This window comes from Vicia villosa, unplaced genomic scaffold, assembly GCF_029867415.1.
Source record: "Vicia villosa cultivar HV-30 ecotype Madison, WI unplaced genomic scaffold, Vvil1.0 ctg.000731F_1_1, whole genome shotgun sequence".
NCBI lineage: Eukaryota > Viridiplantae > Streptophyta > Magnoliopsida > Fabales > Fabaceae > Vicia > Vicia villosa.
The window spans coordinates 723,076-795,164 of NW_026705327.1; the positions used below are offsets into that span (position 1 = coordinate 723,076).

A 72,089-nucleotide genomic window follows, 5' to 3' on the forward strand; every position below is an offset into this window, starting at 1 on the left:
TTCACTTCTACAAAATAAACTTCCTCGCCCGGTTCGGGGTACCCTTGGCCATCATCATCGACAATGGCACCCATTTCATCGACGGGCGTTTTCAAGAATTCGTCACGAAATTAGGAACCAAACAACATTTCGCATCAGTCGAGCATCCCTAAACAAACGGGCAAGCGGAGGCCGCTAACCGAGTAATATTAAGGGGCCTCAAAAGAAGACTGGATGAAATAAAAAGGGGATGGGTCGAAGATCTAAACAGCATCCTCTGGGCCTATCGCACCACCCCACATTCCACCACCGGGGAGACCCCCTTCCGACTGACATACGGGACAGAGGTTGTGATCCCCGTCGAGATACATGTGCCCTCAAGACACACCGAAGAGCCCCTCGAAACAGAGGGCAACATCGAGGCAATTAGAGAAGAGCTCGAACTGGTCGAAGAAATCTGAACCGGAGCCGCTTTATGCGAAGCCTCACTCAAGAAAAAAATCGCCCTAAGGCATGACGCAAAAGTCATTAAATGGGAATTCAAATTAGACAGCCTAGTGCTCAAAAGAAACCACAAAGATTCGCGAGAAGGCAACTTGGCCGCAAATTGGGAAGGCCCTTATTGTGTCCGAGCAAGGACAGAAAACAGGGCATACTACCTAGAGAATTTGCAAGGCGAAGAACTCGCTAGACCTTGGAACGCTGAAAAGCTCAAACAATACTACAGCTAAAAACACAGGTGCGGCCTGGTACTCGCCGAGCACCTCTAACTGAAACAAAACGACAGAAGCCCGCTCTCTTAATCGAGCAGACTCCTTGTCCTTCGGGAAACCCGAATATCGAGCATCCCCATCGTAAACACGTACCACGATGGAATAACGCCCCGCTCGCGAGGGGATTGTTCACGCCATGAGCCCCGGAGCTCAACACAACGAAATCCGAGACTCACCATATGCCAGGCACATGTCCCCGGCAATCGACCACAATTCCACACACTTAGCGATCAATACATTATAAGTCGAGCAAACCTTCCAAACATGCAAAATAAACACACAAAACACAACAATGGTACTTTATTCATCATTCATGAAGATTACAAAACAAACATCAAATGAAAAGAAAACGCTTCACTCATCCCGACAGGCAAATTCCTCCGAGTGAAGATACTGATACCAATCTTCATCCCACTCGGTCTCGGAACCATTTGCGTCAACCACGACTCTCACACCAGACATCCGAGCCTGGACGTCCGAATTCAGAGAACCTTGGGAACGAGAAGAAGAGCCGGTCAAAGCCTTCTTCTTCTCATTCACCTTCTTCACTCCACGAGAACACGAGGTTGAAGATACCTTTTTCCCTTTAGCACCACCCATTTCTACGGAAAAGTAATGAAAGAAAGGTCCATGAGACCTCCTTTTATAGAGGAAGAAGGGAACAAAAAGCTTGGGAAACGAACAAGCCTTTAATGAATAAAGACGTTGGGAATCGATAACACACCTCCCAAAAACTCAAAACGCATGCGCACAAATTCCAAGGAAAATACCAAAAGCGTTAAAAACTAAGTACTTTTAAATAAAGACGGGCAAAAAGCCCGAAAATGTGCCCAACTATGGCCATTAAGACCGAGCTGGTAAATGTACATACAAAATCAAAATGGGGGGCATACCCCCTAGAACATCATTACAAAATAAAGGCTCGCAGGCCTATCATTTGAAAACTTATAACATAAAACCTTCAAGCACCTTCCTCCATCTTGACGTCCTCGGCTTCCTGAGTCGCTGACTCCTCCCCGAAGACCGGAGAAACAATCTGATCACCCTCCACACGATGATAAGGCCCGGTACCCTCGGTCACCAACTCCACCCCAGGATTCTTCAACTTGAGCTGAGTCACAGTAGAGTTATAGGTATCCTCGGAAGCCACTACACAATCGCTCCCCAAGACTCTGATATATTGGATCAGATCCGCCCGGGTTAAGAGAGCCCTCTCCTCTTCCGACTCATCCTCAGCAGGAGTTTGAGAACAACGAAGAGAGGCCTCCCTCGCCGAGGAGGACATCATCGCTCCATACAGAGTCCGGAAGAGCAAGGTGTATTGACCTTGCACATCAGCCAGAGCATCCTCTTTCTCCCTCAACCGAGCCTTCATAGACGCCAACTCTTCACCCTGCTACTTCAGCAGCTGCTCTCGGTCCATCAGGGCAAAGGTCTTCATCTTGACATCCTCCTCGAGCAATCTCACTGCCTCCACAGACAAAGGGGCCGAGCGAGCATAAGGAGTAACCATCTCAAGAACCCGAACCAAGGCTAAAGCATCCTGCACAAGGAACCTTTGACAAACAGAGGGATCCAAACCCTCGATATGAAGAGACTTAGCACGTGGAATGGTCAAAGAGGGCCCTCCCTCGAAGAACCGGGGCTGGAGGAAGCACGAAGGAATGGTAAAGATATCACCGGCCTCCTCCTGAGTTAGATCCACGGCCTCAGTCCTCTGTAGCTTGCGATGAACCAATGCATCTGGATCCGGCTGCGGACGAAGAGGATAAGGAATTACCGTGATCAGCCTCAAAGACTCACCCTGATCAGACGAGCACGATCCATTGAATCTGCAAAGAAAAAGAAAAACATGAGAAGCCAACCCATCATAAAATCACTACGAAAAAGAAATAAGTTATAAAAACGATAGAGACAAATCAAAAAACGAGACAAGAAGGAAGGGGCAAAAGCCCCTGTAATATGGTGAACTGACTTTTAAAGAAATGTGCGGATAGCAAGAGTCGCTACCGACTTTTATTTTATCCAAATTAATGAAAGGCTAAAAGAACAGAAAAAAAACTTTTAAAAGAAAACTGAGTTCAGGGGGTAATTTATACAAAGGGGAGGTGTAAGGAACCCTTTGTATCCATGGTTATCCATGGGCTCTTAATTGCTTTGCTCTTTTTAAAACCAAAAGTTTAGAAATGTAGAAGAAGAAAATAAGGACTTTAGCTCGTAAATGAGCGTAGCCTTATTGAAGTTTTTTAAGAAAAGGGTAGAAAAAGAAATTTAAACCAGAGCATGCAATTAAGGGCAAATTATCTTGTTAGTTGTAAAGAAGTTCTTTTAGCCTTTCAGGGCTATCCATACTATAGGAGGGTGGGAAGTCCTTTTATTGGAGGTTAAAGAGTCGTCGAAAATATTGTTCTCCATAAGACTGTTCCTTGCCATAAAGAGGGCAAGTAGTCTAAGGGAAGGATATAATAGTCATTTTGTTTAGGCATCATGCGAGGATACCTTAACAATTGGGACAATCATCTTTTACCGAGGCAACTTCGATGGACTAGATGATTTTTAATCTGTATAGGCAACCTTGCTTTAGGTACAATTAGAGGCAACAGGCAACAGATAAATAAGGCAACAAGGCAACGAGAGGGATTACCCTAAAGGTGTGTGTGCACAATCACGTGGTTAACTTCGATTACATTTATCTTGTAAAGTTAGTGATTCTATGTTCAATTCATGGTTTATCACTCCCTAGGATTACTAACCACGCAGTTTAAAATTGCAGAAATTAAAGGCAGGAATTAAAACCTACGCTATTACAGTAAACACCTGTGGGGATGGGGGAAATTAAAAGCAGAAAATAAGAGGGATCAATAATTAGTATAAATGTATTTGAATGCCTTGATCTTCCTCGAACCCTCGATTGACTCTGAAAATTAAGAGGGAAATAAATAAGGGTTAGTGTGTTACAGATTCATTGACTATTAACGTAAACCCTATTTTAATTAAGAGGCGAAAAAAAGTTAAATGATGTTAAACAAAGAAATTAGAAAACTTAGCCTTTTTTTATCTGATGGCGTGTGGCTAAAGAATCTTGGTCAACCCTGGAAATTCGGCACGAAGAAGAGAAATTTTAGTGCATTATAGTTCCACAAGCCCTAGTTGACAAAAATACAAACCCTAATTGTAAAAAAAAACAAAATAATATAAAAGGTTAACGGAAAGTCGAGAGTTTGATCGATTAAATAATTATTGGATTAAATCCTAATTATTTTAATTGATTTAAGAGTATTTGTAATAAGGGAATGGAATAAAAATAAATAATAAAAAAAAACAAATGTTGATGGAATTGTAAGAAATCAAACTTTCGATAAAAGAAATAAATAAATAAAATAAATAATAAATAATAATACAAAAATATAAATTTAGTAAATAAACAAAAAGATTCGAAAATAAATATTTAATAAAAACAAAAAAAGAGAAAAAAAAGGAAATAGATAAATAGAAAACCATGTAATTAAAAATATAAAAAAAACTAGAAAAAAACTTAGCTGGGATTCAGTGTGATGCGCCTCTGAGGGTCTATGGTGTATCTGAATATTCAGGAGCGCTGGATTGAATCTAGAACACATCTGATGGCTGAGAGAGTGAAGGCACACCCAAGACGCTTCCAAGCCACGCGCATAGGAACTAGTAACAAAGTTAGAGAAAAGAAAAACTAAAAAAAGTGGTTTGTAGCACACAAGGGTTGAACCCTTGACCTTGTGCACAACCAACAACGCTCTTGTGTCCACCAGGCCGGATGCTCTTCGCTGTTAAACAAATGCTTTGCGAATATTATATAGAAAACAAACTATTCAAAAAATTTAAAAATAAAAATGTGCGCCCCAAGGACTCATCTTCTTCGTGAATTTTCTGCAACATACAACGTTTTAGGCCACGGTTTTGCTATGTTGCCAAAGCCCTGCAAAATAGAAACTCACCAAATACCATGAATAAATTCCAAGTAAGCACATGGTTCGTTCCAAAATCATCTTCTAAACATGACAGGGGCATCGATTTAGCCTAATTTTGCTTCTAGAAGAAAACCCTAAATCAAAGCTTCAAACCCCTAACCATGGTGGTTCATCGTATCAGTGCTTAAATTCAAATTAAACTGTATACAAAGCTAACAAACATCAATTTGAACACAAGTATGCAATCAAATCTCGCTAAATATGCATGAATCATTGAAATCAAATTAAAAAAAGACACAAAACCGTGAGGCCTGGGCGATGGTTCTGAATGCGTGCGACCCTGGAGATAATTCAGATAGCTTCAGGAAACATCAAGGATGCGTATTCTGTAACACCCTTCTAAACCCCGCGGAAATAATCATATAATTCAGAGTAAACATGAAATACAAGGGTATCACAATTAATTTAATATAAAATACCATAGTCAATTGTCATGCCACACGAGGAACAATTTAACATAAAACACAATTCATGTTCCACACAGCGGATTATAATTCATAACATTGCATATTCATCATCCATGCAAGTTACTCCAATACAACTATAAAACAACAAAACAAACAGAGTAATTCGTCTCTACACTAGCGTTTCCCAGTGTTACAATCAGAGCATGACCGACACGACTCATGGATGAACTCTAAGAGCTATCCTCACCGAATCAGCTAAGCCGCTACTCCTCAATCTGAAAAACAACATGTAAGGGTGAGTTTCATTCACAATTAATAAGAATTATATAATTTTTAGCAACAAAATATCATATCTTATAATTCACCCAATCTTACATGCATTCAGATATCCAGGTTATCGAACATCGTCATACTTACCGTATCTACATACAATGCATCAATTCAGCAATATTGGCCATCGGCCCAGAACTCATCATTACATCAATAATTAAGTTATATTAACAACAACTCCTTAATACATCAATCATATAAACACACGAAGACATAACACTAGATTTCATTCAATCATGTTATGACCAATGCATATTATTCAACTGACATTGTGCATGTGGTACCAAAATTCGTGAATCACATTCACAGGAGTTCTCTCCATGATACTGCCCTCCAAGTCGCTCACACCCTGTGAAAGCAAGCTTCTACAATACTATGTTTTGATGAAGACAACTATCATGAGTATACATCAATAAAGGATGAGCAAAAAGATCAAATTACAAATGGATCAAGATTGCAACTTTTATGGAGATTAGCTTTGTTTGATTGATCTTCATATCATAATGGTACAAGCTAATTCCTTTTACATTGATGTTCCTTAGTGCTCAAAAATCATATAAAATTTCATACATATGCATGTCCAATCTTATATATGCATGGCATAAGTTTCCAATCTTGAAAAACATGCATTTTCACATTTTATGCTGAGGTAACCGGTTACCCTGGTTTCAGTAACCGGTTACTGAAAATATTCCCACTGTTTTTTGTATGGGTAACCGGTTACCCAGGTTTCAGTAACCGGTTACTGTGTTGAAAATTTGAAAAATATGAACGTTGCATTTGGGTAACCGATTACCCTACTTCTGGTAACCGATTACTGCTGAAGGATCACATCTTTTCATGTTAAATCTGTCCCAAACGAATTCATCTTTCAAACCTTGAACCATTGCATTGTTCTATCAATATGCAACCATTCTAAGAGGCATATAGTCACATATAAATACTATACATTTCAGATTTACAATTTACCTCTTTCATTACAATTTACAAACCTTATTCTCACAAATATTTTCAAACAAAGTGTTCATCATTCATAAACTTTCATTGAAAATTTTTCTACACATTGTTAGAAAAGTTTCTCATTCATATATAAACACTTGAGCACTATTAGATCATTGTAAATTGTCTTGCTTGAAAGAGAAGATCAATCTTATAGATTGATATATGTTCATCAAATTTATTACTCAAATATTCTTTGTTATTATTGACTTGCTATCCAAGATTGTTGGAAGTAAGGGTTGTTGATTAGTGAGAGGATTGTTCTCATAATCAAGTTTATAAATCCAAGAGGATTGTTCTTGGTAGGTGTAACCTTGTTGTCCATAGTTTTGGAAACAAGAGGTATCCTTAGGGAGGGTGTTCTCTTAAGGACTTATTGAAATCCAAGAGGGTTGTTCTTGGTGGTTTTGTTAGAAGATTGTAGGAGGAGTCTTGGTGTAGGCTTGTACAAAGATCTAACAATAGTAAAATCTCTTTCATGTTGAAAGGGGACTGGAGTACTCTCGGATTGTGAGGGGAACCAGTATATATCGTTGTGTTCTTTACTTTTCCGCAATTTACCGCTTTCATCACTATTACCAAGAAAAGAAAAGAACCATTCAAAAACCTTCAAACACCAAACCAGAAAAATAAGTACAAGTATTCTAAAAACCGGATAAATCTTTGAAAACCTAATTCACCCCCCCTCTTAGGCGCACTCTTAAACTTACAATTGGCATCAGAGCAAGTTATAGGTAACTTGTTCCTAAAGATCCAGAATGGCTTCCGCAAATCAAAGACCGGTTTTCAAAGATGGTGGTTCTAACAACAAGCCTCCATTGTTTTGTGGTGAATATTTTGACTTTTGGAAAATCCAAATGAAGGCTCATCTAGAAGCACAAGGAGAAGAAGTTTGGGAGGCTGTCCTACAAGGTCCTCATGTTCCTACAACGGTCGTTAATGGTGTTGGATCGGAGAAACCTAAAGCGTCATGGGATAATAATGATAGAAAAAGGGTTCTTGCTGACAAAAAGGCGATCAGTCTTCTTCATGGTGCTCTTAGTATGGATGAATTCTTCCGAATATCAACATGTACAACATCAAAAGAAATTTGGGATACTCTTGTAGAAACTCATGAAGGTACCGCTGAAGTTAAAAGATCAAGATTGAATACCTTAAGTCAAGAATACGAATTGTTTAGAATGAAGCCCAGAGAAACTATTCTCGAATTGCAAAAACGATTCGTTCATTTGACAAATCACTTGAAGGCACTTGGTAAGACTCTCCCTACCGAAGAACTAAATCTAAAGGTGCTTAGATCTTTAACAAGAGAATGGCAACCGAAAGTAACAGCGATATCCGAGAAAAAGAATCTATCAAAAATGACTTCTGCAACCTTGTTCGGTAAACTTCAAGAATATGAAACAGAACTCGGAAGACTTGAAACGCATGAAATTCAAATGAAAGATTCAAAAGATATTGCCTTGAAGACAAGAGTCAAGCATCATGATAGCAATCAAGAGGATGAATCCACTAGTGAAGAAGATAATGAGTTTATCAAAAAGTTTGAAAAATTTCTAAGAAAAGAAAAGAAAAAGGAGATCATTAAAGAGGAAGCACCAACAAGGAAGATTAAATGCTTTGAATGTGGAGAAAGAGGACATGTCAAAAGTGAATGCCCTAAACTTGTAAAGAAGGACAAATACTTCAAGAAAAATAAAGATAAAAAATCAAAGAAAGCATATGTAGCATGGGATGACAATGAAATAAGTTCATCTTCAGATGAAGAACATGTGAATCTTGCATTGGTAGCAACACACCATTCTGATGATGAAGACAATGAGGTTAGTAATGAATTTTCTCTTTTTGATAATGATGTTCAAGATGCTATAAATGAATTGTTAAATGAGTGCAAAATTCTCTATAAAACTATCTCATCTCAAAAGAAAATAATATCATCTTTAGAAGAGAAGGTTAAGATAATAGAAGAAAAAGATGACAAAGAAAAAATGATTAGTGTTCAAGAAGATAGTGTTGCATGCAAGAATTGTGAATCACTTTCTTTTCAAATTGTTCAAATAAAGAGAGTCCTTGAAAGGTATGAAAAAGGACAAATTGGGTTGGAAGGTGTCCTTAGGCAACAAAGATTCCTTAATGATAAAAGTGGTCTTGGATATGCAAAGTCTAAACCAAGTACTAGTAAAACTATCTTTGTGAAGGCAAGTGAACAATTCAACAAATTGGATAAAGCACAAAAGGTTCATCATCATCCTAAAAGGTTTCCTAAAAAGAAACCATATGTTCCTAGATATAGAAGTAACTTTGAACCTACTTGTTTTTATTGTGGTATTATTGGTCACACACCCAATGCTTGTTATGTAAGGAACTTTAGTGTTCCTAGTGGACATTATGTATGGGTGAAGAAAGGAACTAACTATGATGGACCCAAAGCCACTTGGGTACCAAATAAAACTTAATTTGTTTTGTAGGTTTGCTTGAGGACCACTTAAAATCTATGGTGTTTTTATCAAGTGGTGGTTCTAAGCATTTGATGGGAGACATATACTAACTTTCAAATCCAGTTCTAAAATCCAAGAGTTATTTCAAATATGGGGAATACCTTAAAGGAAGAATTCTTGGTAAAGACAAAGTTGAAGTACTAACTTTCACATCCATTGAAGATATACTTTATGTTGAAGGACTAAAGCAAAATCTTCTTAGAAAAATCCAACTTTGTGACAATTGCTTCAAGTTCGTTAAGGATGAATATTTGATGAAGCCACTCATGAGGTAAAACTCATAGGTAAAGAAGTAATATTTTTCATATTTTATTTTCAATAATTTATCTTTTTCCCATCCTTTTTGATAATGACAAAGGGGGAGAAGATATTTGTGTATATGTGTATGCTTGCTTGTCTCTAACTTTTGCAACCACAAAGAAGTAAAATTCACTCTAAATCAAGGGAGAGCTTTGATCAAGGGGGAGTTATCAAATTTAGGGGGAGCATTCACATAAGAGCATTACACTTCATATTTCAAAGGTTGTCATCATCAAAAAGGGGGAGAATGTGAAAGCAAGCTTCTACAATACTATGTTTTGATGAAGACAACTATCATGAGTATACATCAATAAAGGATGAGCAAAAAGATCAAATTACAAATGGATCAAGATTGCAACTTTTATGGAGATTAGCTTTGTTTGATTGATCTTCATATCATAATGGTACAAGCTAATTCCTTTTACATTGATGTTCCTTAGTGCTCAAAAATCATATAAAATTTCATACATATGCATGTCCAATCTTATATATGCATGGCATAAGTTTCCAATCTTGAAAAACATGCATTTTCACATTTTATGCTGAGGTAACCGGTTACCCTGGTTTCAGTAACCGGTTACTGAAAATATTCCCACTGTTTTTTGTATGGGTAACCGGTTACCCAGGTTTCAGTAACCGGTTACTGTGTTGAAAATTTGAAAAATATGAACGTTGCATTTGGGTAACCGATTACCCTACTTCTGGTAACCGATTACTGCTGAAGGATCACATCTTTTCATGTTAAATCTGTCCCAAACGAATTCATCTTTCAAACCTTGAACCATTGCATTGTTCTATCAATATGCAACCATTCTAAGAGGCATATAGTCACATATAAATACTATACATTTCAGATTTACAATTTACCTCTTTCATTACAATTTACAAACCTTATTCTCACAAATATTTTCAAACAAAGTGTTCATCATTCATAAACTTTCATTGAAAATTTTTCTACACATTGTTAGAAAAGTTTCTCATTCATATATAAACACTTGAGCACTATTAGATCATTGTAAATTGTCTTGCTTGAAAGAGAAGATCAATCTTATAGATTGATATATGTTCATCAAATTTATTACTCAAATATTCTTTGTTATTATTGACTTGCTATCCAAGATTGTTGGAAGTAAGGGTTGTTGATTAGTGAGAGGATTGTTCTCATAATCAAGTTTATAAATCCAAGAGGATTGTTCTTGGTAGGTGTAACCTTGTTGTCCATAGTTTTGGAAACAAGAGGTATCCTTAGGGAGGGTGTTCTCTTAAGGACTTATTGAAATCCAAGAGGGTTGTTCTTGGTGGTTTTGTTAGAAGATTGTAGGAGGAGTCTTGGTGTAGGCTTGTACAAAGATCTAACAATAGTAAAATCTCTTTCATGTTGAAAGGGGACTGGAGTACTCTCGGATTGTGAGGGGAACCAGTATATATCGTTGTGTTCTTTACTTTTCCGCAATTTACCGCTTTCATCACTATTACCAAGAAAAGAAAAGAACCATTCAAAAACCTTCAAACACCAAACCAGAAAAATAAGTACAAGTATTCTAAAAACCGGATAAATCTTTGAAAACCTAATTCACCCCCCCTCTTAGGCGCACTCTTAAACTTACACACCCCACATGGGCACACGACTAACCTCATCGCTCACACCCCCATGGTCACACGATGACTGCTTACTAATCTCCGCTCAATGGGAATTAGCCACCAACGATCCACTCATCAACGGGATCCAATGCAATGATTTATGAAGGAATGCACACATATCACATACTTATATCATCACCGATCTGATGCTTAACATCGTCTCATTTCATCTCACCAATATCATCACAAACAAGTATGTACATGTCCAAGCATCATTCAATCATTCACATACGTTCACCACAATCAACACATTAATATTAACAACATATTAATATTCATAAATCATCAATCATCACCATAATCATACATTATTACATCTATCATCATTGCACACAATGTAATAAATTGCCAAAATAACCCAACAGTATAATCACGAATCATGCATCATCTACGACATGTTATATACCAACATCACTCAATGGATATCATAATCCAATCACCAACACTACATGCATCAAATAGTCATTCACAATTAATACTATTCACAATCGCAAAACATATTTTCATCACACAACACATTGTCATATATATATATATATATATATATATATATAAGCACATATACATACAATATTTCAATTCATCAAAACAATTCAATCGAGTTTTAAAAACAAAGTCGGCCACTTCCCATTTTATCACTTTATCAAATAAAAACATATAATTAGCTTCGCCACACCCAAAACGACACCTAAATCGGACCACCAGATCAAAAATTATGACCTTCAGAATATTTTTCAAAAATTGCATGCAGTGAGTCGACGCATAGCCTCCTTCAGGTCGACGCATAGAACTTCTACCACTCTCGGGTAAGCGCGCGTTGACACTATAGGTCGACGCATACTGATACTCAAGTCGACGCAACTGACACTTAGATCGACGCATGCTGCATTTTATGCAGAATTTTACTGCGATTCAGACCTCCTTCTTCTCCCAATTCCAATCCAATCACACCATAATCATTCCCACATCAAAACATCATCAAGTAACATGATATACTACAGTTATAACACATTTTAGAGGTCATCTAACATCAAACATTCATCAATTTCATCAAATTCATCAAAATTATCAAAACCTAATAATTCAATCCAAAGCATCATAATTGAATTGAACCACAAGATAATCAATCCTATCACCTAGAATCACATAATATCACATAATACTTAGTAATAGGAAGAATCCCCCCTTACCTTAGGATTGATCTTCGGTCTTCCCCTCTCCAAAGCTCTTTAGTTATCTCACGTTCTTTCTCTTTTCCCAATTGTTGTAACCCTCCTATTCCACAATTTCCTTCTATTTTATGAGAAATAGAATAACTTTGGTTAATGGGCCTAACAAGTTAACACCTCCCTTTCTCACTAACCACAACACAGCCCAATAACTATTTTCCAATATTTCTCAGTATTCCTCATAAAATCAATTATTCCAATTAAATAATTTTCCTACTTAAATTAAATAATTAGAAATAATTTTCGGGGTGTTACATATTCGATCGAAAAAAGCTCTGAGCTTTACTACAATTGAGAAAACGATATTGATTTTTTGTGAGAAATTTAAGGATTTAGTTAGGGTTCTCCTGACCAGAAAAATTCGTCCTCTGCATCTGTAATCCTTATGTTCTTATAGGTGACCAATTTAGGGTACTAATTTTGGGCTAAATCTCCTTGAATCATCAATTGGAAATTTGATTGAAATTGATTTGTAAATCTTCCTTAACATGTCTAATTTCAATCCAATCTTACCAATTTCAATTAGCACGAAATTTGAAGTATTATGTGGTGTGATTGATGATTAAAACTAATCAATATAATATCTCCAATCAAATCTTTGATTTTCCTTTGATTTTCATGAATTATATCACTTTTAAATGAATAAAAAATCCATATAAAATCAAATAAAACTCAATAATTCGTGGGAGTTGGATTGGATGTCTTTGATAACTTGTGGATCAAGATTGAATCAAAAAAAATTGGACCCATTTGCAAGAAAACTCATTTTGGTGCCTTTTATTTCACATTTTTTTCCTCAAAATTTTCCAACTTTGACAAGGCATATCTCCCTCAATTTTTAAGATATGGAGGAGTTCTATAACTTTTTGGAAACCTCAAGATGTCTTCTACAAGCCACGTTAGAAGCTTTTTTCCATTTGGAGATTTTATATTGATGATATGGGCTTTGACAAAAAATTGCTTTTGGTTGACTTTCAAAAAGGACCTATAATCTTTTGATCCACATCTCTCAAATGAAGCATTTTTGGACTTGGCTTGTGAGAGACAAATTTGTAGAGAATTCAATTTCCTTCAAAATGAGCTTTGGATGGGAAATTTCTGATGTTCCATGTGGAAGTTATGGTTGTTCAAAGTTCAGCTGACTTTCTCCTATGAAACCCTAATTTAGAAACTTTAGGTTTTTGATGATTTTGGTGATTTTCTTGATGAATCATGATCAATCCATGATCAAATGACGAATGATACTTCAAAATGAGGATGTTGACCAAAATTCAATAACTTTGACTGTACTTTGACCACAATTGACTTTTAAGTCAAACCAGTCGCCTATTGATCATTTGGGCAGTTGACTAAGCTGTCCTATGAATTAGAGCTTGAAACTTGGCATGAGGACCCTTTGAAGCATATGAGAGGCCATGGGATTCATTTGAGGTCTTAGAACTTGATTTTACTTTGAGAAATACAAAACCCTAGTTTAGAGGCCGTTATTTAGGAGAGAGAGAGAGAGTGCATGCTTCCTTCTTGTGTATCTTTGAGCATTTGAAGTCAGATGGATTGAAATATGAATAAATATGATGGGCAAATTTTTGGGTATGACACCCCCTCATCAGTTCCCTCAGCCAAAAGTTTCTTTATGCTAATCACTCCCGGTTCCCTAATAACTTGCCCGTCTTCGCCAACAACGGGTATCCCCGATCGATCCACTTTGGCGACCGGAGGAAGGCCTTGCACGAACTTCTGGAGAATAGCATAATCTCTCCGAGCATCTTCATCCAAGTCCGAAATCTTAGTAATGTATTGGTCGTTACCATACTCAAAATGATCACGGGACCAAAAGAACCTGAACTTATGCCTGCGAGAGGTGAAAGACTCCCCTATATCATTGAGCACCGGACGACCGTGGATATCTAAGGTCGGCATGCAAGCAAAAAAACTGTCTCGGGCCTCCAGGGACTGTGGGCGGATAAGGAAGAAGCGGGGCTTATAACCCTTCAGGGAATCCGAATAAGATTTGAATATCTTTTTGGATTGCTTCAAGGATACCCATCCGAAGCGGCCATCCCGCACCGTACGCTGCACACATAATATATAAAAAAAACAAAGGGATCGTTGCCCCTATCTTCAGATGTGTGCAGACCAGCTCAAACGCTCAGATGAAGGAAATCGAGTTCGGGTGAAGCTGCTCGGGGGCTACCCCCAGATGATTAAGAACGCCCACCTGAAACTCAGTAAAAGGAACGTGAAATCCCATCTCCCAGAATACGACCTCGTACATCGGAAGCAAATCAGGAACATACACGTCACAGATACAATCCTCTTTAGTCGGGATGAGCACCGACCACCCTTCCCCTACATCCACGAAGATATCCAAATCATCTTCCACGAAATAACTCTCCACGTCGAGCGCTTCTTGATGCACCCAAGCCAGCGGGGATATGTCCGGACGAGCTGGAGGAGTAGAAGAGGACGAGCCCGATACCGTCGGACGCCGTTCATCGGCCATATTTACCTAAAACACAGGGGAGAATAGTGAATTCAACAATTCAATCAAATCCACCCTTCCACCATCGTCTAGAGTGAAATGGCACACCAACGGACCAGAGACCAAATGATCTGCGTCCTTGCCCCCTCCAGAATTACAGATTCCGAGCTAGATGAGGTACACGCTCGAGGAAAGGGCAAAAATGCAGGTTATATCACAACGGCCTACGTCCCTTGAGAAAACACTCTCAAACAACTATCAACAAATTTGAAAACTGAGCTCAAACGGAGGATTCAACCATACGGAGTCATGAACGACGGAGAAACTTTCTATCTCCGCCATCCACCACCAACTTCATCATGAACCCCCAGCAAAATCGTCCTAGACATCTATCCTAGCCACATGCAAACGGTTCTAAACAACAATCGAAGCATAAAATATAGAAAATAGGAATCAATAGTAAACTTACAAGTACGATTCTGGCGAGAAGGTTGAATAATTAGTAGAAACACCACTGCAAGAGCTTACGATCGGCGGCGGAGGGAGAAGAACGAAGCAACAGAATTTGAAAAGTTTGGGGAAATGATGGATCCTTCTATTTATAGGCTGCTAAAGGCGTCACATGCGTCGCACGTGCAATACTGTGTAAAAGCGTGGCCATCATTAACCCTAACTGCCTAGGTAATAGGGTAGCCTTCATTTCATATTAAATGCGACACGCCCCCTACCTACTTTTCTGAAATGACATGCTTCCCTTCTCCCAGCCTGACCCTTCTTCTCCCCAGGAACGTGAGACCTATCCTCCTCGGATGCCCAGGCTCGGGTCCCCTAGAGATTCCCCGGATCAACTTCCCTTAAGTCGTCACTCCCTTGACAAGAAATAACGACTTGGGTGGCTCCTGTTCTGGACTGACCCAATCAGTATAATTGGGCCAATCCAGCCTTCGACCCAATACACTTTAGGCCACGCGTGACAAGTTCCGCCCAGTCGCTCCGGGCAAACTCACAAGGTAACCGGTCACGAGAGACCCTCGTGCCCGGTGAACAACCATGTCACATGCCACCTAAATATATGCCCATAAGGAGGAGTCTAATCCGCACAAGAACATCTTATAAATAGCCCTCTCCACACAGAGGGCAAGGTAATCTTTTTCCACCCCCAAATTTTCTCACTTTGTTGTACCTTGTAGAATACCTACTTACTTTGGCATCAGAGTGTCTTGCAGGTACAACCTTTTTTTCCCATCAACCATCCCTAACTTCAAGCCTTCATTGTTGCTGGCCATCTGATGAGCTCGGTAAGATCAATACTTCTTGATGAATATCATGAGTTTGATACAAAAATTCTTTACTTAGTCCAAAGCTTGCTCATGAAGTAGTCTTTTCTGTTCTATTTAACATATTTGTCCTCATCAAAATATATTCAAGTGAGGTCTTAACTTCAACTATCTAGCAATTAATAGAAAATACCACCATACTCCCTAAAATGTCCTTTTTTTATTTTTAAATTTACAAAGCACTAAGGTCAAAATGGTCTATTCATAATCAACCTATTTTTCCAACCTTCCCATCATTTCTCATGTTGCCACATGTAATAAACCAATGGACAATCCAATAATTCTCACAACATTTTTTTTCTCACTAAAACCATCTTACACCACCCTCTCATTTCAACACACTTCCACTTCACTTCTAAGAGCATCTCCAATGGTGCAACCCATTATTTGGTTCTTTGTGGGACCCATTAGTCCACATCATCTTGAAGCAACTCATTCCAACACTCCAATGGTGTAAATGTTAAGAACTCATATTGGGTCCCACAATTTTACTTTGTATATTAATATTTTATTCATACTAAATTTTATTTGATTTAAAATAATAATTTAAATTTTAATTAATATAAAATAAATAAAATTAAACATAAAATTTAAAATTATAATTAAAATTAATCTCAAATGCATGACATATAATTAAAAACAATAAAAATAAATTACAAAACAGAATTTTTCAAATTTAATTTTCATCGTCCTCATGTCCTAAACGTTCCCAAATATGCTCGACTAGATCTCCTTGAAGTTGGCGATGAACTTGTTTTTCACGAAGAGTTTCTCTTCAGTGTAGTCTTGTTGCAAGATTCGAATGAGGACCGTTAAATAATCACCTTCATTTGTATGTCGTTCGTCTTCGACAATCATGTTGTGCAATATGATGCAAGCATATATGGTATGCTTGAGGGTTTCATGTACCAAGCACGCGTTGGACCACGTATTATTGCAAAACTAGATTGAAGCACTCCAAATGCCCGTTCCACATCCTTTCCAGCTGATTCTTGGTGTTGTGCAAATAGTTTTCTCTTTACTCCTTGCGGCATCGAAATGGTTTTGACAAATGTAGCCCACTCAGGATATATACCATCCGCTAAATAATATCCCATATTATATGGAGATCCATTGATTGTATATTGCACACTAGCAGCACGTCCTTCCAAAATATCATTAAACACATTGGATTGGTTTAACACATCAATGTCATTGTTCGAACCTGCAATACCAAAAAATGCATTCCAAATCCACAAGTCTTGCGATGCCACTGTTTCAAGCATGATCGTGGGTTTACCATGATCACCTCAACAAAATTGTCCTTTCCATGCAACAGGACAATTCTTCCATTCTCAATGCATACAATCAATGGAACCTAGCATGCCTGGAAATCCACGCGACTCCCCCATTTGTAAAAGATGTTCAACATCATTGTTATTAGGCCTTCGCAAATACTCGGCCCCAAATACCTCATTCACGCCCCTTACGAATCTCTCTAAGCACTCAATTGACGTACTTTCACCAATTCGAACATATTCGTCTACAATGTCAGCAGAAGATCTATATGCTAACATACAAATAGCAAAAGTGCACTTCTGCAATGGTGAAAGACCAATTTTACAAGTTGCATCAACCCTCATTTGAAAATATTCTTCATAATTTCCAAGCATTTATACAATTCGAAGAAATAAATGCCTATGCATTCTAAACCTTCTACGAAATTGGGCATCTGTGTATACTGGATTTTCTGAGAAGTAGTCGTTGACTAATCGTATATGCCCTTCTTCGCGATTCTGATTTATCACTGATCTTCTTTTTTTCTTGATGAACTTCCAGATTGACGTTCCTTCTCGAGCATTGACAACAATAGTTCTTCATCTGTGTTATCCATAAGTTCTTCTTCAATCACCTTCCAAGAAAGTTTGTTGAGGTTGTTTGAATTGTTTGAATCCATTGAAGTGAGGGAATGATGATAGAAAAATGATAAAAGAATGAGAGAAGGATGATAGGAAAATGATAGAAGAATGAGAGAGGGTGATAGAAAAGTGAGAAAAGAATGAAGGTATATATAAGGCTAGTTTAAATAATATTTAATTTGAATAACGGCTAGTTTGAATAATATTTAATTTGAATAACGGCTAGTTTGAATAATATTTAATTTGAATAACGGCTAGTTTGAATAATATTTAATTTGAATAACGGATAGTTTGAATAACGACTAATTTGAATAATATTTAATTTGAATAACGGCTAGTTTGAATAATATTTAATTTGAATAACGGCTAGTTTGAATAATGGCTAGTTTGAATAATATTTAATTTGAATAACGACTAATTTGAATAATATTTAATTTGAATAACGGCTAGTTTGAATAATATTTAATTTGAATAACGGCTAGTTTGAATAATGGCTAGTTTGAATAATTTTTAATTTGAATAACGACTAATTTGAATAATATTTAATTTGAATAACGGCTAGTTTGAATAATATTTAATTTGAATAACGACTAATTTGAATAATATTTGAAATATAATAAATACTAGAATGTTGCATCTTATTACAATAGTTGTTGATACATAACAAGTACTACATAATACTTAAATATAATAAATACTAGAACACTGCATATTATTACCATCCATATTTTTCTTTTAGGTTATTACAACATTTGTCATGAAATTCACGCTGAGTATCATTCATCAAGAAGTGTCTGACATTATGAATTGCATTGCTTCAAACTCCATATTTTCCTTGATTAATTTGTTTTCTTCCTCCTTAAGTCGTGCTTCAGACTCCATCTTTTCCTTGACTAATTTGTTTTCTTCCTCCTTAAGTCGTGCTAGATTTTCCATTAAATCCATTCTTTTATTCATTGTATCAGAAATAACACTAGAAGGAGGTTCCGTTTCATTTGTATTTTCCTTTTCCTTACCTTTTCGTTTTGCCGCCTTTTGTCCCATTGGACGCTCCATTGGAGATGATGCGTTAAACTCATAACTTGAAGGTGTCTCTGAGTTTGGTGATGCCATGTATGCACCACTAGTAGAATTCTTTGTTCTCTTTGAAGAATTTTTGGTGGATGCTCCCATCCATTTACGTTCATCTTTTAAAAGCCTCCATGCATACTCAGGATTGAATGGTGCACCTTTATCTTGTTCAAAAAAAACATGTGCATTGACTAAGATATCTTTCTCTGATTCCCCACTTTTTTTCCATGAACAGCTTGTTTGTAACACCCAACAAGTTTTTGAACAAGGCCATTTATTCGATGCCATCGAGATTTTAATTGGCCTTGTAGCTTTTCTCGGGACTACCCACGATATTGGTTATAATTATCGGTGATTCTTAACCAAAAGCTATCGAATTTTTGATCAACTCCCACAATTGGATCCTTTTAAACATTGAGCCATGATTGCATAAGAAGTGTATCTTCTTCCCTTGTGAATACCTCTCGAGGTTTTTTTTTTAACTGAACGCCTTTTTTCTTTATCAATTGTAATATTTTCAATACCAACTTGAGTTGAAAATTGTGGAACTTGACGTTCGGGCATAAACCCATTTGGTGTTTCGGGTTCATGATGAGAAAAAATCATCCCATGAGTATTTATCTGTGGTCTAAAATACATATTTGGGTTGTTTGGTGGCGAAAAAAATACGGTAGAGTTTGTTGGTGGTGGGGGAAATTGAGAATTTTGAGGATTAGAATTTTACTGATTTTGTATGAGATGGAACATAGATTGTTGAAAATTATATTGATTATGGTCCATTTGACCTTAACAATAATAATTTGAACAAGTAAGATGAAAAATTTGGTAAAATATAGGATGATAAAATTGTGAGAGAAATAAATTTATGAGATACAATTTGAAAAATATTGGCTTCTATTTATAACCAAACAAAATTAAAAAAAAAAAAAGAAGAGCCGTTGAGCAACGACTAATTTTTTAATATTATTTTAATGTAAAGTATTGTTGCATTGCACTTCACCTCATACATGCGTGGCGGACTGCATGCTTTAAAAAAAATTGACAACTGCCGAACGAAATGGAAAATAACGTGCGTTGGAGATGGTCTAAATAGCTTTTATCTCTCTCTTCACTATAACCACTTCATTAAAACCATTGTGTTTTGAATTTCACAATGAAAATATTTTTTCAAACATTAAAATTTCCCTTTTATTTCTTTATCTTACGAATTCTTTATTTATTTTTATATAAAATTATTCAATACAATTGAATTTTAATTATTATTATTATTATTTATTTTATAATTAAATAATTTATTTTAAATTTATATTTATATTTAAATAGATTTTACACTACATAAAATCATTTCTATTTATTTACTATTATTAAAAATATTAATTAATATATTTTTAAAATGTAGACGAAATTTTTATATTAAAATATTAAAATTTCTCTTTTCTCACGAATCATTGTCAGTTAAATTTCTTTTTTTCTCACATCTCTTTTATTTTAATTAACATTTGTCTTTATTTGAGACACAAAATTTATATTTTTAAATGTCAAACTATTTTCTTTTTCTCACGGGTCATTATCAACAAAATATATATTTTATTTTAATAACAATTTACCTTTATTTAAAACACAATATTCTTATTTTTAAATGTCAAAATTTTTATTTTTCTCACGGGGCATTATCAACAAAATATCTTTTTTTTAATTAACAATTGCCTTTATTTGAGACACGAAATTTTTATTTTCAATTTGCAGCTATATATTTTATTTTAATAAACATTTACCTTTATTTAAAACACAAAATTCTTATTTTCAAATGTCAAAATTTTTATTTTTCTCACAGGGCATTATCAGCATAATATCTTTTTTTAACTAACAATTGCCTTTACTTGAGACACGAAATTTTTATTTCAATTTGCAGTTAAAATATACATAAACAGAATTTTCAATTTACAATATAAATTTTACACTAAATATTTTTTACCTGTGCGGAGACACGGGTATATTACTAGTTATATATGTGTGGAAAGTGAAATTGCACGACGGATAATTTAAAAAAAAAGTAGTTGAATTTAGCAGACCTACCACTTACGTACAAATGATTCAGAGATATGTATAATTATATTTTGGTAGTTGAGTTAGAATTGAAAGACTTTATTAACTAAAAGTAAGATATTTTAATTTAGTTTTAAATTGTTCTATTTTGATTTGTTGTGTCATTCATGATGTTGGTTTTTCTGTTGCTTCATTTTTTATAGTTTTGTTTGAGTATGGATGGGGTTGTTTTTTACCTAGAAGTTTTTGTTGTTGTTGTTGTTCTTGGCTTTGATCTGTTTCGATGCTCTTTGTGCCTTCTCCTGAAATTCTCTTGTTAGCTGTAGTGCATGACAATATAATACATACATATAGGTATTCATTCACCTAAGTCCGACCCGAATTTGACAATGAATGTTGGATTAATATTAATTTATTAATTAATTAGGTGTAACTCATGTAAATAAAACTTGGCTTTAAATAAAGATACCTAAATGTGATGATTGTTTGGGTTTAGTTGGTAACTAAGCTAAGGGGTGTAATTTTGAAATTCAAAATACAAATCCCTCTTCTCTCTCTTCATGATTGTTGGGACATAACTATTGTGATAGGATGTAACTGTTGAAATAAAGTGTCTATAAAAGGACACCTTTCTGCAAGAAACACCAACTTTTCTCATTCCTTCTCATTTCTCAAAAATACATAAGAGTATCTTCATCATCAAAGATACACATAAGGAAGAAGGAAGAGAGGAGAGAACAATTGAAATCAATAGTTGAGAACCAGACCAGAATCGCCGTTATGGATCCGAATACACTTTTATTGTTCTTCATAGAATTTAAAACACCGTGAAAATCATGATATCAAGATCAAAAATAAAATAATGCTAACAGTTTGTATTAGAGCAAGGTTACCGATATTATGAGTTTCCGGTAATTATTAACTTGTATGAAAATTATTTTAAACTATTGATACATATATGTTGAAATTTTCAAATTGCAACGTTAATAGAAAACAAAAATTAATTGTGATAGTTTTCGAATTACCCTGCCGCTTATATATATATATATATATATATATATATATATATATATATATATATATATATATATATATATATACACACACACACACACACACACACACACACACACACACGTTAGCATGTTACCAATAATGTTGATTACGGGTAAGATAATTCTCATAATATGTTAGTATGCAAATGCACTGTTCCAAAATATGATATCATTCTACAATTCTACTATGCCATGTTGGAATTGCATTAACATTAACATGATGATATAGTAACAGTGCAGGATAGTAATGAACTTATATATTAACGAGGGCGGATGCTAACGTTTTAGTATATTTGCTTTCTGTGCACAGTTTTAACAATTTTTTATTTTGTTTTGTTTTATATAAATTATTGCTTTAGAATAATTTTATTGAGAAATTGTTAATCACCAAAGTGATCGAATTCGTTAAAGTTTACGATTCTAAATTATGAAAATGTTTTTTGATTTGATGTTATATGGATAACATATTTATGTTAAATTATAATTATTATATGACATATATAGATCATCAAAAGATGGATCATGACTTATAATTAATGAAATTAAAGTATTTATTTACTCGTTGCTTGTATATCCAAATATAGACATGCATGTTATTTTAAGTATGACTAATTCTTCATTTAACATTGGTTTATTTTATTGAAATGTATTTATGAATCACCCAAAGGTGAATTTAGATACATGTTTAAAGATAATTGGTTTGAATCCTTGAAGTTTATTCAAAGCATTAACGTATAAGCGTATTTTAAATATTTGCAGTTGCTACTAATATGTTTGCTTTGGGCAATGCAATGACAAAGTTCAATGGGCTGAACTATGTTAATTGGTCTGAAAAGATTCAGTTTCAACTGGGTGTTATGGACTTAGACATGACATTGATAATGAATGAAAATCCCGCGACCATTATGGAGGATAGTACCGAAGATGAAAGGTCTCTTTTTGAGGCCTGGGAAAGGTCCAACAGATTATCTTTGAACTTGATGAGAATGACGATGGCAGACAATGTTAAGCCATCTATACCCAACACTGAAAATGCAATGGAATTTATGAAAAATGTGAAAGAGTATTCAAATTCTGAAATTACTGACAAATTTGTTGTGGGGAATTTGATGAGTGAGTTGATGACTAAGAAGTTTGAATGGTCTCAACCCATTCATGATCATGTGACGCAAATGGGAAATTTGGCGGCAAAGTTGAAGTCCTTAGGTATGGATGTGAATGAATCTTTTCTTGTACAGTTTATCATTAACTCTCTTCCTCTTGAGTTTGGACAGTTCCAGGTGAACTAAAACACCATCAAAGAAAAACGAAACTTTCAAGAAATTAAAGCTATGTTGATTAAAGAAGAAGGGAGGCTAAAGAAGATGAAAGATCATTATGTTCATCTCACGAGTAACGATGAAACTAGTTGCAGTAAGGTCAAGCCCGACAACAAGGACAAGAAAAATGGAAAAGCTTTTTTAAAGGTCAATGAGGGTGGAGTCCAAAAGGAAAAGAAGTGATATTTCTGTAAGGAGAACAGACACTTCAAGAAGGATTGTCCTAAAAGGAAGATGTGTTTCGAAAAGAAAGGTATGTTTTATGTTTCCATAAATTTCGAATCAAATCTTATTGAAGTACCAAATAATTCTTGGTGGCTTGATTTGGGTGCGACTACTCATGTGTCATATATTATACACGGATTCCTTTCGATCCAAATCATAAAAGGGAGTGAAAAGTTTATTTATATGGGAAACAGAATGAAGGCACGAATAGAGGGAATAGGGATGTATAGATTGGTCTTGGATACATAATATCATATTGATCTGAAAAGTTGTCTTTATGTACCTGGATGTGCTAGGAATTTCGTTTCTGTTGCAAAGTTAGATGGATTGAATTTTAATTTTAGGAATGGAAACGGTGTATTTACTTTGTTTAAAGATTCATACAATTATGGTTCTAGTATTTTAATTGATGGTTTATATCGTTTTAATCTTGATGATAATTTTAAAGAATCTTTATTTAATGTTGAACATGTTGTTAGTAGTAAGCGAAGTACAAATAATGAGAGTTCTGCTTATTTGTGGCATCAAAGATTAGGTCACATATCTAAAGAAAGAGTAACGAGGCTAATGAAAGGAGAAGTATTACCTCAATTAAATTTTGGGGGATGGAATATATGTTTGGATTGCATTAAAGGAAAACATTCCAAACAAATATCTAAGAATTCTTCTACAAGAAGTAGTGAACTTCTTGAATTGATACACACTGATATTTGTGGTCCCTTTGATGTCCCTTCTTGGGGAGGAGAAAATTATTTTATCACTTTTATTGATGACTTCTCACGTTATTGTTACTTGTATTTATTGCATGAAAAATCTCAATCAGTGGACATGTTAAAAGTATTCATTGATGAGGTGGAAAGACAATTAGATAGAAAAGTGAAGATAGTGAGGTTTGATAGAGGTGGTCAGTATTATGGAAAATATAATGAGAAAGGACAATGTACAGGCCCATTTGCAAAGTTCCTCGAAAGTCGGGGCATATGTGCACAATATATTATGCTTGGCACACCACAACAAAATGGTGTGGCTGAAAGGCGGAATCGTACTCTCATGAATATGGTTAGGTCAATGTTAAATTATAGTAATGTACCATTATCATTAAGGACCTACGCATTAAGGACCGCTGCATATTTGATCAATAGGATTCCTAGCAAGGTAGATCCTAAAACTCCTTACGAACTATGGACAGGAAGGAAACCTAGTTTAAGGCATCTTCATATTTAGGGATGCCAATCTGAAGTAAGGGTGTATAATCCATATGAAAAGAAGCTTGATGCAAGAACCATTAGTGGTTTTTTTATTGGGTATCCTAAAAAATAAAAAGGGTATAGCTTTTATTGTCCTAATCATAGTACGAGAATAACTGAGTCTGGTAATGCTCGGTTTATTGAGAATGGCCAGTTCAGTGGGAGTGAGAAATCACGTAAAGTGGATATTATGGAGACTCGTGGAGAATCTTCGTCACTTAAAGAATCTTCTCAAGTTGTTATCCTTGTGGTTGTGGTACCTTCATACAACACACATAGACAACAAATTAATATTCAAAACCCACAAAATGAACATATAGTTGATGAACCGGTTGACAATGTACAAGTCACAAATGATCAAGAATAAGTGATTGAAGAAACACAACAAATAGAAGTAAGAAGGTCTAAAAGGCAAAGAAGACCAGCTATTTCAAATGATTATGTTATTTATTCACTTGAACATGAATGTGAATTGAGCATTGATGAGGATCCAGACTCATTTAAACAAGCCATGGAAAGTGACAATTCTGAGAATTGGCTCAATGCTATGAAAGAAGAGTTAAAATCAATGGGAGACAATAATGTATGGGATCTAGTTGAGTTGCCTAAAGGTTCAAAATGGGTTGGTTGTAAATTGGTCTTTAAAACCAAACGAGACTCGAAAGGCAATATTGAAAGATATAATGCTAGACTTGTTGCCAAAGGTTTCACTCAAAAAGATGGTGTTGATTACAAAGAAACCTTTTCTCCTGTTTCAAAGAAGGACTCTTTGAGAATTGTTTTGTCTTTGGTGACTCATTATGACTTAGAGCTTTACCAAATGGATGTGAAGACCGCCTTTCTAAATGGTGACCTAGAGGAAGAAGTGTATATGGCTCAACCTGAAGGTTTTGTTACTACAGGAAAATAAAATTTAGTGTGTAAATTAAAGAAGTTAATATATGGACTAAAGCAAGCTTCCAGACAATGGTATCATAAATTTAACAATACTATTTTGTCATACGGTTTTGTAGAGAACATCGTAGATCGGTGTATCTATATGAAGGTCAGTGGGAGCAAATTCATAATTTTAGTTTTATATGTTGATGATATTTTACTTGCTGCCAATGATTTTGCTTTGTTATATGTTGTAAAGAAGTTTCTCTCCGATAAATTTGAAATGAAGGATATGGGTGAGGCATCATATGTGATAGGAATAGAGATATTTCGTAATAGATCGCAGGGATTATTGGGATTGTCTCAAAAAGCATATATAAATAAAATATTAGAGAGATTCATAATGGATAAATGCTCTGTAGGGATAGTTCCTATTCAGAAAGGGGACAAGTTTAGTAAAATGCAATGTCCTAAAAATGAATTAGAACAAAAAGAAATGGAGTTTGTTCCCTATGCATCAGTGGTTGGGAGCTTGATGTATGCCCAAACATGTACCCGACCAGATATTAGTTTTGTTGTTGGTATGTTAGGTCGATACCAAAGTAATCCTGGAATGGATAACTGAAAAGCTGCAAAGAAAGTTCTTAGGTACTTACAAGGAACCAAAACTTACATCCTCACATATAGAAGATAAGATCACCTTGAAGTGATTGGCTACTCAGATTCAGACTTTGCAGGATGTGTGGACTCAAGAAAATCGACATTTGGATATGTTTTTCTTTTGGCTAGAGGAGCAATATCATGGAAGAGTGGAAAGCAGTCCACCAATGCTACTTCTAATATGGAGGCATAATTTGTGGCATGCTTTGAGGCCACAATTCAATCATTGTGGTTGCGGAACTTCACCTTAGGGCTTGGTATTATCGACAGTATAGATAGGTCGTTAAGGATTTATTGTGATAATTCTGCAGCTGTCTTCTTCTCTAAGAATGATAAATATTCTAAAGTTGCTAAACACATGGAATTGAAGTATTTACCAGTGAAAGAAGAAGTGCAGAAACAAAAGATGTCATTTAAACATATTGGTACAGATTTAATGATAGCGGATCCGTTAACTAAAGGTTTACCGCCCAAGACGTTTGTTGGCCATGTAGAAAGGATGAGAATTATGTAAAAGTCCTTGTTAATATTATATGATCGGTATATATATACATGTATAGTTTAATGTTCGTATTGTATGACACTTGTGAATTCAATTAAGGTTATGTTTTTGTTGAAATAACGTGTCTATAAAAGGACACCTTTATGCAAGAAACACCAACTTTTCTCATTCCTTCTCATTTCTCAAAAATACATAAAAGTATCTTCATCATCAAAGATACACATAAGGAAGAAGGAAGAGAGGAGAGAACAATTGAAATCAAGAATCGAGAATCAAACCAGAATCACCGTTATGGATCCGGATACGCTTTTATTGTTATTCATAGAATTTAAAACACCGTGAAAATCATGATATCAAGATCCAAAATGAAATAATACTAACAACAAAAATCTGTTTAGTTTGGGTTTTCTCTATTTAAAAAATATGAGAACATTTCGGATAATGGAGACATTAGTACACACCCCAATGTCTGTTTATTTCATTACATAGTTTATTGAGTAGTTTTGATCATTTGGAACATTAAATATGCTGTCAAAGTTTAAATATTTTGATTTGTATCTATTATTTGATTCGTGTTCTTGTTGCATTTTTAATTCAAGTTGTTTATTTAAGTTTTTTTTATGGAAAGATAGTTTTGATTCAAACTGAAGAAATAACAACAACTTTTATGGTGGGATAAGTACCCAACCACATACAATCTCCTTCTCTATGCCCAACTCCAACAATATTATTGGCAGCAGAGTTTAAACTTCTAGGAATATAAATAATGGAAGGGTTTTTTTGGTGCTTAATATATCATTTTAATTTCTTTAAAAAAATTGAGATTGTTTTATTTTTAATTTGTAATAGAATTTCATGTTGAAAAAAATAAATATTTTTATTAAAAAAATTACTTTATTATATGAGTAATGGTCGGGCAAAAATACTCGATCTCATTTAAAGTTGGTTTAGGTTTTGATTTTTCATCCCCATTAAAAATCGGGGCAACAAATGAAAATTGTTTAAAAATTCAAATTTAAATTTAGAGAAGATAAAAAGTGTCTCCCCCATCCCTTTTCTCTTTCTTTGCTTTTCAAAATAAAATAGAAGTTTAGTATATTTGCATAATCTTTATCATTAGCTAAACCAACCTTTTCATTAACACGTTTTTTTTAATAAATAAAATATTGTTAATATTATATTCACCATGAACCTCTAACATTATTTCAGCAATAAATTATTTTAATTTTATTTACAAAATTTGAACTCACACTTTATTTAATACTTTTTTATAATTTGTTTCCGTAAATAACATACTTTCAACTTACCAAACATCAAGCAATAAACACTTAAAAGTAAAAAATAGAGTATAAAAATAGATTTTATTTTTTATTTAAAAATTTCATTAAAACTAAATAATTTTTCACATTGCTTATTGACATAATCTTAATCTTCATTCTAGGACATCAACAAAATAAAAAAATTCCATGTAGTTCTTCAAGTCTTCTTCACTAATGTAGAATCATTGAATCCTGGACATAATTAAAACAAATAAATTAGAATAATAATTAAAAACAAGACTTTTAGTATGTATGAAGTAATTAATAAGAAAAAGGCAATAGAAACAACATACTTGCTACAATCAACTGTAGGACTAATTGGAAAAGACAAATTAATGTGACAAAGTTGTGGAAGTTGAGCAGCCCTGTCTGGTTTAACTCCAAACCTAGTAGAAGCATCTTTGAGACATTGGCAGACACTTCTCAGAATAGGAGTTGTGTTAGCCTTATTGAACAAATTAGTGGCTCCAGTACAACACTCAGCAGATGGTGTTGGTGGAAGAAATCCTGTTAGAAAAGTTAGACATGGCAATAGATTTGAAATAGCCTCTGGACATGAAACATCATCCATTTCACTTGCATGTAATGTTGTTGTCATTATCATGCATAAAACTAATGTTGCAGAAACTGTTTTCTGACTCGACATCTTGATTTCAATATGAATGGATATAGCTTTGGTTTTTCTATTCAGTTTTGGTTATGATGATTTGTATCTGAAGTCTCTTCAATTTATAGGCATGGATGTTACAAATCAGCAACTTATTATTTTATTTTAATTTAGAATTAATGTATTATTTAAACGGTCAATCAACCTAATAACTACATCATTAAAACCATTTAAAGAAATGTTCATTAAAGATTTTAAATATATTATAGTATTTAAAATTACCCTCAACTCAAGAAATTAGTATATTCAATTGCATATAAGAGATACAGAACTCTATTTATTTTCAAAAAAAAACAAAAATTAATAATTGTTTTCTAATTGATGGCATTGTCTATATATAATACTCGCTCTGTATTTATTATAAGAAAAAATTTACTTTTAAAATTTAAGTTGTTTCATCAAATATATTGTGTATTTAATGAATATAATTTTTTTTTATAAAAAATAGTAATTAGAGGGAAATAATAGATGATGACTGTACCTTCTATTTCTTAAAATTTATAAAAATATTGAAATATATTTTAGAAAATCGACAAAGCAAATAAAAATTTCAAAGCTTAAGAATATTTTACTTGTAAAAAAGCTATAGAATGCTTTCTATTTTATGAAAATTTATTTCGTTTTAAAATTAAAATTTTTTTCTTTCAATTTTATTTAATTAACCATTATTCTGTAAATATTAATTTTATTTTAGTTTTTATAATAGTAAATTTTATTTAATACTCAATGTGAATTTTATTACTAGTCAAAATATAATTTTTGTATTATAATATTGTTTTAATTTATTAAAAATATAAAATAATATCTATTTTTAAATAGTTTGAATTTTGAATATGATTTGCATCAAAATCCTCTTTAATTTATAGGCAGGTATTTAAACAAATAAGGGACTTCTTATTTGTTTTAAATAATGCTTAATTGATCTTTAAAGTCAACTTAAATTTATTTATACAATCAATCATTCTAAATAATAAATTACGAAAGGTTTTAAATGACATTGCTCTAGTTTTTTTCTTTCATAAATGTATGGTATTCAAAGTTACAATAAAAGTTATATATATATATATATATATATATATATATATATATATATATATATATATATATATATATATATATATATATATATATATATATATATATATATATATATATATATATATATATATATATAGGGCATATCATATGAGAATGACATACTTATATGAGAATGTGAGAATGAATCTGAACCGTTGGATTTTAAAATAAATGGTGGAGATGATGAGTGAATCTTTTTTTTCTCTCTCCTGTATCTTGAAATAAATGAAGTAGGAGAGAGAAAAAAAAGATTCACTCATAATCTCCACCATTTATTTTAAAATCCAATGGTTCGGATTCATTCTCATATCCATTTATTTTAAAATCCAATGGTTCGGATTCATTCTCATATTCTCATATAAATATGTCATTCTCATATGATATGCCCTCTATATATATATATATATATATATATATATATATATATATATATATATATATAGGGCATATCATATGAGAATGACATATTTATATGAGAATGTGAGAATGAATCTGAATCATTGGATTTTAAAATAAATGGTGGAGATTATGAGTGAATCTTTTTTTCTCTCTCCAGTATCACGAAATAAATGAAGTAGGAGAGAGAAAAAAAAGATTCACTCATAATCTCCACCATTTATTTTAAAATCTAATGGTTCGGATTCATTCTCACATTCTCATATAAATATGTCATTCTCATATGATATATATATATATATATATATATATATATATATATATATATATATATATATATATATATATATATATATATATATATATATATATATATATATATATATATATATATATATATATATATATATATATATATATGGATAGGATCAAATGACACCAAGGTGTCAAAGTTTAATTTGACACCAAAATCTCAGCCGTCAAAAGAATTGATCTAACGGTGATACTAAATAGCCTATTTTTTAGGAGAAAAATATTTTTAAGGAGGCATGGAAATATGAGTTATTTCCATCTCCCAACTTGAGTCATTCTATTTTAGCCTTTTGTTTCAACACCTTCTCCTTAAATTCAGTCAGATGTATAAGATCTGTAGTACATCTTTGGACAACTTGAATCTCGTTTCTATTCATCAGATTCTAACTCAACTCATGGTGTGCCTTTGCCAACTCCTCCCTAGCCTTAATAATAGTCTGCTTCATAGTCATCATTGGTTTATACATTTGTCTCAAAATTGCCTGTAGCCTTTTCAATCTTCTGGGTGGAAATCTTCTCCATTTTTAAAAAAAATGGAGAGCACAAATACGAATGAATGTTTTCATTGTATATATGTCAAATTATGCAAAATATATGTCACACATTTCAATAATAAATACATTTGTACATAAATACTTCATTCTCCATTTCTTTTGAGAATAAGAAATATCAATAATAAATACATTTGTACATAAATACTTCATTCTCCATTTCTTTTGAGAATAAGAAATAGAGAGGATCTCAACTCTTTATTTACTGTATTATTTATTCATATCCAACAAGAGGAATCACGAAAAAAAAATTGCAATCATCAATACAAAAAGTAAATGCATCTGTGATCATTACTCATTAACAAACTGTAGTACAGATGCACTAACGACAAGATCAAGCAATATAAACACAAAAAGTGAATCCCTCTTTCTTTATGCAAGGGGGGGTACGAAAAGGACAACATTGACAACATTAGCCTCCATATGAGCAGATAAAATACATTTTTATCACAATATACACAACTGTTCCAATTGAAGGAAAATAAATAGGAAAACTGTTTAAGGAGGCAGAAAACCCAGGAAAAAAAACTCATGAAGCACCTTGGAAAGACAATCGATCTCGAAGAGTATCAAATATTGATGAACCTCCTGCATTTTGCGCAAACGTCAATTTCAAACGACCAAGCAATTCACCATCTTTTGCCTGTGAAGCAGCATCCGCAGCTTCCTTGGCCATGCCAATTCGAGCATATGACTGTCCAAAATAAGGAAGATATAAAACTGTCCACACTACACATGAGCAAAAGTATATTTAAATAAATAAAAACATCCCTCGCCCAGCCCCAAAAAGAACATTGTTTAACCTTCAATAAATTCCTACATCAGAGAAGCAGTAATGCTAAAAGTATTGATGGGATAAGTATTATGATAATCATGATCAAAGGTGCAGGGTCGAATATAGGCAGTACATAATATTTATAATGATAATCCTTGGATTAGTGCTTAATATGTAAAACAAGTGCTTGATTAATTTTTTTTTTGAGAATTTATTATTCTTTGAGCTGTGTTTTTTTTTTTGAAGTATTGGGCTTAAGTTTCTGCAATATTGTCAAATTTCAGCACATACCGTAGGCGTCATTACTGGAGAGACATGACTATTTATCAAAGATTTGCCTTCTTAATAGAGAAATTTTCATTTTATATGGAAAAAAAGTGAGGAAGTTTAGCCATAATCGATGGCTGAGATTATGATCACTGCATACAATATTTATTTAAACCTCAGACAATCAATAGTGTATCTATTCCTCTAAAGTGAGGTAGCCAAATCCATTTGAGAAGCAACTAGTTCAATTAAAAACATGAAGAGAAGAAAAAACAATAATAGAGAAGGTTATTGGTTGGTTATTATAAGCCTTTCAAAACTTTTAATTCTCAAAAACTTCAAAAAATAACAAATACATCAATTGAGATTTGAGACAAAGCTTAAAATACCTCAGCTTTTTCTCGAGGGTCTGCAAGTTTGGGGATATATTTAATAGCTTCTCCTTTTTCATCTGCCTCAATGCATGCCTCCACAAATGGCCTATAACCTATGGATGCCAGAACATGTAGGTAGTGGTTGTCAATATAATAAAAAGGAACCATAGTCAAGAAAAAAAAGGGAAACAACGACTACGACTACTACGTAATGAACATTAGAAGAATGAACCAATATTTCAGATATGCATCAGTTTCATTACTCATGGGAGTCTTGCTAAATAGTGCCTAAAAGATATAGCTTAAAGAGCATTTAATAGACTAAGCATTAAACCTAAAATCATTCTCATATTTTCAATACTTTCTACTTATATTTTCTCAACCAATGCCTTAAGGGAACTCCTTAGCATTCTCTTCTGCCATAGATATTCAAAATTGCAAAGTATATGCTGGAATTCTTAATTAAAAAAGTACTGCAACTCTTATTTGAAAATCGCCACACTTCGAATTAAGTACAAAAACTAATTTGATATACAACATAAAAAGAGTTGGAAATCAAATCTATACAGATGAAGCACCCATCTAAAACCAATATACAGAGCCATGTAGAGATCCTGAAGTAAGAAACTTATAGAGCAGGGACCTATGCAGTGCACGAGTTAATGATGTGTAAAAAAATTATTAGTGGGGTTATAAGTTATGGAAAAAAGAAAAGAAAAAAACAATGTCACAATTCTATGATTTTTTCTCATAAACAATAGTGGAATTTCTTAAATATCAGATTTTGCATGTTTACCACCCAAACAAATCCAATTGTTTAGTCAATATCTTAAATCAATTTGAATATTATTCACAAAACCCATTGAAAATTGGCTGGACAAAACACCACAAAATGTCCCCAAAACTACAGGAACTTGGCCTGAAGCTGGAGTTTTTGATTTTTTTGCATTTTATTTTATATCAATCTATAATATGGTTCAATGACCAAATCATTGAAATAAATTTTTCTTAATGTAACTAACGGTCAATGTGTTTTCATTTTTAAATTGTATGAATGGAGAATGTTTTGTAGCAACATATGATAACTTTGCGAGTATTAGATATCCACCTAAAACAATGACCAGTACTTATAACCAAGCCATTAAATTAAAGCCTTTCAATTTGACAAACTAGTGCTCACATTGGAGTTAAATAAAATTTAAAAGGAAGGATTTCGTTTGAAATTGAATGACTTCCTTCTGAATACCCCTAAAAATACACTAGCAGTATGAAACTTTACCTATTGGAGGTTTTTTCTCCTTTGAAAATTTTTCTAAAGCAGCCCAGTCCTTGATTGTGGCCAAAGCAAAAACCTTAAGCCAATACCATCTCTTCTCAGATACCTGTGGAAATAGAACCACAAAATTGTTTGCTCAGGAACTGATTTACATGAAGTAGAGGTCATAAAAAGAGGTCATGTTTTGTTCGTTTCATGTTGTTTTATCATCTTTTATACAAATCATTCATTCAAAGGCACGAAATGAGTCATTCTATCTCTTTAAAGAACCACAATCAAAGTTCAACTTAAGAGTTACCAACCTTAAATTCTGTTTTCACTTTTAGTGCAGCTCGATGATTTCCCAAGACAATACAAGTTCGGATTGTATCACTTATACTAGAATCCACAAAAATGGCCTGCTTTGTAGTCACTTCAAGTTCATGCTGGAGTCTGCAGTAGCAACAGAGGCATAAACTTCCCTTGACCGAAGACATGAATATTTAGTCAACAAGGATTTATAAATTTATTTAACAGCTAGTAACACAGTCTAAATGTTTCTGCAGAAATATATGAACATTAAAGCACATCAAAAGCCTGACAATTTAAATCATTCAAGATTTATTCTAAAGTCTAGCAATGTGAAAAAAAACTGATGATCACACCTTAAAAGTTTTGCATGCTCCTCAGCTGCCTTTGATTCAAAGGTATGTTCCTTGGTTTCGACAAAAAGATTATGTGCCTTCTCAATAAGTTTTATTCGAGGACCATGAAGTGGAGATCCCTTGCTTGCCATGGGATTTTTTTCAAGTTCCCATGATTCTTTCCAAAGAAGAAATGCCACATCCTGTATGCATTAACATCACATAATAAGTTCCAGTATTAAATTGGAAAGCATGAAAAGTTGCAGTTGAGCATATAAGAATTTGATTATTAGCAATATTTAAATCTAGCATAACCAGGGCTGGCAAAACATAAGTATGATTATAAACTTTCTGACAGTGTTGTAACTAGTAAATTATTGAAAACTGCAAGATGGAAACACTTGTAGACTAATGCCTAGCTTAAAGTAAAAACTATAATAGTGAGAAAAGGAAAAAAAAAAAGTATAATGTCATGATAAATAGTCAGATGACATGTGAGTAGATAAATTGTCCATTCCGCATCGCAAAAATTTTTTGAGATTGAATAAGAGGTTATCGATATTTTGTGTAAAACCATCCCCTTCAAGGAAATGCAACCGATGATATAAACTAGACATTTTCCTCATATATAATATTCCAAATCAGAAGTCATGCATATTATACAATTTATTGCAAACATAACATACTTGAATTTGCCCTGTTGATAAGAAGAAGTCCTTCAAAAATTCATGTTTATAGCACCTGAAAATTAGATATATTAATCAATGGCTGCATCATATTACTTCTCAATAAAACATGTTGGAAACTTCAAATCATGTGATTCTATTTTTATTATTTAAAAAAGGAACCATTTCGAGCTAGAAAACATGGACATAGATTAATAAATGGGATCGAAATTATATTGTAACCATTTCATTTCACCGATCTCTCCCTCTAATTTTAATATTTAAAGACATGCCTCCCAACTCACCTATACTTGAAATGTATGGATGAGATACATCCTCAATAAAACATTGTCAAGGGAGATTAAACAATCAACACCTAGGAAAGCCCAAAATACTAAACCGCAAATATTTAATAGTACTTTTGGTCCCTGCAAATATTTATTTTTATTTCATCCCCTATCGTTTAAGATTATCCTTTTTGTTAAGAAATGTGATTAGGTCTAACTCAACCCTACAAAACCGGCTAGTAGGGTGAGGATTGCCCCCACTTTTAAGGACATGTTCAGGCCATATATTGTCTGATGTGGGACTCTTAACACACCCCCTCACGCCCAGGACTAGACAACTAGAGCGTGAAAATAAATGGCGGGTGGCCCGATAGCAGAAACCATAATAGGTGGCCCACTAAACCTTAAACGAGGCTCTGATACCAGCTTTTGTACTTGATCGAGTAACAACTATTTACTTTTTTCTTTTTCATGAGATCAAATTTCCACCAATAAAAACACAATAATCCGATGTAGAGCGTTTATCACTTGCATCTCCTGCCCAATCGGCATCTGAATATCCAATGATATCAGTGTTGCCTCTATCACAAAAAACAAGCTCTTTTCCAGGTGATCCTTTGATTTACCTAAGGATTCAAATAACTGCATCCCAATGGTTGTCACAGGGAGAATTCAAGAACTGACTTACTACACTGACAGGGAAAGATATATCAGGTCTAGTCAAGGTGAGATAATTCAACTTTTCTACAATTCTCCGATATCTTCCTGGATCAGTGTATGGCTCCCCCTGATTAGGAAGAAGCTTTAACATTAGGATCCATAGGAGTGTCAACTGGTTTGCAATTTGTAAGACCTGTATCTTCCAAAATATCAAGAGCATACTTCCTCTGAGAGATAACAATACCCGACTTTGATTGAGCTACCTCAATTCATAGAAAGCAACGAAGAGGACCTAAATCCTTAGTCTGAAAACTTTGAAATAAGTGTTGTTTTAAAGCTTTGATACCCTCAAAATCATCACCTGTAATTACAATGTCATCCACATAAACCACTAGATAAATATATTTGTTGGAGGAGCATTTGGTGAAAACAGAGTGATGTGATTCGCACCAGTTCATCCCAAATTGTTGCAACACTTTACTAAATCTTCCAAACCATGCCCGAAGTGATTGTTTCAAGCCATACAAAGACTTGTGTAATTTACAAACCAGATTATACTCCCCCTGAGCAACAAACTCAGGAGGTTGCTCCATGTAAATCTCCTCTTCCAAGCCACCATGCAAGAATGCGTTCTTGATATCCAATTGACATAAAGGTCATTGTTTCATGGCAGCCATAGCTAGAAAGAGGCGAACAGATGCCATCTTCGCCACAAGAGAGAAAATATCACTATAATCTTGACCGGGGACTTGAGTGTATCCTTTTGCCACTAAGCGAGCTTTCAATCGATCTATCTACCCATCAGGAGCTACCTTAACATTAAATATCCACCTACAACCAAGAACAGATTTTCCAGGTGGGAGAGGAACAAGCTCCCGAGTATGATTAGATTCTAAAGCTGACATTTCATCAAGTATTGCATGTCTCCACCCTGGATGGGATAAAGCTTCCTGAATAGTTTTAGGAATGGAAACAGATGCAAGTGCAATAACAAAAGCACAATAGGTAGGAGATAACCGATGATAAGACACACAATTATAAATAGGGTAAGGGTTACGGGTTGAACGATTACCTTTTCGAATGGCAATGGGCAAGTTAGGCTTCATAGAATATTATGAACTAGCCAAAATGTAGTTGTGTCACTCTGGTGTGGGAAAATGCACACTTGTGTAGACATTTTTAATGATGTGGTCTTAACCATATCACATTATTTTTAACGGAGACTTTTCTTTATAAAATAATTTAGGTATTTTCTTCCTCTCCTCTCCCACTACCCTATATCCAAAACCAGAAAGACATAATTTAAACCAACTTGAAAAACTCCAAGGAAACAATTTCTCAGGTTGTGCAGGCGCTTGAAGCTATTAAGAAACTCTTCTCACAACATACAACAAAATCACAACAAGGGAGGAAGTTACACAATTAACAGTCCACAGGTAACACCGCTTATTTCATCGCCCACGTTAAGAAATATGTAACCCATGATTCCAACAGGGGATCCAGTTGCCAAAGAATATGTCTGTAACATCTTTCAATCTTAATTTCTTTGCAGCTTCTGCATCCACTAACCAATCACACCGTCATATACTTCACCTACTATAACAGGTGCATGCATTCCATGTGCTTTACCAATGCAGCAGGCAGAACAGAAATAGTCATGATTTTTATTACTAAAAGAGAGATTACAACTTTGTAGCACCAATCTTAAGGTGTTTATGTTGGGATGGCCTAACCTTAAATGTCATACATTGGATAAAGTAGGGGAAAGACTATCATAATTAACAGAAGGTACAACTTTAGGTAATGAATCTACAGACATAGCAGATTGAGTAGTTTTAGAGACATTGAGCAAGGGAAACTCATAAAGCCCATCTGAACCAACTTTACCATCCAGAAAGACAGCATTAGACACCTGACAGTTCACAAAGCATGTGTCAGCATTGAAAAAAAAGTAAACATAACGACAAAACTGACTGACACTTATGAGGTTCTTGGTGATTGAGGGAACATGTAATAAATTATTAAGTGTGAGAGGTGTGTGGTGGTGACTTTGAGAGAAAAATTTACTGGAACCAGCAGAGTTAATGAAGAGACCTTGTCCATTCCCAATGTAGATTTGTTCATGACCTTCAAAAGGTGTTACTTGTTGCAAGTTGCTAGCATCATTGGTGACATGATAAGAGGCACCTGAGTCAGGGTACCAAGAAGCAGCTGATGTAGAAGGAGAAGCATTAGCAATGAAGATGTTAGGGTCTGGATAGGCAGGTGTTGTTCTGGCTGGAGGAGCTGCAGGTATAGTCCACACATTTGCAGGGAATTGACTATAAGGCACTTGAGGTGTTTGCCAAGGTACTGCAGCATAGGGATTCCCATGGAATGGGGAAGGCTGAAGTTGTTGATTGTATCAGTGCCAGCAGTTGAGAGCTAAATGGTCAACTTTAGAGCATACTTGGCATTGGACACTGGAATTTTTGCCACCTCTGCCTCTTCCACCACAATCTCCCCTATTGAATCTACCACCTTTGAAACTGGAATACTCGAGTTCAGCATGAGAAGGAGCCATCTGTGAGTGAGAGGAGTCAGTGTTGCCAGACTGTTGAGTGTCAAGGGAAGGAGATTGTGGTGGAATATGTGTAAGATTAATGGAGATGGGATCAGGCACAGGTTGCTTATGGAATTTATTCAGAGGCGGCTCATGAGCAATTAAGAGGATTTCAACCTCATCTAAATCCATATCACCAAACCAAATTTACTCTTAACAACTGTAAGCATACTCACTAGGAAGTTCTTCAAGAATTACATCAATGTGATGAGAGTTTGGGATAGGATCTCCAATGGAGGCTAACGAATCCACAATCGTGCAAATTTGCAACAAGTAATCAGAAACCGACTGAGAATCCAGAGTTAGGGCACGCAATTCTACGCGAAATTGACGAGCACGTGCACGAGTTTGTTTCTGAAAGTAAGTGAATAATCGATCCCAGAATTGAATGGGAGCATCTAAGAACACAATTGATCCCAGAGTTGATGCGAATGGGAGCATCTAAGAACACGAGATACGATCTCACTCGAAAGCATCGACAGAAGCCAAGATAATAGCAATTGATCTTTCTGAAATCTAAGAACACGAGATAGGATCTCACTCGAAAGCGTCGACAGAAGCCAGGATAACAATAATTGATCTTTCTAAAGCCAAATCTATCGATCCCAGAGTTGAGTTGAATGGGAGCATCTAAGAACACAATTGATCCCAGAGTTGATGCGAATGGGAGCATCTAAGAACGCGAGATAGGATCTCACTCGAAAGCGTTGACAGAAGCCAGGATAATAGTAATTGATCTTTCTGAAGCCAAATCGAGTATGTAGGGTTGATTGGCAAGTGCTGCGACGTGACATGAGCGGAAGACGACGATCCCGATGGTGATGACGCCATGGATTGAATCTAACTAACTAATACCATGATAGAACTCATAGCAGAGTAGTTGAATTACAATAGGTAACAATTGCATTTATAGTAGCAACTGTGTGACCTGTTATAGCAGGTCACCTATTGCTAATACATTATTAGAGTTTGACCTAACTCATCCTTACAAAACCAGTTTAAACCGGTTGGTAAGGTGAGTGTCACTCTATATAAACTATTTTCAAGCTCCATGTCTAGCCAATGTAGGACTTATGATATTTCTAACACACCCCCTCATGCACAGCAATCTTTTGGGCTTGGTGCATGGATATTAATAGTGGGGCGGCCCATGGTCCGATTAATAGGCTCTGATACCATATTGGAGTTTGACATAAGTCATCTTTACAAAATCTGTTTAAACCGGTTGGTAAGGTAAGGAGTGTCACTCTATGTAAACTATTTTCAAGCTCTATGTCTAGCCAACGTGGGACTTAGGATATTTCCAACATAACACAATTCAGTTATAACTGAAATGAATGGTTCTACTTTGGGTTCTATCATGGTATCAATTAGTTAGATTCGATCCATGGCGCCGCCTACTCCATCGGAATCACCGTCGTCTTCCGCTCATGTCACGTCGCAGCACTCGCCGTCTATGGTGGCGGCTGGTGATTCGCGCCGATTACAGTTCTATCTCAAGATCGCGCACAAGCTCGATGAGAAAAACTTCCACCTCTGGCGTCAGCAAGTGGATCCTTACATCAATGCGCACAATCTCACAGATCTCTTCGTTTGCACTCGAATTCCTCCCAAATTTGTCAATGACGAAGCTCGTTATCAAGGTACGATCAACCCTACGTACTCGATCTGGCTTCAGAAAGATCAATTAATGTTATATTGGCTTCAATCAATGCTTTCTAGTGAAATTTTGTCTCGAGTCCTTGGATTATTTTTAGAAGCAAACTTGTGCACGTGCTCGTCAACTTCGTGTGGAATTGCGTGCCCTTACTCTTAACTCCCAATCTGTTTCTGATTACTAGTTGAAAATTTGCATGATTGTGGATTCCTTGGCCTCCATTGGAAATCATATTCCAAGCTTTCACCATATTGATGTAATTATGGAAGGACTTTATAGTGAGTTTGCTCTTGTAGTATCCGTTGTTCAAAGCAAATTTGGTGATATGGATTTGGATGAGGTTGAAATCCTCCTGATTGTTCATGAACTGCATCTGAATAAGTTCAAGAAGCAGCCTGTGTCTGATCTTGTTTGTCTCAACCTTACGATGTTGCACCACAGTCTCATTCCCCTGAAACTCCTCAGTTTGGCAGCATTGATTCCACTCCCTCACAGGTGGCTCCCTCTCATGCTGAAACTAAGTATTCCAGCTTCAGAGGTGGTAGATCCAATAAGGGAGGTCGTGGTGGTAAAGGCAGAGGTGGCAGAAACTCCAATATTCAGTGTCACAGATACAATCAGCAGTTTTAGCCTTCTTCATTCAAAGGCAATCCCTACAATACAGTCTCTTGGCAACCACCTCAAGTGTCTTATGGCAAATTTCCAGCTAATGTGTGGACCAAACCTGCAGCTCCTTAAACAAGGCCAGCAGTTACATATCCTTCTCCTTCATTGCAAATGCTGCTCCATCTGCCTCAACTGCCTCTTGGTACCCTGATTCAGGTGCCTCCTATCATGTCACCAATGATGCTTGTAACTTGCAGCAAGTTACACCTTTTGGGGGTCATGAACAAATTTACATAGGGAATGGACAAGGTTTAGTCGTCAACTCTGCTCGTTCTAATCAATTTCTCTCTCAAAATCACCCTCACACACCACTCAGACTTAATAATTTATTACATGTGTCATCTATCACCAAGAACCTCATAAGTGTCAGTCAGTTTTGTTGTGACGATCATGCTTATTTTCTTTTCACAACTAATACATGCTTTGTGAAATCTCAGGTGTCTAATGTCGTGTTGCTGGCTGGTAAAGTTGGTTCAGATGGGCTCTATGAGTTTCCACTGCTCAATGTCTCTAAAACTGCTAAGTCTCTAGATTCCTCAAATAAACTTGTACCTTCTGTTAATTTTGTTAGTCTTTCTCCTGCTTATCAAATGTATGGCATTTAAGACTAGCCCATCCCAACATAAACACCCTGACATTGGTGCTACAAAGTTGTAATATCTATTTCAGCAATAAAAATCATGATTATTTTTGTTCTGCTTGCTGCTGATAGCAAGGTTGTTAATCTCAGATAGTGGCGCATAGCGTCGGACCTAACAAATGCTATAGCGACATAGCGGATAGCGGGACGACCGCTATTGTGAACTTTTAAAATTCAAGGTAAATACTTAATATGAAAACATAAATACTAAAATAGATTCCAACAACATACATATATACTAAAAATAGGCTCCAACAACATACATATTGACTTAAAAACCAAAAGTTACAACATACATAAACCAAACATTATGACTCAAATTAGGAATGTACTCAAAATGACTAAATCAAATTCTAAACGTATACAAAATGATTAAGTCACATTCGTCTCCTCTACACTTCTAAGTTCTACCACATTAATATCATCTTGCTCATCACTTTATTCAATTTCAAACACTTCTTCCTCCACCTCCAACTCATCATCTCCATTGGACACTAATGTAGCAAGGTATTAAACTTAAACTTGCAGAAGATGATGGTGTCATGGTTCCTAAGTTGTGAATGGATGAGAAAAAGATGAATAGGTGAGGAGGAAAGTGAAAATAGGGTTGAGAAAGATTGATGTTTGTTGTGAAGAGAAGAGAAAACGTTGAACTTGTTGTGAAGAGAAGGAGAAAGAGAACTTGCTGCAAAAAGAAAAAGTGGTAGCGTGATGTGAAAACAGGGGAGAAGGAGAACGGCTGCTGATTTGAGTGAAGAGAGAATGTTAATGACCTAATGCCTCACTTTTAGATTTTATATTAGTGAAATAAAATGGGAAAATACAAATTTGCATCATCAGAATTCAAAAAATAAAATTTACAGTATTGACATCATCTTCACAATAGTGGTATGTAAAGCGCTACAAAACCGCTATTCCATCGCTACGCTTCCACAAATTGCGGCCGCTATTTCAGATAGCGGGTAGCAGCCCAAAAGCATCGCAGCGAGGTCCTCTACCGCTACGTTACACCGCTATAACGCATTATTGACAACCAAGGCAGATAGAACCCCTAAGTCTATTAATGTTGAGCCCAATACTGATATTGGGGTGGTTCCACCAAGGCCCATTATTTGGAAGGTATATTCTAGAAGAAAGAGATGAAGTGGGGGTAAGCAGTTCCAGGATGTGGATCCTTAGAGAAGTGGGGGTAGGTGGTTACAGAACGTGGGCTATTATGTAGTTTTGTTGGAATGACTATAAGTAAGCATGACTAGTGGGAGAGAGAGGACATGTATTTGGTAATTAGAGTAAGGAGAACACATTAAATTACTTTATTCAATAAATTACCACTTTCTATATTTTTTTTCTTGAGTTCCGATCATTGGTCCGACCTACCGGATTCATCGAGAGGAGTCGGTGAATTGTGATTAATGCCACCAAAAATGTCTGAGAGAGTGGATGAATTGGAGGATCGAGTTGCGTCAATGGAAGAAGCGTTTGACGCGAGAGTGTCGACATTGAAGGAAACGTTACGCCAAACGCTTGCTAATTTTCATCTCACCTTGGTGGAAGAATTCGCGAAGATTCGACGTGAGCCTGAAAAAACACTGTCACCGTTTGTTGTGGAGGAAACGGTGTCGGAGTATCGGATGGCTGTGAAGAAAATGGAACTACCATCGGTTTTAGGCTTGGCAAAGCCTAACTCGGCCCAGCCTATTTCCACCCCTACCTAGAGCTTTAAGGGTAGATACAGTTATGGTAGTAGTTGACATATTGACCAAGTATGCCCACTTCATACCTGTCAGTCACCCTTATACAGCTAAGTTAAGCAAATTGCAGAGGTATTCATACAAGGGGTAGTCAAATTACATGGTTTTCCCAGTTCCATAGTCTCTGATAGAGACAAGGTGTTCCTAAGTCATTTCTGGTCTGAATTGTGCAAAAAAGCAGGTATCAAACTGAAGTATAGCAGTGCATACCATCCACAGTCTGATGGGCAAACAGAGGTGGTTAATAGGTGCCTTGAAACTTATTTAAGGTGTATAACTGGGCTGAAACCAAAGCAGTGGCCCAAATGGCTAGCTTGGATTGAACATTGGTATAATACCAACTATCATGCTTCTTTGAGGACCACACCCTTTGAGGCCTTGTATGGAAGAACACCTCTTATGTTGGTAAGAGGAGACACTCCTTCATCAGCGGTAGATGAAGTTAATAGGCTGACTGCTGAGAGGAATGAGATATTGAAGGAGCTACAAGAACAATTGCTTAGAGCTCAAGATGTAATGAGGAGCCAAGCAAACAGACACAGAAGGGCTGTGGAATGAGGTAGGAGATATGGTGTTCTTAAAAATCCAGCCGTATAAAATGAAGAAATTAGTTAAAAGGTTAAACCATAAATTAAGTCCAAGATACTATGGTCCATATGAAGTAATTCAGAAGATTGGTGCAGTAGCTTATAAGTTGAAGCTGCCAAAGGACACTAGGGTACAACTTGTGTTCCATGTCTCTTTGCTTAAGAAGGCTGTCTCACCTTCTATGGAAATCCAACCTCTGCCAGCTTGCATCAATGAGGAATGGCATTTAGAACCAATCCCTAAGAAAATTCTGGAGTCTAGACAAAATGAACAAGGAGGAATAGAAGTATTGGTGAAATGGAAGGAGCTGCTTGAGTTTGAGAATTCCTGGGAATTAGTAGACAAGATCAAATCAGAATTTTCAGAATTTCTCCTTAAGGTCAAGGAGAATTTTGAAGGGGGGAGAATTGGTAGATTTAGAAAAGTGTACAAGAGGACACGCAAGAGAGAGAAAGAGAGGACAGCTGGCTAATAGGACAAACTTTGTTAGTACACCACATGGCAGGGCTAGGTGTCAAGCTGTGAGTGGAGATAGAATCCAAGGAATGGTAATAAATAGTGAGGAATGGTTAGTGTGTCAGTATGCAAGATTTGAGTACTGAATCCTAGGAGAGAATAGGCCCCTCGAAGCTGCCTTAGCTATTTTTCTTTCCTTTTCTGTTGGCTATTTTCAGTACTGCTCTTGTATCTACTAAATCCCATTTGAACTCTAGTAGAATATGCTTCAATAATCAAATAGTTTTCATTATTTCCTCGGTGTTATTTTTGTTTAAGCTGCATATACTAGATTGAACCTATCAGTCTGCCAATTTATGTCTCACCCTCTGGAAACGCATTGAGTTGTAGTCAAAAGAATACTAAGTACCTCAAAGGCATTATCCAATATGGCCTTCATCTTTCACCTCATGTTCCATCTCAGCCTCCCTCTCTTCAAGTCTTTTGTGCTGCAAACTAGGGTTCAGACCCAAATGATAGGAGAAGTACCTAAAGAGAAGCTATCTATTTTGGAGGGAACTTGGTTTCATGGTGGTCCAAGAAGCAACATGTAGTTGCTAGGTCCAGCACTGAAGCAGAATACAGAAGCTTAGCTCAGGCCACAGCTGATCTTCTGTGGCTTCAGACTCTATTAACTGAACTCTGTGTTCCTACTCAGCATCCAGTGGTTCTATGTGACAACCAGTCTGGAGTGATGCTAGCTTACAACCCCATCATGCACTCAAGGACAAAGCATATGGAAACTGATCTCTTTTTTGTGAGAGAAAGGGTCCTTGCAAAGCAAATCAGTGTTGCTCACATTCCCTGGTGTGGATCAGATTGCTGATGTGCTTACAAAACCTCTACCATCTACAAAGTTCCTGGAACTTAGGCACAAACTCAGGGTTGCTAGCAATAGCTCCCCATGAGTTTGTTAGGGGGTATGAGAGTATAGATGAGATATGTAGGTTATACTCTACATACACTTGTAATGACTGACATGTGTCAGGTTCAGCAGTAGGTGACCTGCTATAATAACAGAATTCAGTTATAACTGAAATGAATAGTTCTACTATGAGTTCTATCAATTTTAAATACTATTAATATAAATATTTACTTTTGAATTACTACTTAATATAAAAATATAAAATTATATATTCAATAATACCGGTCTAACCTCGGTCCGACCCGGTCCAATCTTTAAACCTTAAACCCATGAGTATACCGGTTTAATATCCGGTTCAGTTTTAATTACCTTGGTATTATTTTTTGTTTTAGGAGGATCTTTCTATTTTTGTTACAACTTTATGTATTACATCTAGCTACTCCCTCTAGATATTTCAGAGAATGGCTTAACAGAGATTCCTTTGGCCCGTGACATTGACAGGTGTCATTCCAGGTATGAGTAAATTAAATGACATCATTTTTTTCTAAAGTGTTTTTACAAATAAACTGGCAAGTAAAAACATGGACATATATAAAGCATGTTTTCTATCATTGAGCCAGTTTTTATAAAGGGCGTATCCAAAACCAAAAGTGAATAGGTAGCATTGATCTTAAGAAAATACTGTTCAGTGATCTCCTGAACTTCTACTTATATCATAATACACAACTCTTCCAGCGATTAGGTCAAAAGAAAACGTTTTTTATCATCGGCAGTTTCATTTATTCATTTTCTTACGAGTTAGCACTGATTCACTGAACCTTAATATTACATAACCATGACACACTGTCTTACCTTTTGAAAAATGGTTAAATGGAACATACCGTGCATAAGTTATAAATAAGTCGCGCGGTAATTGTCTGGCCTGTATGGTTCCAAAAAACTCCAATGGCTGCCTCTGTGTCATATAACAAGAATGTGTGAATGAGATACACGTGCTACTCCATATACATCACAAACCTTACAACATTTAAAATATAAAACTTTCCAGAGTCCAATACCTTTTGCCAAATATGAAAAAGTGTAAGGTAAACTAGGTCTGTATCACCACATTCAGTTGCCTTCATCAAGGCTGTATCTTCTTCTCCTATGCTCAACAGGAGAGGAACCTAAGCACGAAGTAATGAGAACAGTAATAAAATATCCCATCAAAAATCAGTCAGCAAATTGTGTGACTTGGGGAGGAGGGTGACAAGATTGAGACAGCATTAATTCTAAAAATATCCAAAATGACCGGAAAACCAGAATTCCACCTGTTTAGACGAAAGGGGTTCATGTTCAACAAGCGAGGCAGCTAACTTTCGGCGGCCATTTTTGTCTGCATGAGCAGCAACTGCTGCATAGGATATGCCTTTGCACAGTTTTAACTGAGAGTAAAAGAATGCAATTCAAGAGTAGTTGCATATACTAGGAAGATTGCAAAAAAGTTTGAAGTGGGGGAGAGGTACCTTGTCAAGCAGAATCTCTAGAAGAGTAGTATCAGGTATTGCCGATGACGCAGTTATCTTAGCACATGCCCAGTGCATTATCACTACCTCCTTCATAAAAGTAGTCAGGAAAAAGTTCAAATTTAGTAGAATACTCAAAGAAGATTGCTGATGTACTCACAAAATGAAGAGGTCAGTAATTAATAAAACAGAGAGAGTAAGACAATCAATCAATTGAATTGTAGCAATTCATTATACCATGCATTGTTTTCATGTAGCCTATTAATTTATTTGAACAACCAACAATATGTATCAATTGTTTGCCAATACCCATGGATGTACTGAACCCTATGAAACACAGATTTCGATAGGAAACGTGGCTAATGTCAACCATATAGAACATTGAGACATCGCATAAATATTTTCTATTGATGTGTTTGTGCCTATGATATATAATTAACATGAGAAAAATCTAAATTAAGAATTACGATTAACATATTAACCTTCTCAAAACAAATTTATGGTAATTATAATGACCCTCACAAAAAAGAGTACACAAACTAAGAGGAATCATTTACAATGCAATCCCTACATAATTCAAAGTTAAGAATATGGATCATGTCTTCTACAACAACTTGTAAATCCTATGATAATAAACCTAAAGAGATGATAAAAGGCATCAGTTTGATATTTATCTCAATAAGAGATCTAATATAAGTCGGGGGTGTTCAAAAAGTGTTTGACCAAGAGCAGGTGCTGACTCAGTCTCTTGGCACGTGTCTAACAGGTGTTCAAGCCAAGAATAGTTAGTTTTTAAAATTGCACACCTTTAAAAAGTGTCTGACACTTGTTCAGCGCATGTCTGAGGAAGTCTCGGCATTCAAAACGTGTCTGGCAGACTGGCACAGCCCTTTGGAGAAAGGCTTAGAAGGACTAGAAGCATGAACCTTTACACGTCCATAACCATAAAATATATGTTTTACTTTGGTGCATTTGGTTTGTGTGTGAATTTTTCACATTAATAAGTATTATTCTTTGGAAGAGCAGCTACTTTGTGATAAGATTAGGCAATTAGCTTCTACTTTGTATTAGCACATTCTCTTTTTAAAGAATTTTTCCTTGTATGTCAAAGAATTAGGTAGCATTCATGCTTTGTTGTTTGTATATCCTTTATATTTTAAGCAGGGCCTATTATCTTCCAAATTCTTTAATTTCATCTTCTCATTGTCTTAATGAATATCTGATTTTATAAAATAGGACAGCAAAATCCAGGAGTTGATAGGTAACTTAATGCACTTATTTCTCCTCGTAAAGGGGAATACTTCAAGAAAGTCAAGTCTCAATCTTGTATTTGATCAGATGGTGATACACAGTTACGAAAAAAAGTGCAAAAATATATAACATGTATACACTTACTTGATTCATTCCGAGATATTCCGATATCCGCAATGCAAGCAGATGTTGGTGAGCATTAATCAGTCGACCAATCAGGACAGACGGTGTAAGCAGCTGATAGTAATAAGCAAATTCAGTATAAGGTCAGCAAAGACAATATCAGCACTAAAGAGACAGGTATGCCTTAAAACCTTATATTGTTGAATACTAAGAGGAATGCCAATCTCAAGGCTGCGCACTGCATTCAAGACCCGCAGAATTTTACACATTTCTTGGATACGGTCACGATGAAAATTGCTGCCAAAGTCAACTGGATATCATTACCGAGAGCGAATATCAGAAAATATGTTTGCCAAACTTTCACTACTAAGAGTGTAATTAAGGCATCAAAACAATTTTTAAAACATTTTGGGCAGTATATCAAACTGAAAATCCAAATCAAGCTCACCTACAAAAGGCCTGCCCATAACTGGCAGCCCTTAGAAGAGTTTTTTGGCGTGAAACATCAAATTCATGACCTGCAGCGTCAACACATGCTTCAACAGCCTCGGGAAGAGAAGATTTTATCAATCTCAAATTTTCATCTGCCTGGGGAATGATAATAAGAAAATCAGACAGTCATCTACAAGTTGAACTGTTTGATGATGCCATTATTTAATTGCAAATAAAGACCTCTCGCATCAACCTAGTCCACATATAACAAATCACTTCTTTTTCCTTACTTTTATATCAAAAATATATTGTAAACAACCCTCAAAAGCTTGTTTCCTTCATCATTTTCCATTATGTAAAACTTAAATAGAGAAAATAAATTAGCCAGACTCAATCGGCCAAATTTATCTTTATTAATGGGTGTCATAGACATAGTTTATTTCTTACAGAAGTCCAATAAAGGCATATTACGATGTCAATACAAAGTAATGTTCAATATACCCAGTGCTCAGCAAGACATATTTGAGCATATAAGTAAGTTGTCTACTATAAAGTATAATCAAACCATAATCAGTTTACAATGCTACAGATTTAAAATTACAATATATAAGAATTTGAATGCACATTCCAATTTCCAACAAAAATCTGTTGTGTAAATATATGAAAATATAAAAGCGTTGTTGCTCAAGAGGGCATAATCTTGTTAATCTATATATTCATTAATTATAGGGTTACACCTAAATAATTAACATACAATCATTTTTGGTAAGAAGCAGGCTATCAGTGAATGACTCTCGTTCAGTTCCCTATTAAAATTTTATTTTTTTAAAATTATTAAGATGGAAGACAAAAAAAATTATAATTATTGACCAATGTAGAAGTTTTAGCCTATGGAGAATTATCACCAAGCTATGCAGACAAGAAATATTAATTTTAAGGTCTCTGCACTTCAAGCAAAATCACACAAACTCTGCAGTCTTTACCTACTCCATACCCTAAGTTTGTAGGCTAAAATTTTTATGTACATGACAATTTGAGAAACTCACTCGTCGGCGATGAGAAGATATCTGAATATAATCATACCCTAAGTTTGTAGGCTAAAATTTCTATGAACAAGACATACTTCAGCTGATACCTCAAAGTTCTTGATATTCAAACTCTATGTACAGTTATAACTTACGAAACATAAAAAATGATAAAGTCAGTCATGCAACAGTAAAAGAAGAGGAATGGAATCTCTACCTTAGCACTACGCCTATCGAAATGATCTAAGGCGTCATACAGCAAACCTGCAGGTGATGTACTGCCAATTGTGAAAATTGAAACTGTGGAGTCAGGAACCCGTTGTAGAAATTCCATACTAGTGTTGGACAATATCCTCACTCCATCAGACTCAGGAATAAGAATTATCGGTTCATCATAAAGGTAGGCAACTGGTTCTCCATCAGGACCCATCATTAAAAGCATATCATCCCAGTAAAGAAGCACAGCATCCATTCCACACCAAGCAATCTGCTCCGGAGGAAGAGCTGACTGCACATATGAAAACAATAGGCTGACCGCAAATAGAGCATATATAGATCATAAACAATTATGGTACAGATCATAAACAACTATGGATGTCTCTATCAAGTTTAGATACAGCCTTTTCATTTTGTCATAGAGACATGATGTACTAGCAGCATAACATATCATAATAACAATAAGTAAAATTGGGTGGCAATGGCAACTTCATATACAAACAGCAACCAACTGATTCACATGATATAAATTTAAAAGTATGCTACATGCCAACAAATACATTTCTTAAGCATTCACAAATCAAGACTTTTTAGCACATCCCTCAAATTCTACAAAATCCCATAATAACTTATTTCCTATGTAACACCGACACTTCCAATTAAAGGTGTGTCCGACACATATAGACGTCTGACACCAACACAACAAAGATATATGTGATTCCATTCAATCTGTTTTTCTTAAATTATTATTGGTACCTATTAGTTAATGAAAATATCATGCCTAGTGTCCACGTCTTTGTAAGTGTTTCATGGCCTATTTCACTGGCGAAATAACTAGATAACTATAAGACAGAATTTCAACTTTAAATTATCACTACTCATGTCTAAGGCCACAAAATCTGCAACGGTTCATAGTCCAAACAACACATAAATCACATTTCAATTTCCAAACCAATTTAAAACAGAATTCACGCACCTCGCACTCCCTCTCAATGATGACACCAGTCAAGTCCGACGTAGTAACAAGAAGCCGGCCATCATGAGTGAATGACGCAAGCCACTTGCCATCCCTTGACACCACCATCTTTTGCAAAGGGCCCCGAAGCATCTCGCCACCAAGACGCTGCACGCCATCCTCCTCAACAGCTAGCACCACAGCATCCTCCTCCTCACCACCATCACCAACTCCAAGCAAAACCTCAACGTTCCCAGACACCGTATACTGTGGCTCAATCACAGCCATACATCGCGGCGGTTCAGTTATACCAGGATCGGCTAGCTTAACCGCAATAGGGTTTTTGAAATCCGCGATGCAGACCAACTGATTCGCTTCAGTGATACAAACGACGCCGTTTCCCCAGAAAGCGCAATCAGCAACATTGCTTTCAAAACACTCTTTACCTAACGAGAGATTCGGTTCGATGAGGTTAGCATGAACATCGTAGCGGTAAACCGTACCGTCTTGAACGATGCACACGAGTGTATGGTCATCGGTCCACGACATTCCGATTAGACGACCGCCGGGGTTACGCCAGACGGTGTCAGCGAGGGATTGGCCGGAGGAGGAAAATATACGGAGCTTGCGGAGGGCTGATTCGCCGTGAAGCTGAACGATCTTCGAGTCATCACGGATCACGGCCAGGGGACCTCCGAAAGGAGCAGCGGCGACCTTGTTGCGGGCGAGGTCCACGTTTCTCCAGCGTATTTCATAGAGTTGAGGCTTACGGTAATAACGGTTGTAGAGGAGCTGCCACTCCGCGGCTACCGAGACGCTTGCCATTGTGGAGAAGAATTTGGAACCTTCGAAAGGGAAAGTAGAAAACTTGTAACTTTTATGATCAAGGTGCAGCCAATTGATCTGGAGTATAATTAGTATAATAATTAGAATTATAAGACGATGAGAATAATTAAGATAAATATTCAACTCCTATGAACTCCCTAAAGAAAAAAAAAGTATGAACTAATTATATCTAATCTATAATCTACCTAAGAAAAGTTCATTGTTGCCCTCAACATGCTATGCGACATGTGTTCAATATAGGAACTTTTGATGTTACAAATACATAGATCTACCTTCTTTTTATTTTTTAGGATGATAATACATTTTTAGAGAGGTGGTATTTTTTAGGCAAAATATCCTTTTTGGTCCCATATGTTATCCTCGAGGTTCATTTTGGTCCCTTAATTTTAAAAAGTTTCATATTCGTCCCTTAACTCTTCAAAAGGTGTCATTTTAGTCCTTTTTGTCATATTACCGACCGATTTAGTGACCAATTTTTCAATTTTTTCGTCGCTAATATGACAAAAAGGACTAAAATGACACCTTTTGAAGAGTTATGGGACCAATATGGAACTTTTTAAAATTAAGGGAACAAAATGAACCTCGAGATTAATATACGATACTAAAAAGAGTATTTTGCCTATTTTTTATGATGATGATGTATTTTTTAGGGGTGGTAAAGTATTTAGTGAGTATACTCTACTCGTCCTGAGAGTATATTTCTCATCTTTTAGCATAATCAAAAAGGAAAAAAAAAAGGATAGCACATAGATAACATATTTGGTTATGTAAAAGAGCAAGTTATCTCATAAGTAGACGAGCAAGGATTGGTACTCTTGGATTAGTCAGTCACAAGGCCGGATATCAAGATTTCAAAAAAAATACACGAGCAAGGATATTGCAAAGTGAGCATGAGATTATGCTTCTCCCCGCATATGGTAATATTCAACTTAAGATCAATTGGCAGGTAAGCTTTGGAGGACTCTCTCTTGATTTTTTTCTCAAAATTCTTTGAAGCTTCAGATTTCTAAGAGATAATAATTTTCCTTAAGAAATTGATTGTACCTTATCATAATGGATCGTCTTGGCCTGCAATTTGATGGACTTCTAAGAATGGGGGTGTACCTGCAAGGTACTCCAATGCCAAAGTGTGTGTGTGTGTGTGTGTGTGAGAGAGAGAGAGAGAGAGAGAGAGCAAGGCGGAGTGCAAGTACAAGAGAGTAAGAGTAAGAATGATCAATACATGGCCCTCTATTGAAAGAGGGTATTTATTGTGAATGGACATTTTGTGTAAGATACGAGGGACAGGGTTCAGATTTGAAGACACTAGGGGTTTTGTGGTATCAACAAGTAGTTCACGATAAACGCTATCCATAGTGGTGTTGTACAATCCAACCCATTATTTTGCAAAGAGATGAATGCCAGAATCAGGGATGTTAAGAATTTGACAGATTAGAGATGGAGTTAGGGTTATGGTTATACCTTTGATGGTAGATTTGAGAGTCACATCGTTGGTGTCTTGATGGATTGCTGCATAGAAGCAACGAACTAATTTTGGGTAGGTTCGATTTCTAGGGTTAACATCTTTCTCCAACCTTGAACGAGTATGAGCTCTTCAATGTTGTAACCACGGGCAGTGAAGCTTTCAAAGTCCATGGGTTTTCCGTAGATCACACTCATGTTCCTCCATTTGGAGTTGAAAAGGTCGAGAGCACGCTTGGTGGAGAAGATGACATCCTGAGTTGATTTTACTTCAACATCTTCTGGGCAAGTTTCTTCATCAGAATCATCGGATACTTCAATGGTTGATTTCACAGGTTTTGATTTTTGAAGACGAATAGACTTGCGAGTTCCAGATGCCTCAGCAGATTTTGTTTGTGGTTTGGGATTTCCTGGAAGGATGAAGGTGAGTGGTTTTTCATTGAGAATATCTTAGTTAGTTTCAGATGAAGACGTGGTTTTTGGTTGTTTAGGGTTGATATCAGAAGAAGACATGGTTGGAGTTGTAAAGAGAGGTTGAAGGTGATAGTGTTTGAAAATGAATGGTTTGAAGTGATGAGAGAAATGAAGAATTTGGATGGATGATAAAGAAGAGAAGTTAGGCGTGGGGGAAGATGAAGAGTACAAGTAATGATGCATGCACATTATTTGTTTTTTAGAAAGCTGTGCAAAAAAGAATTGGAAAACGTGAAGTATGTGGAGCTAGCATGCTTGGAGAAGATCAAAAATGGAAAAAAGATTTTTTCAATAAATGCAAAGATATCTTTTTTTCTCCTTTTTTCTAAAATGATTAGACATAAATGTGATGTGAATAGTGAACCATTTAATGCAAAGGACAAGACATTTGTGCCCATGTGTCACTTTTAACAACCAGACAAAAATTCATTTTTCTTTTGTCCTTTTTTTAATGAAATGTGGCTTCAAAAAGGATTTTGAAGATTCTTTTTTCATTTTGAGGATTCGATGGGACAAGCTATGATATTTAATCTTTGTTTTAAAAAATTGAATCTATCTTCTATCAATGGTTTAGTAAAGATATCAGCTAGTTGATTTTGAGTTTGTACAAAAATTAACTCTACTTCTTCCTTTTGAACATGATCTCTGATGAAATGATGTTTTATTTCTATGTGCTTAGACCTGGAATGTTGGATAGGATTCTTTGATAAATTTATAGCACTAGTATTATCACAATAAATTGGTACCTTGGAGTAGTTTAGAGAGTAGTCTTCCAATTGATTTTTTATCCAAATGATCTGTGAGCAACAGTTAGCTGCTGACACATATTCAACTTCAGTTGTGGAGAGTGCAATAGTACTTTGTTTTTTACATGACCAAGATGTAAGAGCATCTCCTAGGATTTGCCATGCACCACTAGTACTTTTTCTTTCTACTTTGTCTCCAGCATAGTCAGCATCACGGTATGCTTTTAAGTCAAATTATGAACTTCTTTTGTACCAAAGACCAATGTTAGTTGTACCTATAAGATATTTGAGAATACGCTTTACAGTAGTAAGATGAGATTCCTTGGGATCTGTTTGGAATCTAGCACAAAGTCCAACTGAGAATACAATGTCAGAACGACTTGCAGTTAAATAAAGTAAGGATCCAATCATACCACGATATTCCTTTTCAGATGTATTTATTCCTTGTTCATCTTTATCTAGACTAGAAGAAGGATGCATAGGTGTAGACATTATTTTTGCATTTGTCATACCATATTTTTTTAGAATATCTTTGATGTATTTTTCTTGAAAGATAAAAATGCCCTCTTCTAATTGTTTTATTTGAAGTCCTAGAAAGTATCTTAATTCTCCCATCATGCTCATTTCAAATTCACTTTTTATGAGGTTTGAGAAATCATCACACATTTTTTCATTTGTTGATCCAAAAATGATATCATCCACATAAATTTGAACAATTAAAAGATCTTCCTTATATGATTTTTTTAAACAAGGTAGTGTCAATTTTTCCTCTAGAAAAGTCATTTTTAAGTAAGAATAGACTAAGTCTTTCGTACCAAGCTCTAGGGGCTTGTTTTAGACCATAGAGAGCTTTTGTTAATTTATAAACATGATTTGGAAATTTTGAATCCTCAAATCCAGGTGGTTGTTTAACAAAAACTTCTTCGTTTAAAAAACCATTTAAGAATGCACTTTTCACATCCATTTGAAAAAGTTTTATACCTTTGTGTGCTGCATATGCAAGAAGGATACATATTGCTTCAAGTCTAGATATTGGAGCATATGTTTCGTCATAATCAATTCCTTCTTGTTGATTATATCCTTGAGCAACTAGTCTAGCTTTATTTCTTATAATGTTTCCATCTTCATCTAGCTTATTTCTGAAAATCCATCTAATTCCAATAATAGTTTTATCAAGAGGATTTGGAACAAGATTCCATACCTGATTCTTTTCAAATTGTGAAAGCTCTTCAGTCATGGCTTGAATCCATGAATCATCTTGTATAGCATCATTTATATGTTTGGGTTCAATTTGAGACATCATTGCTAGGTTGTTGTTTTTGTCTTTGAAGAATTGTCTTGTACGTACTTGATCAGAGGCTTCACCAATAATTACATCATGAGGATGATGTGGTACAGTTTTCCATCCTTTTGGAGGAGTTGGAAGTGACTCTTCAATAGAGTCTAAGTGAATTTCTTTGTTGAGGATTTCTTCCTGTTCATCTAATTCATCATCAAGATTTTCAATGGTTGAAGGTTCATTAGTTTCATTGAATATAACATGCATACTTTCTTCCACACATTGATTTTTGAGATTGTAAATTCTATATCCTTTTGAAGTTTGAGAGTATCCAATAAATATTTCTTTGTCCGATTTAGAATCAAACTTTCCTAGATTATCTTTGTTATTTAAGATGAAACAATAACATCCAAAAACACGAAAATATGAAATATTAGGAGTTCTATTTTTCCATAACTCATAGGGAGTTTTATTTAAAAATTTTCTAATGGTAACTCTGTTTATAATGTAACAAGATGTATTAACTGCCTCAGGGCAAAAATACTTTTCTACATTTGATTCATTAATCATAGCTCTAGCCATTTCTTGAAGACTTCTATTTTTTCTTTCTACCACACCATTTTGTTGAGGTGTTCTAGGACACAAAAAATTATGAGAAATTCCATTTTCTTCAAAGAATTGTTTAAAAAGAGAGTTTTCAAATTCTCCTCTGTGATCACTTCTTACTGATATGATTTTAGAACTTTTTTTATTTTGGACTTTTGTGCAGAAGTTTTTGAAAGCGTCAATGGAGTCATCCTTGTGTTTTAGGAATAGAACCCAAGTGAATCTAGAGTAATCATCTACAATTACGAACCCATACCTTTTTCCACTAAGACTTGAAGTTTTGACGGGACCAAATAAGTCTACGTGGATAAGTTCCAAAGGTTTATTTGAAGACACAATATTTTTTGATTTGAAGCTACTTTTTGCATGTTTTCCTTTGATGTAAGCTTCACAAACTGCGTCTTTATTAAATTTTATTTTGGAAATGCCTCTTACTAGTTCAAGTTTTATTAGGTTTGAGATGGTTCTCATGTTGGTGTGGCCACAACGTTTGTGCCAAATCCATTTTTCATTTTCATGAGATACAAAGCAAGTTTCAGATGAAATTTCATCTTAGAAAATAGTATGTAGATTCTTGTGTCTGGTTCCACAAAAAAAGAGTTTCATTTGTGAGAGGATGTTTCACGATGCAAGTATTTTGTTTAAATATAACTTCATAACCATTGTCACATAGTTGGCTTATACTTAACAAATTATGTTTTAATCCATCTACAAATTGAACATCTTTAATTACAGCGGAACCATTCTTACCAATGGTTCCTATACCTTTTATTTTGGCCTTTTCATTGTTGCCAAATGTGACTGATCCTCCATCCTTATTTTCTAGAGAGATGAAGCAATCCTTATCTCCAGTCATGTGACGTGAGCAACCGTTGTCCAGGTACCAAACCTTTTTCTTTATTGTGAGAAGACATTCCTGTAGAAGAGGTTAGCATTTTCTTAGGTACCCAAATTTGAGTGGGTCCTTTAGGGTTAGATTTATTTTTAGAAAGTACAATCTGTATGGGTTTGGAGGCAGGGACGGATTTTATGGGTTTAGAAAAAGATTTTTCTTTCCATGTAGGAAATAGATTGTCTTGTTTCTTAACAAGGTTTTGTTTAAATGGTCTTTTAAAGAAACATTTTGACTCCTCATGATTTGTTTTCTTACAGTAGCAACATTTTTTTATTTGTATTAAAGTGGTGTTATCTGAATTTTTTATATGAGGTGTAAAAAACGTTTCATATATTTTTTTTTGTTTTTTGAGGATTTGAAACCTATTCTTGCTTTGTCAAAAATACCTGATTGTGATCCCATTATGTTTTGAAATGTTTCAGTAGTCCTAACAAATTTTGTGACATCCTGAGTTAGATTTTCTATCTTGTTTTCTAAAGTTTCTATTTTTGGAAGATTTGATTTTTCAATTAGTACTTTTTGTTTAGAGGAGAGTGAAGAGTGAGCATTGTATAGATTAGTTATTGTGATAGATTGTTTATCAATTATTCTTTTTAAATCTTCCTTTTCTTTGATTAGGTTTGAAATTTGTTCTTTTTAAAAAAGACATTTTTGAGTTAAGAGGTCTTAATCCTCTAGTAGATTGTCAAACATAAAGTTCATTTCATGACAAGTGTTACAGGTGATAAGAGGACTTACTTCAGAGTCAGAGGTAGTCATAAGGCATAGATTTGCTTCTTCTTTGTCAGTGTCTGAATTTAAGTTTTCAGAATCATCCCATGAAGCCATCATTGATTTCTTTTTGAATGGTGTACCTTTGACGAACCTTTTTTTTTTAGGACATTCAGTTTTGAAGTGTCCAACTTTGTTACATCCATAACATGTGATTTTGCTTTTGTCTATCTCAGCTTTTTGAGGATCTCTTCTAAATGGTCGTTTGTTTTGTCCTCTTCGAAATACCATTTGCTGAATGCATTTAGATATGAGTGCTAGATCATCCTCGTCTTCAGAAGGTGTTTCATTTGACTCCTCACTTTTCATTTGAGTTTCTTTTGAGTTTTGAGCAGCCTTGAGAGCAATTGATTTTCCTTTCTTTTGTGGCTTATCTTCTAGAATGATGCATTCATGAGCACGAAGAGAACCAACAAGTTCCTCAACCGGTAGAGTTGTCAGATCTTTAGCTTGAGTTATAGCAGTAACCATTGGTCTCCATACTTTAGGGAGACATCTGAGTAATTTTCTTATTCTCTCATGAACAAAATAAGTTTTTCCCAGAGATCTTAATTCATTAATAATAATTGTAAATCTGGAGAACATTTTGTCTATAGTTTCATCTTCTTTCATTTCAAATGTTTTAAATTTTCTTACTCCCATATCTATTCTTTCTTCTTTAACATGACTTGTTCCTTCATGGTGAATTTTGAGTTTATCCCAGATCTCTTTGGCAGTGTTACATTCTTCAATTCTATCGTATTCTTCCCTGCTTAGAGCACATGATAAAATAAATTGAGCTTTTGAGTTTAAGAGTACCTGGTTTTTCTCTTCAGGGGTCCAGGACGCTTGAGGTTTTGGGGCAGCAGGAGCGGCGTCATTTGGAGCAGTCATTGGAGTGAAGTTTCCTGTTTCAATGATGGACCACATATTTATATCTTGAGATAAGAGAAAGAGTCTCATTTTACCTTTCCAGTAGTAGTAGTCAATTCCATTGAAGAGTGGAGGTCTGTGGGATGATCCTCCTTCAGTAATGAATTTTGTTTGTTCAGCCATTCTTTGGGTTGTTGTGATCGTTTTACTCTAACACGGTTAAGTGCAGTTTTTTAGAGCCCGAGCTCTGATACCAAATGTTGGTAATAAATGTCACTAGAAAGGGGGGGGTTGAATAGTGACCTCTTAGAATTTTAGTTTAAGTGTGTGAGTAAGATATAAAGAAATATAGGACTGGTAATAAAGAACACACAGGGTTTATACTGGTTCACCAAAAGGGTTAGTCCAGTCCTCACACACAGTGAGATTTTCTTATATCTTACACTTTTATCCTTTAAACGAGGGATAAAGATGTTATGCTTTACACAACCTCAAAAGGCTTTTACACACACTAAAGTATCACTTTAGAACTTTCTATCTCTCTTGTTACAATCAAGATTTTATATCTCTTGAGGATATACAAAAGTATTTAATGGATGATTTCCAGATGATTCACTATTTGGCAGTGATAGGATTTCTTCCTCTTCTTATGAATAAGATAAGCTTTTTGACTTTGATTCAAAATGAGATTAAGCTTGAATGTCAAAAGTTATTTTGTTCTTTGCAAGAGGTGCTAGTTATATAGAGGCAAGAAGGAATATGTCTGTTTGTACTTGCAAGGCAATAAAATATCTTTCTTAGCTGGATGTGTACTTTGAGGATATCAACAGATAGTCCTTTGAGTACAAGAGCAGTCTGTCTTAGCTGGATGTGTACTTTGAGGATTCAGAAGATAGTCCTTTGAGTAGATGATCATTATCTTTTAAATAGATGCAAGTTGGTTTATTTTGATTGGATGGAATATGCTGTCATTTGAACCAAATACTTTTGCCCATGTTTTGATAAGATCATGTTAAAGCTAAAACAAAATATATGAGTTTAAACAATAAGAGGACCTGCAAGGTACACTTGTTAGAGGAGTTAGGATGATAACATGTTGTCCTCAAAACTAAGAAGTGTTTTAACACAACAATCATGTGATTCAATTCAGTTATATTTATCTTATAATTAGTGATCTAGGTCCAATTAGCAGGCTTATCACTCCCTATATTAGTAACCACGCAGTATAATAAAGGCAAAAATATAAATGTTCCTACACTATTACAAGGCTTCGGGAGGGGGATTACATAGTCAAAAACCCGTCAGGGGAAAGGAAAATAAAATGCGAGAAATTAAAGGCGGAAGTTAAAGCCCTAATTACTATTACATAAAAAACTTTTGCAAACCTATACACATTTTCTAGAATTTAAATGGCAAAAATAAAGAAAAGAAATCAATCAAAGGCATGCGACATACACTGGAGTAAGAGATGATGAGAGAAATCGCGAATAAAATATACTTTAAAAAAATCAAGGTTAAAAAACCTTATGGCTAAAAAACCTAGACAAACCTAAATGTTAAAACCTAAGGGTTAAAAAACCTAACTCTTACTTTATTGATAATTTCTAAGGTTTACCTATGGGTTTTTGATTAAGGCTAAACCTAAAATCTATTTATAATCAATATAACCTAAAATTAAACCTAAATTGTTAAGTTATTTAACCTAAAACTAACCTAAATTAATTAATTAGGCTAAAATTAATCTCTAAATTAAACTAATTATTTAAACTAATTATCTAATTATTTAACTTAATTCTAATTACTAATTATCCTATGTTAATTAAAAGAGTTATTTTGATAACAAAAATTAAAGAAAAGAAATAAAAAAAGAAAAAGAAAAGGGAAAGTAACAAACCTGGGTGCTGGTAATTCAAAGCTGCTTTTGTTCCTTTGTAATATAACCACACAATAAAAATATAATGTGTTAATGCAAAGAAACTGAAAAGTCAATATATAAACTAGAGTGGGACCCTCATGTTCATGCGTGATCCAATTAGAAGAGGAGAGAGTGGCTTGAGAACATTGACCGGCCAATGGAGTTTGGAGAGAGGACTGGATTCGCTGACCCACCAATAATTCTGCGCCATGCGTCACACTGTTCATCGTCCTCAACAAAATCTGAGCCCAGATTTCCTGCGGATTTATCCATGGCTTTAGCTGCGATTTTTCTTGCCATGCCGCCTTCATCAAACCTGCGCATCTGAAACACGAAGAACAACAACAAAGAGCCGTTCATGGGAACCCAGATTACCTAATTATGACTCCCTGAGTTTAAAGGAGGGGTTAGTTTTGGCTGAAAACGCTTGTAACATCCCGTAATTTCAGTTTATTAATTTAATTTGGATTTAAATTAAATAATTGGAATTTTAGTATTTTATTTGGATTTAATTGGAAAATGATGGAGTAAGAGCTATTGGGCTTATGGTGTGATGTTAGTAAAAGAGGGGTGCTAATTGGTTAGGCCTTTTACTAAGTTGTGGTTAATTTATTTTATTTTATTTTTCATAAAATAAGAAAAAAAAGGAACCATTTGGGGAAAAAGGAAGAACACATGAAAAGGGCAAGAGAAGAGAAAGAGGCAAGAACGTGGAACCGGAAGGAGAGCATTCAAGAGATTCATCGAGGTAAGGGAGGACTCTTCCTTTTAGTATCTCTTATGTGGTCTTAGGTAATAGGTAGATTGATGTATGGTTTGATTCAATTAGACATTGGGGTTGTTAGGTTAGGTTGTTATAATTGGATTGAATTGATGATAATTGTGTGAACTATTTGGTTAATAATGCGTTCAAATGATGTTTTGTGGTTTATAATTGAATGTATGATGATTATATGCCTGTATGTGATGTCTGGAATCGTTTTTGGGTGAAAAGGGTGTGAAATCGCAGGGTCTGTCGCAGACTTGGGGTTTGCTGAAATCGCAGGTCCGCTGAGCGGAGGGGGTCCGCTGAGCGGAGGGGGTCCGCTGAGTGGAGGGGGTCCGCTGAGCGGAGGTCCCAACGTAGGTTGCTTCTGTTGGACGTCGCTAGAGGTCCGCTGAGCGGAGGTCTGAAGGATTCGCTTCTGTCTTGCTTCGCTGAGCAAACCTTGCTGTGTGTGAACTTTTCTAAAACTTAAAATAACGTATCTTTTGATCCGTGTATCATTTCTTAGTGCCATTTTGGGCGTTGTGCAAGTAATTAAATGTTTTATATGATGAATGATGAATATGGGCGGTGGCCGACTTTATTTCTTTAAAACTCGATTTAATTACTTAATGAGAATTGAACATTGTGTGCATATGAGATAGGTGTGACAATGTGTTTGATGTGATGATGAATTGGTTGTGATTAATATTGTGATTGTGATGAATGCATGGCTATTTGAATGATGTTGAAAACATGTACATACTTATTCGGTGATGTGGTGTTAAGCTGAGTTGTTCATCGTGATTCGGTGATGTTTTAAGTATGTTATGTGTGTTTCATTCATTCATATGCATTTGATGATGGATCCCGTTGATGAGTGGATCGTTGGTGGCTAATTCCCATTGTGTGGAGATTAGTAAGAAGTCATCGTGTGCCCATGGGGGTGTGAGCGATGAGGTTAATCGTGTGCCCATGTGGGGTGTGAGCGATTAAAGGGCAGTATTGAGGAGAGAAGTCCTGTGAATGTGATTCACGAATTTTGGTACCACATGCATAGTGTCAGTTGTGTCATATGCATTTTGTCATAGCATGATTATGTGGATTTCTGTGTTTTGTATCGTAATCTATTATTGTGTGATTTGATGAATAATAGATGTGAATCTGAATGTGTATAATTGGGTGAACGGTATATTATGATGCTAGTTGTTTATGAATTGCATAATATTTACTAATTGAGAATGAGACTCACCCTTACATGTTGTCATTTTCAGATTGAGGAGTAGCGGCATTAGTGCTTAGTGAGGATGACTCGTAGAGTTTATCCGTTTATGTTGGGTCGTGTCGGTCATGCTTTGATCTTGTAACACTGGGGGAAGATAATTATAGAGTTTTATGAGAATTCTCTATTTTATTTGGTGTTGGATTATATTTCCATTTGATTACGTTGATGATGTTTCTTATTCCGCTATGATAAACATAATTGTGTTTTGTTAAATCGTTTCCTAATGAAGCATGACTTTGACCATGATTGGTTTAATTATTTTAAATAATTGTGGCACCCTTGTGTTTATGTTTTTACTCTGATTATTTATTTAAATTGCCGCGGGGTTTAGAAGGGTGTTACAACGCTCGTAGCCATAGATACGAAGAGATCGAAGCTTTTGTCCTCAACAATGGCACACCATCAGTCCTGCGTGAGAACTTGCAAAAAATGGTTCAAAATTGTCCTAAACATTATCATGAATAAATATATGCACGTAAGATCAATCGAGAACGCATGAATCGTGAGTTTGAGTTTTTGAGAAACTTAGCAAACCGAAGGAGACAAATGAAGGTGTTATGTCACGTGGCTGGCTTCAAATACGACTTGCATAAGCTCATGGGTTCTTCACAGATACCATGGAATGATTCATTGGTGTGGAAATTAGCTGAGAAAGATTTTTGGTCTTGCCCTAGTTTTGAATCTTTTTGTAACCTTGAGCCCTAGTTTTTTCTTCTTCTTTTTCGTCCCACCAATATTATGAGCATGATCCCTATATATATCATAGTGAATTAGGGTTATAAGAATGGAATATAATCATGTGATTGGAAGGAATCAAATTTGATTAAAATTTTATATGGAAACTGTTATACCCCAAAATTTGCCCACCTATTTTTCAAGAAAACTCCAATCTGAAAATTAAGGGTCTCATATAATCATGGATTTTTATTTCAACAAATATCCTGACATATGAAATACTTAGTTTTTAGAATTTTTCTTATACAGTAATTTGGCTTGCAGTTGAATTTATTCTTACGCAAACGCCAAATACTGTTTATTACTTCACACATGCTATTTATTTATTTACAGATAAATAGTACTGACACAATTGGTACAGAGTTAAATCTTTTTGCAGGCGCAGAATCAGGAAACTCAGACTGTACTGGTAACAGTATATATTAGTTATTTATTATGTCTGTGTTTTTAACAAGTCATGTAAATAACTTTAATTTTTCAAACATAAAACAAAAACAACAAAAAAAGAAAATTAACTTTGACTGTTGATTTTTCACTTTAACTGCTGCTTCAGTACACGAACAGTCGGTTGACAGACAAACTGCAGACAGTACAATTCACAGTGATTTGTACAATCAATCAAATCAATCATTCACAATTCAAATTTCCAAGATTTTTGTGTTAGAAGTCTTCTGAATATCACATGATTAGCAGAAACTCAACACTGCACAAAAATCAGGTACGCTTAACTGCCTCCTATACAGACAGTCCCTAATCAGGGTTTTTCTTGTTTTAACAGGAGCAACAAGTTTTGAGAGCTCAAATGGATTTCATATACATCCATACATCTCAAAGTACCATCATACAAATTTTCAAACTTCAATTCACTCAGACGCACCGTCAGCAGCTCAAACAGTCAACAGACGACCCGTTTGACCAAAAAAGTCAACTGACAGTCAAAAATGAAATTTTTTGTCAAAGTCCATATTTTGTCAAAGGATTCAACATTTGATCATTGGATGATCACAATTCATCAAGGAAAGATCAAAAATCAACAAAACCCTAAGATTCAAAATTAGGGTTTTTGCCTGAAAAGTCAACTCAACTTTGACTGATCATAACTCTCTCATCCTTCATCCAAAAAATGTCAACCAAAGCTCATTTTGAAGGAAATTCAATTATCTTTCAAATGCAATTGATCCCATGGTCATAGCATTCACCATTTGAAAAATATGGCCAAAGACATTACAGGTCATTTTCAAAGTCAACAAAAAGACACTTTTTTCAAAAGGACACACAAGGAGAACCAAAAATCATTTTGACATGAGACCAAAGACATTGGTTAGAGGACTCTTTGAGGTTTCCAAAAAGTGCAAGATCTCCTTCATATGACAAAAATTGAAGGATTTACACCTTGTTGAAGTTGGCTAAATTTTGGGAAAATGCATGAAATCAACATTGCTCAAAAATGTTTTTTTTCCAAAAGATGCCAAGTTTTTGTGGTCCAAACATCTTTTCCATGTTACTATGGGCCTCCCACGACCAAGACAAAGCCCACATCTATATTATCCATTTTTGACATGATTTTATCTTATTTTAAGATTAAAATCAAAGGAAAATTGCATGGATAATTGGTGACTTGGTCTCCAAGTATGACTCACCTCCAAAATCTTCAATTTTCTGCAGAAGATTGATGCCCAAGGCAAGAGCATTGAATGGAGTCAAGGCTTGGTCAAAAATTCAAAGTTTTTTAATATTAAAGAACCAAACTTTCAACAAAGGCAACTATAGCTTCTTGCTTCACTTCCAAGCAGCCTTTGGGCTATAAAAGGAGTAGCATACTTCAGCAACAAGGAGAGGACACGATTTGTAACAAGAGCATAGCCTTCTTCATCACAAAAATTCTCCAAAAATCTCAAAACTTTGTAAATTTCAAATTCAATTCTCCAATCAATATTAATACAAACCAAGCTTTCTAATCATCTTCTCAAACATTATAGAGTAAGATTGAACTATAAATATAGGCCTATGAGAGTCGTATAGTGCATATAAATGTTCTTCATGTATATATGCCTTAACTTTCGTTTTCATATGTACAACTGATTTCAATGCTAACCAACCATCCTATCATGCTCATAAGGTCCTATGCAAATGATCTGGGCCTTAACATGCCAACTCCCACGTGAGGATAGCCATATGCCATTAACATAAGCTTATGAGTGTTCATACTTTAACATCTTCGAACCTATAGCTATGAGCATCAAACCACGAAACTAATGACATATTTGGATTCAGGACACTCTAATTAGTGGATCTGGGTCACTTGTTTCTATTGCTAACGTTTGCTTTTTGCAGGTTCAAAGGTTGCTAAAATTGCATATTTTATCGTTCAAATAGAGGAGGTTAAAAACCCCCGCTATTTGAAGCAGAAAATCCTACTTCCGGAGGTTGAAGACGACCACGCGTCCAAGCGTGGTTCGCCAGCTCCAGTGTTGACTCCTTTGACTGCATGCGTGGCCCTTCCCTCAATTCTCATTCGCTGGTCAATCCAGCGTGGGCCCCATGCAGAAAATTTGAATCTCCTTGGATTCAGTGTGTGTTCCCCACCATCACATCATGCGCCCTCACAATCTGAACCCTTGGATCACTTCAATCTTCAATCCAACGCCTCACACACGCATGCTCATTATGCTCCCTCAGTCAATAACCACACAGGATTAGTATCCTTTATTTCTATAATTTTATTTTCTATTTTATTTTAGTTTCTTTGTTAAATTAATTAAAAATAGTTTTAAAATCCAAAAAATTCCACAAAAAAATATTTTAGACTTCTAAAAATATATATTATTTTATGAAACAAAAATATTTTATTTTTCTTCAAAATTTCAATATTTTTCATAATTAATTAGTATGTATTTGTATATTTGCTTATTAATTATTTTAATTAGTCAAAAAATCATAAAAAAAATTGTTCTTTGTGTTAAATATTGTTTATATATCATAAACTAATTTTGTACATATTTAGGATAATTTTCTCTTTAAGTTTTAATTATTTGTGTAATTATTTGCATAATTATGTTTTGATTAACTTAAAATATCCAAAAACAAATTTCAAAAATTCCAAAAAAATTAGTTTTGTTCTAAAATCAATTAACAAACATTTTGTACATATTTTTAAACTTATTTGCTAGGTTTAATCATATTTCCATCTTTTCTTTATTTTAAATTAATTAATAATGCATTAATTATATTTAAAATAAATCACAAAAATACAAAAATATGCCTTTTATTTCTTGCAATTTAAAATTCCTAGATAAATGTATAGGATGTCAAATTCATGTAAATAGGCTAGTTTACATTTCCCGCACAATCGATGTAATAGCGTAGATTTACTTTCTGCACTTTACATTTCCGCATTTTAATTTCCAGCACCCATATAAACTGCGTGTATGTCAAAGATAAAACTGAACCGTCAGATCACTAACTTCAAAGATAAATATCTGAATTCAATCACAATCACATTTGCACCTCCTAGGGTAACCCCTTTTCACTCTTTTCAAAATCAAAGTTACATTTCTACTGTTTCGAGTACAAAATCGAACCTTTTGTTTATATCCGACGAATGGATAGATTTTTAAAGGGAACAAGGATAAAGACCTCCTAACTCAGGGTAGACCTCCTAGTTTGCTTGCTCAAAATCAAAACAAACAAAATTCTCATACACTGTTGTTTTTTAAAACGAATTTTCCAAAAGACAATATTTTGTATACATCCAAACACGGATCATTACAAAATTAACGATCTTTTCAAAACATCTTTCGAAAGATAAACAAGCATTTGTATATATCCGCACAAGGATCATTACAAATTCTATTTGCAAAGGTATTTCAAAAACACAGGTAAAGCATTCCGAATCAATTGAAAAGTAAAGCAAATGAGCTAAGCAAACTAAAGAGCCCATGGATAACCATGGATACAAAGGGTGCTAACACCTTCCCTTTGTATAACCTACCCCCTTACCCAGAATCTCTCAAAGGTCTTTTTTCTGTTTCTTTTATAAACCTTTCCTTCATTGGATAAAATAAAAGGTCGGTGGCGACTCTGTAAACTTTTTCAAAAGTGACGCGAAAGCGTCCGATCGACAAAAAAGAGTCAGTTCACGTATCCCACCCACGGAGGGGTATGGCCCGAAAGGACGGTCCACAGAACTGGCGACTCTGCTGGGGACTACAAATTCAAAATGTTTTCAAAAGGGGTTACCTTTAGAGTATAGATCATTTCGATGTTTTCAATTGTTTGATCTGATTGCTTTACTTTTCACAGGTTTGCTTGGGTACTTTGCTTGTGTGAAAGATTCTAACCCGAATCTCGAGATACCTTAAGTATATGACAATAGACCAAGGAAACTGTACGGCATGTACCGATACGGTTGATCTGGTAGTCATCGTTAGTGTGATACTTTGGTTTATACTGATGTCCCTTGAAAGCGATCAAGGAGTATATTAGGCTTCCGAAGTGTCATTAACACTAATTTGTCTTAGAACCTTTTAGTTGAACTTGACTTGTGGCCTATTAAGTGGCTAGCTTTGAAATTGATCGAAGCTAGTTATCCTCGAGGAATATTCTTGATCGGCCGTCCGAGCGCCGTATTGAGATGTTGTCTCCAAGGATCATAGAACCCGAATACTATTCTAGGACAGGTTTTCAACCAACTCAACTTCAGAGGGGAGGGTATCACCTATCAACCTCATGCAAGCCTTTAAACCTAAGGCTATTGTTTGATTTGTTTTTGTGTGCCACATGTTTGCATCATAAACACATCATTTTTCACTACACATTTCAAGGATCAAAGAGTTTACTTTTGTTTTTGCAGGTAATGGCTCCCGCCACCAGAGATTACATCCGAATCAATATCTCAACGGTGCCATCTGAACTCAAAGTCTTGGTAGCAGAATTCCCCAGGAATGCTCAATTCACTGAAAAGCATGGTCACCTACTCCATTTGGTTACCTCAAAGTTTGAAGAAGACATGATACGGGTCCTGTTCCAGTTCTTCGACCCTGAACATCATTGCTTCACATTTCCTGATTACCAGTTGGTACCCACTTTGGAAGAATTCTCTGAATTAATTGGATTACCAATCCGAGATCAATTACCTTTCACTGGTTTAGAAAGAAAACCAAAACCTGAAGTCATTGCTGCTGCTTTACATCTGCAAAAGTCAGAAATCAAATCCAATTGGGAAACAAAGAGTGGAGTTGAGGGTTTGCTTGCCAAATTCTTACTGGAAAAGGCTCGACTACTGCTAGAAAACAAAAGTTATCCAGCTTTTGAAGAAGTTATGGCTCTTTTGATCTATGGGTTGGTTTTGTTCCCTAATTCCGACCAGTTCATAAGTGTACACATCATCAACCTTTTCCTAATTCGCAACCCGGGTACCAACATTGCTGGGAGACATCCTACACTCTCTACACACTCGTACCACGAAGAAGCGAGGAACTCTCATGTGCTGTATACCACTGCTGGCTAGGTGGTTTACATGTCATCTTCCCCGATCAGTACTGAGAAATGAACAAAGAGCACAATGGTCTTACAGAATCATGTCTTTATCTCATTCAGATATCCGATGGAACAACTTCTTTCAAAGAGACATTACTATCATTGATCATTGTGGAGAATACCCTAATGTGCCACTCCTTGGCATTAAAGGAGGTATCACTTACAATCCCTCTCTAGCTCTACGCCAATTCGGATATGCAAGAAGCAACGGTCCTCATGACATGATTATCCGTGGCATTGTGTTTGATTACGAGAATGATTCTCACAGACACCGACGAAGATTCATACAGGCTTGGGACAGTGTCTATAGAATAGAAAGCAAAACTCTGGGGCAATGGAATTCTATTCCTATGGAACTTTACCTCAGATGGGTGCGTACTCATGCTCAAAAACTCATGATGCCCTATCCCGCTGTTCTACCTGTGACTATCGAATCAGAAGTCGAAGGTTACGAACCTCAAGTTATTCTACACCCGGATATGCCAACTGACTTGGAAGAGTTGCAAAAATCCTGGGTTCAACTCAAAGAGGAAAGAGACACCTTCAAAGAACACTGTCAGGACTATGAGAGAAGGCTATTCGAGCTCACCAGACAGCTTCAAGAAGAACAAAGAATCAACGCATTCCTGGGGACAAAGAAAAAGCGCCCACGGGAGACCTGAAAGATCATTTATTTTATTTTCTGTCTTGTAAGCCCAAATGAGGCAAAGAAAAAAGAATAAATTGATTAACTAACGTTTGTTGCTTCTTTAACAAATCTAGACTCTATGATCCTTGAAAACATTGCACACATGCATTCACATGCATTGCATACACATTGCATTTCATACATTGCATTTCATACATTGCATTCATATACATTGCATACACATTGCATACATGGCATCCAGTCATACACATTTCATAACAGGTTCTCATGACGGGTTTCTCATCTCTTCGCTGTTTATTTCAGTCAGAAGAGATGGAATCTGAGGCAAGCATCAAGAATCTCGAAGTACAGAATGCCCAAGTTCAAGTGGCAATTCTGGAACTGGCAAAGGGGCAACAAGAGCTGAAAGCCCTGATACTCAAGAAGAAGAAGAAGCCCAAAGAATCTGCAGGCTTGAGTTACCTGAGAAGGAAGATCAAGATCCCTGTCAAAAAGATCAAAAAGCCACCAATCCCTGAAATAGTCGGTGATGGTGAACAAGAAGATAATCAAAGCAACCAGGGTTCTGCTAAACCCTCTCTCTCTTCAAATGAAGAAGAAGATCATTCTGGAGACGAACAGGATGATGACAAATACCAACAGTTGGAGGATCGTATGAAAGCTATGGAAATACAAAAAATACCTGGCTTAGATTTCAATGATCTGGGACTCGTGTCGGATGTTGTCATCCCTCCAAAATTCAAAGTTCCAACCTTTGCAAAGTATGATGGAGTTTCTTGTCCAAAACTACATTTGAGATCTTATGTGAGGAAGATACAACCTCATACAACAGATAACAAATTGTGGATTCACTTTTTCCAAGAAAGTCTGTCAGGTACACAACTCGAATGGTACTACCAGCTAGAAAATACCAAGGTTCATACTTGGGAAGAGTTAGCTGCTGCTTTTTACAAACAGTACCAATACAATGCTGATCTTACACCCACTCGTACTCAATTGCGAGGCATGTCTATGGGACCAAAAGAAAGTTTCAAAGAGTATGCACAAAAGTGGAGAGATATGGCTGGAAGGGTTCAACCACCCTTATCTGATCGCGAACTAGTCGACATGTTCATGGGCACTTTAACTGGCCCATTCTATAGCCATTTGCTGGGAAGTTCATCATCAGGTTTCACTGACCTAATACTGACCGGAGAACGTGTCGAAAGTGGCATTCGAAATGGAAAAATTCAAGTAGGATCCTCCTCTGGTACTACAAAAAGGCCCATCAGAAATGAGGTCAATACAGCGCAAATTCAGACAAGTCACAAAAGTGATCAGCATCAATCTGTAGGGGCAGTTATGATCTCCGCATCTGCACCTCAAAAAGATCAACAGCCAAAATATACGCATCGACCAGATGCACCAAGAAGAACTTTCACCAAAATCAACATGCCAATCTCTCAGGCATTGCAGCACTTGCTTAAAGCGGATCTGATCACATTAAGGGGTCCTCCGAAGAATGTCAATACTTCTTCTCTGAATTATCGCCCTGATGCAACATGTGCCTATCATTCAAACTGTCCAGGACATGACGCAGATCACTGCTGGGCCCTGAAAAATAAAATCCAAGACATGATAGATGCTGGAGAAATTGAGTTCGATCCTCCAGAAACTCCAAATGTCATCACAGCACCTATGCCAAAGCATGACAAAACTGTTAATGCTATCATAGACACAGTTTACATTTATGATGTGAACGAAGTATCAATTCCACTCCTCGAAGTCAAAAGAAAGTTCATCCAAGCTGGTTACTTTCCAGGTTGTGATCCCGACTGCTTTTATTGCTCACGCCAACCCAATGGTTGTGAAAATCTAAAGATGGGAATTCAAAAACACATGGATCGCCGTATCATTATGTTTGAGAGGCTCCCTTCTATGGACATGTTGGGCAAAGTCTTTGCCAACGGGATAAGAATGGAAGACGTCTCAGTGATCTCCAGCTTACCATTCAAAATCTCTACCAAGGCTCCATTCAAACTTTCTGCTACACTCAAAGTGGCATCAGTAGTCATTGCTAGACCAACTCCATTTCCATACTCCTCAGACAAAGCTGTCCCATGGGGATATGACACTAATGTTTACATTCATGGAGTTAAGCAGGATCCCTCGACTAAAGAGGACGCAACACTAACTACTTCAGCTGTAAGTAACATTGCAGGCACTAGCAAGATCACGAGAAGTGGAAGAATCTTTTCACCAGAAATTTCTCCAAATATTGCTGCTAGTCCAATCCAGGTTCCAATTCCTATTCCAGATATCAACACTCGAGGCAAAGAGCCGCTGATCGAACCAGTTCAAAATCCGGTAGAGATCACTGCTGAGGATCCATCAAAGCAAGAGATGGACGAAATA

The 72,089-nt window shown here is 35.5% G+C and overlaps 6 protein-coding genes across 6 annotated transcripts; 1 reads left to right on the plus strand and 5 right to left on the minus strand.

Moving 5' to 3' along the window:
- Positions 1-16,833: 16,833 nt before the first annotated feature.
- LOC131630745 (uncharacterized) lies at positions 16,834-17,631 on the minus strand. The gene is made up of 2 exons (XM_058901496.1): positions 17,325-17,631; positions 16,834-17,183 (listed from the first exon to the last, which is right to left on the minus strand). The coding sequence occupies exons 1-2, from the start codon at positions 17,629-17,631 to the stop codon at positions 16,834-16,836; spliced, it is 657 nt and encodes a 218-aa protein (XP_058757479.1).
- Positions 17,632-18,660: 1,029 nt separating this feature from the next.
- LOC131630746 (glutathione S-transferase T2-like) lies at positions 18,661-19,236 on the minus strand. The gene has a single exon (XM_058901497.1). It carries the CDS (start codon positions 19,234-19,236, stop codon positions 18,661-18,663), a length of 576 nt encoding a protein of 191 aa, XP_058757480.1.
- A 3,583-nt stretch (positions 19,237-22,819) lies between these two features.
- On the plus strand, positions 22,820-23,338 carry LOC131630747 (uncharacterized). The gene has a single exon (XM_058901498.1). It carries the CDS (start codon positions 22,820-22,822, stop codon positions 23,336-23,338), a length of 519 nt encoding a protein of 172 aa, XP_058757481.1.
- A 5,041-nt stretch (positions 23,339-28,379) lies between these two features.
- On the minus strand, positions 28,380-28,843 carry LOC131630748 (non-specific lipid-transfer protein A-like). The gene is made up of 2 exons (XM_058901499.1): positions 28,491-28,843; positions 28,380-28,389 (listed from the first exon to the last, which is right to left on the minus strand). The coding sequence occupies exons 1-2, from the start codon at positions 28,841-28,843 to the stop codon at positions 28,380-28,382; spliced, it is 363 nt and encodes a 120-aa protein (XP_058757482.1).
- Positions 28,844-30,875: 2,032 nt separating this feature from the next.
- On the minus strand, positions 30,876-51,879 carry LOC131630738 (protein VACUOLELESS1-like). Its single transcript, XM_058901487.1, has 15 exons — positions 50,920-51,879; positions 49,945-50,235; positions 48,719-48,858; positions 48,462-48,567; positions 48,292-48,384; positions 46,897-46,986; positions 46,702-46,815; positions 46,450-46,557; positions 46,273-46,346; positions 35,202-35,256; positions 34,537-34,718; positions 34,195-34,324; positions 33,896-33,998; positions 32,632-32,729; positions 30,876-31,894 (listed from the first exon to the last, which is right to left on the minus strand). The coding sequence occupies exons 1-15, from the start codon at positions 51,721-51,723 to the stop codon at positions 31,730-31,732; spliced, it is 2,553 nt and encodes an 850-aa protein (XP_058757470.1). The 5' UTR covers positions 51,724-51,879; the 3' UTR covers positions 30,876-31,729.
- Positions 51,880-57,871: 5,992 nt separating this feature from the next.
- On the minus strand, positions 57,872-59,011 carry LOC131630749 (uncharacterized). Its single transcript, XM_058901500.1, has one exon. The coding sequence runs from the start codon at positions 59,009-59,011 to the stop codon at positions 57,872-57,874; it is 1,140 nt and encodes a 379-aa protein (XP_058757483.1).
- Positions 59,012-72,089: the final 13,078 nt, after the last annotated feature.

Excerpts from the sequence above, each read along its gene's own strand:
- LOC131630745 (XM_058901496.1), bottom strand. The coding sequence starts at position 17,631 with ATGCTTGGAAATTATGAAGAATATTTTCAAATGAGGGTTGATGCAACT. Across the intron at positions 17,184-17,324 it reads CATGCTAGGTTCCATTGATT|GTTCGAACAATGACATTGAT; the intron begins GTATGCATTGAG and ends TTGGTATTGCAG.
- LOC131630746 (XM_058901497.1), bottom strand. The coding sequence starts at position 19,236 with ATGGCATCGAATAAATGGCCTTGTTCAAAAACTTGTTGGGTGTTACAA.
- LOC131630747 (XM_058901498.1), top strand. The coding sequence starts at position 22,820 with ATGTTTGCTTTGGGCAATGCAATGACAAAGTTCAATGGGCTGAACTAT.
- LOC131630748 (XM_058901499.1), bottom strand. The coding sequence starts at position 28,843 with ATGTCGAGTCAGAAAACAGTTTCTGCAACATTAGTTTTATGCATGATA.
- LOC131630738 (XM_058901487.1), bottom strand. The coding sequence starts at position 51,723 with ATGGCAAGCGTCTCGGTAGCCGCGGAGTGGCAGCTCCTCTACAACCGT. Across the intron at positions 50,236-50,919 it reads TCATTGAGAGGGAGTGCGAG|TCAGCTCTTCCTCCGGAGCA; the intron begins GTGCGTGAATTC and ends TCATATGTGCAG. Across the intron at positions 46,558-46,701 it reads AACCCCTTTCGTCTAAACAG|GTTCCTCTCCTGTTGAGCAT; the intron begins GTGGAATTCTGG and ends CTTCGTGCTTAG.
- LOC131630749 (XM_058901500.1), bottom strand. The coding sequence starts at position 59,011 with ATGGCTGAACAAACAAAATTCATTACTGAAGGAGGATCATCCCACAGA.